Source organism: Globicephala melas, chromosome 8 (assembly GCF_963455315.2).
Source record: "Globicephala melas chromosome 8, mGloMel1.2, whole genome shotgun sequence".
In the NCBI taxonomy this organism is placed as follows: domain Eukaryota; kingdom Metazoa; phylum Chordata; class Mammalia; order Artiodactyla; family Delphinidae; genus Globicephala; species Globicephala melas.
The window spans coordinates 4,404,754-4,465,701 of NC_083321.1; the positions used below are offsets into that span (position 1 = coordinate 4,404,754).

A 60,948-nucleotide genomic window follows, 5' to 3' on the forward strand; every position below is an offset into this window, starting at 1 on the left:
GCAGAGGAATTCCCGTTCAGACCCTGGCATGGTTAGCAGAACCCCTGGGTCAACAGAGGACAGCCTGAGGGGTGACCACAGAGCTATTTTCATGGAGCCCCGTGAAAAGTGGGAGGAGCCCCAGGAAGAGTGGGAGGAGCCTCAGGACTCCTACTGGGGCTCAGGGAAGTGGGGGGCTGGAGGGCTGCTTCTGACAGCCCAGGTTACCAAGCAAACAAACCAAACAAACTCACCATGTGCTTTTGCAATTTGCTGAATTAGAACTTCTGTTGAATTCACCAAGTCATGGGTCTGTTATTCATTCAACAAACATTTATGATCATTTACTGTGAGCCAGGCTTTGCTCATAAGAGGCTGCACTTCTGTCCATGGAGATGTTGAGAAGGTTCCAGAAGACACGGGGCAGACCCCGACCCTGAAGAGCCAAACTCCCTGGAACCACCCATAGGCATCTCTTGCTGGAAGGTTTCCCCTCCTCCTTGTCTGAGGCCACCCCTCCCTTCCCTGAGGAGCTGCTGCCTTCCCAGGGGAGCTCTGCTAAGGAACTAGTTCGCAATCCCCTCCGCGTCGACCCCGTAGTCATCCTTACCTTGGACTGGATCCCACCTGAGCCAGGGTGGGTGGAGAGAAGGGCGGGAATTCCATACCCCAAATGAGTAAACATCTGGGTGATTGTTGTGGGGATGGGTTTGGGGGAGTGCTTCACAGAAAAGGGTGCAAAGTTACTTAAGACCAAGTGAAACCGGTCGGTATGCGTGTGTTTATAGAAACCACACAAGGTTGGACGTGGTCCTGGGAGTCCGAGGGCCATTAATACGAATCTGAAACTCGCCCGGGAGGGGTGGGGAGGGACCTCGAAGGACAGAGCCCTCGGCTTAAGGTAGATGGAGGGATCCGAAGACCGCAGAAAATGGGGGGAATCTGGCATGGGAGTCCCACCCTGCCCCCGCCACGGCCCCAGAGAGGACCCAGAGGGACGCGAGACACCCACGGAAAAGGCAGTGCCGGAACATTCCAAGATGCTCCGCGTGATGGGAATGTGTGAATCAGGAGGGGGCGTGTGCCGACGGCCTTGCTCTCTGGGGTGGTCTCACATCCAATCCCTTTTCTACATGAACCAGGATTCCCTGGTAGGAATGGCCTCCCAGTCTTTTTTTTTCAGGCTGTACCATGGGATTTTTTTAAAGCTGTACAATGTGGTCATTTAATACACGCATACACCCTGAAACGATTAGTGCTATGAGCTTAACCCATCCCTCACCTCCTCACTGCATGGCGTGTGTGGTGGCAGCACATAAGAGCCACTCCCTTAGCAACTTTCCAGTGTGCAGGACAATATTGTTAACTGCAGTCACCGTGCTGGGCAGTCAATCCCCCGAACTCATCCATCTATAACAGCAAGTTTGCTCCCTTCGTCCAGCGTTGACCCCATTTCCCCACCCCCCGCCCCTGGCAACCACAGTTCTACTCTCTGCTTCTATGAGTTTGGTTTTTCTAGATTCCGCACTCAGGTCAGATGGTCCAGGGTTTGTCCTTCTGTGTCTGGCTTAATCTCAATTAGCACAATGTCCTCCAGGTTCATCCAGGTTGTGGTAAAAGGCAGGACTCCCCTCTCCTGATGGCTGAATAATATTCCACTTTGTGCCTACACCATGCCTTTATCCATCCATCCATCCAGACACTTAGCTTGTTTCCATATCTCGGCTATCGTGAGGGATGTGGTGATGAATGTGGGGGTGCAGATCTCTTCAAGAGGCTGGTTTCATTTCCTTGGTATAAATGTCCAGAAGTGGTCGTTTTTCTAATTTTTTGAGGCACCTCATCGCTGCTTTCCATAACTCCTGTACCAGCCTCCCAGTCTTGGCCGGTATGGGCCTCCCACTGTCAGGTGCCGACCCTTCAGTTGCTGGATCATCAGAGAGAGGTCCAGGGGGTCCCAGGCTTGGCAGTTAGGGCAATGAGGGGTCAGGGGGCTCGGGGTAAGAGCAAGTTATCAGCCGTACCAAGATGGTTCTGTGTGTCAACGGCCTCGAGGTCTGACTGTACACGCGGTGGCTGAATGCCAGCATGGGTGACAGGACCAGAGGGGGCAGCCCCTACACGGCCACGTGAGCAGCACAGATGGCGCTGACGGGGCCTGCGGTGGGCCGTGGGCAGTGGGCAAGTGACCAGGTGGATGGAGCAGGGCGGGGTAGGAGTGCAGCTGGGAGCCTGGCCTGGATCCCCAGGTTCCTAGACCTGGTCAGGGTTGTGGGGGCTGGCTACGAGGGGAGGGGGCACCGGGGGCCACGTGATCCATCAGGGCCCTGGGTCTCTGTGCTGGCCCTGTTCACCCAGAGGCCTGCAGACCGGGAACAGAGACCGGGGGTAGGCTCACCCCCAAGTTCCTGCCACCCCGCTGGGTCAGTGCCCCAGGAGACACGAGGGGCGCATGGTTTCTGCTCAGCCACACCCTAGGCCGGTTGGCACCCTGCATGGACCACGCATACAGCAGACCTTTAATACGTGTTTGGTCAAGTGCGAGTAACTCCACCTTGTGCTGGGCCTGGTGCTCACAGGGGGCCCACAGGTGCACCCTGGCTTCTTTCAGCCTCTCCTTTGAGGCCGTTTCCTGCCTCCTCTGCACAGACTCCTGGGCAGCAATGGTCTCCCTGCCCCAGTCCGCTGACCTCTGCCCTCGCCTTCTACAGCTGCGCCCACTAGCTCCAGGCCGCCTCAGGACCTTTGCACCTGCCGTTCCCTCTGCCTGGAATGCTCCTCTCCCACCTGCATGCAGAGCTCTCCCTCACCTCCTTCAGGCCACTGCTCAAATGTCACCTCTTCAGAGAGGCCTTTCCTGACCACCTTACATAAAATAATGCAGTACATACACACCCCTCAGTCTTCCAACCTCAATTCATTTCCCCCGTGTGCTCGCCACTGTGTGGTACATGTTCACGATGAGAGCAGGGGCTGTGTCTCTTTCAGTCACTGCTGTGCTCCAGACCTAGGACAGTACCTGGTACAGAGGGAGGCCCAGGACGCGTCTGTGCCATGTCCCACTTGGCATGCAGGCCTGAGGGCCAAGGGGGCAGCAGCCACGATAGTGGGGGTGGGGCGACCCAGGTGGCTCAAGTCCACAGTCATCTCCAAGAGGCCCTCCCTCCAGTGACACACCCCATGAGGGTCCTCGGCCACCCCCAGGTGGGACCGTTGGTGTTTGTGTGGACACACGTGTGCGACTGTGTGAACAAAAGTGAGAAATGAGTGTGTCTGCCTGCTGGTGTTCATCTATGTTGTGTGTCCAAAGTCCGTGACCCGCACCATCCTCACCTGGTGCTGGCCGCTGGTCTCCAGCTGTTTCATGCATCTGTAATATTTTTTTCTCCCCTCTGTAGGGCGAACTCCCTGAGAGAAAAGCCTGACTCTTTTCAACCCTGCCCAAGGCTGATGGCAAAGACTGCAGTCCATCACCAAAATCTGGCTTTCAGAATGAACAAGCAAGCCCATGCTTGAGGTGTCACTTTGCTTTATCTATTTTGAGGCTATGTTGTTAGGAGCACACAAATTTCGGGGTGTTATATCCCGGGAAATTGGAGCTTTGGTGGTAAATTATGAACTCACCCTCGTGAATCCTAGTCGTGTTATTTCTTTACGGTCTATTTGTCTGATATTAACGCAGCGTCCCCAGCTTTCTTTGGGTTGGTACTTGCACAGTGCATCTTCTCTCCTCCTTTAACTTTCAACCTTTCTGTATCCTTATCTGTTAGATGTATCACTTGTAAACAGTTCAGAGTTGGATTGAGTCGCAACTTTGAAAATTAAACCCACCATGGCAGTGAGTGGGCCTGTGCGTCCCGATTCCCACACCCCACCCCGGAGTCCGTCCTGAGGAGTCGTACAGGTGAGCAGGTGGGAAGGCCCCGCCCTCGCTGAGGGACCACAGCGATCGGGGAAGGGTGGGAGGGGAAGGACTGACTCTGGCTTTGAGCCTCGGCTCCACCGCTTCCTCCCTGGGTGCTTTTTGTCCTCTCTGAGCTGTGTTCTCATCTGTAAAATGGGAACAACCACCTCCCTCTGCTACCAGACTGCTGTACAGAAGGGATGTCCTGCATCCGTCTATCAGTGGGCTCTGAGAAGTGTTATCCCTAAGGTGGGACCCTGGGCCTTCTGGTGAGGTGGCCTGTGCTGCATTAGAGCTGTACGGACACAGCCCAGCCCTGCCTGCCCCATCCCAGGCCCCCTCCGTCCTGTCCCCGGGTCCGCCAAGGGTCAGGTAAAAGACGTCAACCCCCGAGGGGACTCACAGGATCTCAGAGGATGAGTTTTCATCCCAAATAAAGCCAGGACTTACTTGGCTCTTACATCACCTGTGCCTTGTTTTCTGGGGCAGGGCTGTACCCCGTCCCTGACTCAGGAGCTCCACTTCAGACCTGCAGAGCCCAGGGCACACTCACTCCAGAGACAGCCGGGAGCAGTAAACAGGGCAGTGAGGATGACCAAGGGGGCTGGATGACAAAGACAAAGTGATGACCAGGAAAGGCCAGGATAACCAGGGGAGGCCAAGATGAACGGGGAAGCCAGGGTGACCAGGGGAGGCCAGGATGACAGGGGCCCGTGAGGGTGAGGCTCTCCGTCCTGGGCCGGCAGCCTCCACTCCAGTCCGCTCCAGTCCGCTCTGTGGCCGAGGCCCCCTGGCCCCCAGAGGCTCCTCTCAGTTCCCTTTTGCCAAGGGGAACACTTGCCTTTTCCAGACCTGGCTCACTGCAGTCTGACTCAGGGAGGATGCGGAAGAGGGAAAAGCAGAGGGAAGAAGAGAGACGGCCAGTCACCTCCCCAAGCCTTCCTGCCTCCCCAGACTCCTGCCCTTCAAGCAGCGATTACGGGGTGCAGGGAGGGAAGCCCACTTCAGAGAGCCCCAAAACACCCGCAATGGGGATGTATAAGCCCGATGCGGCATCTCCAGCACCTCCAAAGAGGTGCACGGGCCCCCTCACAGTGACCCCTCGCAGAGCGTCCGGACCTCCAAGAGTGACCCAAGGCAGCCTCTCCACCTGGCCAGGCTATTCCGCCCGGAAACAAAACCTGGTAACCAGGGAGGAAGCCGAATCAGGACCCTGAGCAAGCTCTGCCCCAGGCCCGCCCACCAGGCCCTGCCCCGCCAAGCCCCGCCCCGCCAGGTCCCCGGGATAAGCTCCTCCCCAAGCCCCGCCTTGCCCCCTACAAGCCCTGCCCTAGGCCCCAGGACCAGGCCCCGTCCAAACAAGCCCCACCCAGATAAGCCCCGCCCCACCAAGGTCCCACCTAAATAAGTTCCTCCCAAGTCCTGCCCTTTCCCCGGACAAATCCCGCCTCCAGGCCCCTCCCAGCCTCAAGCCCCGCCCTCCACCCCCTGTAAAGATCCCCCTAGCAAGGGTCCCACACTGGTGAGGAAGGGCTGGGCCTGACTGGGGTGGAAGGGGGCACGTAGTAGGGGGCCCTGGAGCTCAGAAGCCTCCCACTAGAGCCCCTGCCCAAACCGAGGAGCCCCCTCACGCAAACCGCTTCCAGCAGTCACAGCCCCACCATGGCTCCCGCGGACCCTGAGCCTCTAGTCCCAGGGGTGCCTGAGACCAGCCTCCTCCTGCCCCAGCCTGGTCAGCGGAGGCCGTGTGCCGCTGAGGCCCCCCTGCGTTAAGACCCACTCAAAATGTGGCTATTAACCTGTCAGCACTTGCACGCAGGCAGCCCTCCCTCGGGGCCGTGCACAGTTCCAGGCACCGTGCAGACGAGCCCCTTCAGTCCCCCGCAGCACTGGCAGGGCGTCCTGTTAGCACCTCCTTCCACAGCTGAGGTAGCTGAGGTGGTGAAACACTGAGGGGCTTGTCACCAAGCCAGGAGGCAGCAGACATGGACTCAGGCCAGGCGTTCAGCTCCAGAGTCTGTGAGCTCAACCCACGTGCCTTTTGAAGGTCAGCAGTCTTCAGCAAACCCAGAGCCCAGCACGAAGGTGCATTGGTAAACAGACAACTGGATGGACCCTTAGTGCTCTCCGTCCTAAAACAGACCAACCTCAGGGTTGCATCCAGTGACACTAGACAAGATCAAGAGCAGGGACGACGCTCATTCTGACAACTGGAGAAAAAGTGAAGCTACACACTGGTCAGGGAGGACCCCCCCCCCCAGCTCCCTGGGCAGAAGGTTGGAGGACTCTTTACTGAGTACGTTAGTTTCCTGTTGCAGCTGTAACAAATGACCATGAATTTAGCATTTTAAAACAACACCAATTTGGACTAATATCTCTGAGTGGATGGACTTGGAACCAAGGTTTTTTTCTTTTTATATAATTAGGAAAACACAGCTCTTTGTAGGGGTACTTTAGTCTGTGGTTGCCTGAAAGGTCGCTAAAGCGTGATGCTACAGAGAGCTTCTGGCCGGCGAAGCATGCATTCTGAATGAAATGAGACTTATTAGCTAAATCACAGCCGATGCTTCACTTCTTAACCTTGTTCAGCAAATAACATTTTCTCAGGGTCCTATTTTCCATGTTTCTCTCTTAGTTGTATCAGAACCAGATCTTCAATATTTTAAACTTGGTGACACGTATACGTATGCTAAAAATGAAAGTGGAATGCAATCCCTGCCGTGGTATAAACATGAAATCTTTCTTTCGTTAGAGATCATTCAAGTAACCCCTTTAAGCTATTGGTTCTAAAAACTGAATAAAAAATGAAATATAGGGACTTCCCTGGCAGTCCACTGGTTAAGACTCTGTGCTTCCACTGCAGGGGGCACGGGTTCAATCTCTGGTCGGGGAACTAAGATCCCACATGCTGTGCAGCGCGGTCCAAAAGAAAAAGGAAAGAAGAAAAGAAAACAAATTTCCACTTGACATAAATAAATAAATAAATAAAATACAGATTCATCATCCTACAGTTTGGGAGGTCTGAAGTCTAAAATGGGTCAGCAGGGCTGCATTCCTGCTGGAGGCTCTAGAGGAGAATCCGTTTTCCTTGCCTTCCAGTTTCTAGAGGCTGCCTGCTTTCCTTGGCTGGTGGCCACTTCCTCCATCTTCAAAGCCAGAAGCATAACATCTTCAAATCACTCTCTCAGCTTCCATCACCACATCACCTTTTCTGTCTCTCACGTGCCTGCCTCCCAGATCTTCCAAGGACTTACTGGGCTCACCCAGGCAATCCAGAATAATCTCCCTGGGACCCAGCAGAGCCCTGAGTCCTGGGCTCTTCTGCCAGTCTGCTCCATCTCAGGAATTCTAACCCCATCCACCAGCTGCCTAAGCCAGAAACCCAGGAGGTGTCTTAACCTCTCTTTTCAACCCCTCATCTCCCACATCCTTTCAGCAATCCTGTAAGTTTAAACCCAAAATATATCCAGGTCTCTCCATCCCCCCCTCACTTTCTCCTTGCCTCTGCCTCTGCCCCTGCAATCCATCCTTTACCGGTCTTGGGTCTCAGTGGGTCTCAGAGTAAAATGCAAGCTCCCTTCCACAGCCTCTGAGGTCCTGCCCCACCTGACCACCACCACCCCCATCACTCTCTGTCCCACTCACACTCACCTTCCACTGGCTCCTCAACAGTGTCCGTCTCGTTCCCGTCTCAGGACAGTTGCACCCACTCTTCTCTTGACCCCAAACGTCCTTCCTCGTGGTCTTTGCACGGCTTCTCCTTCTCAACACTGAGATTCCAGTTCTAACATCACCTCCTGGTGTCAGCTCCTCAGATGGGCCTTCCCAGACGCCAGGACCTTCCACTGGCCACTCTCTGAGATGATCGTATTTCACCGTCCCTCTTCCCAACCCACTCGATGTCACTTCCAGAACATACCAGCCCCCAGAGCTCAGGAACCCTTCATGCTCTGTTCATTCCATGCCCCACTGTACCCCAGAGCCCTCGTACAGCACCTGCCACTTAAAAGATTTTGAAGAAATCAAAACCCGCCCCCCAAAGTAAATAACCTTAATCAGGGGTAGGCACACTTTTTTCTGTCAAGGGACTGGTAGGAAATATTTCAGTCCTTGTGGCCACACGGTCCCTGCACAGCCACTGGACTCTGTCCCTGCCCAAGTGGGCAGGGCTGTGTTCCGATAAAACTTTACTAACAGACACTGAAATTTGCATTTTATGCCAGTGTCACATGTCACAAAACATTTGTCTCCTTTTGATTTTTTTCAACCATTACAAAATGTAAAACTCATTCGTAGCTTTAGGGCTGTACAGAAAAGGGCAGAGGGCCAGATTTGGCCTGAGGACTACAGTTTGCCAACCCCTGATCCGAATAACATTAGGAAAATGGTTTACTGAATTACAGAGAGCTCCATGATGTAATACGTGATGTAATACTCACAAGGCAATTTTAAATAACAATCGCGACAAGTCTTTTTAAAACGTGGGAAAATGTTTAAGACACATAAAGTGCAAAACAGCAGAACCCACAAGGGATCTGAACAGCCTGATTGATGGTAACTCTGTAAAAGTGTGCAGACACGTGGAGGATAATCTGTAAAATATTAAAAGGACCGTGCTGGGTAAGCAGAGTAGGAGTAGTTTTATCATTAGTTCTTCCCATTTTTCTTCAAGAAGATTCAGTATCATTCTTGGCTCCTGTTGTAAAGTGAAATTCCAGAGGATGGGGGAAGCCAGGGATCGACGTCATACATAAGTTTGGACCACGTTTGGGATTTGAACCCAGCTCTGGTCCTTACTCGTTGCTGAACCCCAGTCCCCTCTTCTAGGAATGTGCAAGCGGGGAGTGAGAGGGTGAGTCCAGATAGAGACGCCGCCCTCCCGTGGCGGCCTCCTCGGCCACCGCCCATCATGGGCACCTCCCTCATGACGGTTCCCTGTGTCTCGGTGGTCAGCCAGCTCTCTGCAGGAGGCTCCCCGGCAGCCCTGGTCATCGGGGGCCCGCCCAGACTGCACCAGCAGTAAGCCAGCTCCTCCTTCAGAGGGAGGACCCGAGGCTCGGAGGCCAGGCCAGCCATGGAGATAACAACCGTCCCTTCCTCGCAGGGGTGAGTGAGGACCAAAGGCAATAACTGTTATAGAGAGCCCGGCTCCAGGGCAGGCTAGAAGGCTTAAGCCACTGTTTGCTTTTCAAGAAATCCAGGCGACGGGGAATGACCAACTGACCCAGCACTTCCACTCTGAGAGAAGTGAAAACAGGTACGTGTAAAAACTCATATGCAGGGCTTCCCTGGTGGCACAGTGGTTGAGAGTCCACCTGCCGATGCAGGGGACATGGGTTCATGCCCCGGTCTGGGAGGATCCCACATGCCACGGAGCGGCTGGGCCCGTGAGCCATGGCCGCTGAGCCTGCGCGTCCAGAGCCTGTACTCCGCGACGGGAGAGGCCACGACAGTGAGAGGCCCGCGTACCGCAAAAAAAAAAAAAAAAAAAAAAACTCATATGCAAACGTCCCCAGCAGCGCTATGCACAACGGCGAAAAAGTGGAAAAGTCCAAATGTCCATCAGCCGAATGGATAATTATGAACCGGTAACAACATGTGGCCTGACCATACCAGAAAACAGTGTTCAGGCGTAAGAAGGAATTTACACGTGACACACGGAAAAACCCTAGAAACATTCTGCTCAGTGAAAGAAACCAGACACTCAAGGTCATAGATTGTATGGTCCCATTGATATGGGATGTCCAGAGCAAGCGAGTCCACAGAGGCAGAAAGGAGATTGGTGGTTGCCAAGGGCTGGGAAGCGGAGCATGGGGAGGACTGCTGGTGGGTGTGGGGTTTCCGTCTGGGGGATGAAATGTTTTGGAGCTAGATAGAGGTGATAGCTGTACAACGTTAAGAATGCCGCCAGGGGACTTCCCTGGTGGCGCAGTGGTTAAGAATCCGCCTGCCAATGCAGGGGACACGGGTTCGATCCCTCATCTGGGAAGATCCCACATGCCGCGGAGCAACTAAGCCCGTGCGCCACAACTACTGAGCCTGCGCTCTAGAGCCCGCGAGCCACAACTACGGAAGCCCGCGCGTCCAAATCCCGTGCTCTGCAGCAAGAGAAGCCACCACAACTACAGAAAGCCCACACGCAGCAACGGAGACCCAAAGGAGCCAAAACGTTTTTTAAAAGAGATGAGACAAATACGATTATTATTAAGAACATTTGGGTGGGACTTCCTGAACCATTAAGTCACCCATCACCCAAGCCAGAAACATGGACATCTTCCCAGCCTCTCACCGCGCTGTGGGTCAGGCAACACATTCCAATGATTTAACCCATGAATATTCAGCAGCTGTGCCCCTCACCCACCCCCTCCCCCTGGTCACCTCTCCAGACTCTGGCTACACTTTCCCGCATGACTCCTGTCCACCTCCGACACCTCTTCATGCTCATCACCAGAGGGATTTTCTAGAACACAGACTGAGCCGATCTCCCCCTCCTCCCACCCGTGTGAGACCCAGGCTCACTCCACAGCCAACCAGGACCACACGAGGCCCAAGATGGAGAAGCTCGTGGAGGACCTCAGACCCAGCAGGGAAACCAACACTCACCGTTGGGGAAAACTTTTAAGAGATAAAAAGCGGGGCTTCCCTGGTGGTGCAGTGGTTGAGAGTCCGCCTGCCGATGCAGGGGACACGGGTTCGTGCCCCGGTCCGGGAAGATCCCACATGCCGCAGAGAGGCTGGGCCCGTGAGCCATGACCACTGAGCCTGCGCGTCCGGAGCCTGTGCTCCGCAATGGGAGAGGCTGCAACAGTGAGAGGCCCGCGTACCGCAAAAAAAAAAAAAAAAAAAAAAGAGAGATAAAAAGCAGTGCAAGTTAAATAACAAGCACCACACCAAATCCCAGAGGTCAGAGAGGTTTACAATTTGGCCTTATGGCTTTCCATCTTTCTTACACATACCAGTGTGTTTTACGTAAATTACAGCGTACTGAATATATAGCTTTGTATCCCATTTTTATCATTAAACATGAACATTAAATGATTACACAGTGTGATTATAAGATGATTCTAGGGACTTCCCTGGTGGCGCACTGGTTAAGACTCTGCACTTCCCCTGCAGGGGGCACGGGTTCAATCCCTGGCCGGGGAACTAAGATTCCGTATGCTGGATGGTGTGGCCAAAAAAACAGAAAAACAACAAAAAAAGATTCTACCACTCTATTTTTACAAAAGATGAATTCCTAAATATTATAGAGGAACTCTGGGGTAAAGCTGGCAGACTAAACACATACATCAACTGAAGGTCAAGCAGGAGTCAAGCAGACTGATTCCACAGAATCACCAAAGGCTCGGGAAGTAGGGACCTTGGGTGATAAAATAACCAGGATGGAGGAAAGCCTTTCGGAGAAGCAATCACTCATAGAGACAGACAGTAGAACAGAGGTTAGCAGGGGCTGGGGGAAGAACTTGGTGTTTAATGGGGACAGGGTTTCCATTTGGGAATATGAGAAAGCTCTGGAAGTGGACCGTGGGGATGGTTGTACAATATCGTGACAGTTCTTAATGCCACTGAGATGTACCCTTCAGAATGGTGAAGATGGTAAATTTTATGTGTATTTTGCCACACTTTTTTTTTTTAAAGATGCAGTCAGATCCTCAAATCCCATCTGCTGCCTAGCGAGCCCCCTCCCCGACCTGGGAGAAAACTCACCGCCAGCCTAGTCTCTGCTGTGTGTAAAACGGGCACCTCTGCCCTGGGGCCCGAGGCACAGTGGTGGCGGGAATCCCACACAGAGGAAAGAGCATCACTCGGGGAGATGAACAGCAAGGCTGAGCCCCCCCAACGCCATCCCCTGCCACTGGGGATCCAACAAGTCCAAAGGGAAAGACAGGCACCGATCTCCGGCCCCCAGCTCCAGGGCCAGGCAGCTGACTCCAGAGCAGGGTCCTCGGTCAACGAGCCCGTGTGCATCTGAGGGTCCAGGCCTCAGTAGATACAAGTGGACAACCAACAGGTGTCTGAAGAGAGCCATCGTGCAAAGGCAGACAAAAGCAACACGGGGGAAGGAAAAGCGCTTCGGGCAGAGGAACGCAGAGAGCGGTCCACCAACAGCGCCCCAGGAGAGGAAGAAGGAGAGAGAGCGGTAAAAACTGGAGGATTCCTAAACCGTGAAAAATGTGATCGTATGAATTTTCAAAACAAATAGAACGGTTGGGCAAATAAGGCTGAGGAACAGCTCATAAAAACAAAGCAAAAGGCCAAGAGACAGAAAACGGAAGAGGTAAAAATAACTAGAAAACGGGTCCAGATTTGCCATACACGCGAGAGGAACTCCAGGGAAAGGGCAGAGACACATCACAAAGAAGAAAATGCTCAGCAAAATGACCTCAGAAAATCTCGCTGAGCAGAATCACCAAAGAGCCCTGTCCTGGCTACAGAGGGATGGGCCCGAGTCATGTGCTCGACAGATGACTGGAAGTTCCAGGAGGCGGACCGGGGCTTGAGACAGGCGCGGACCCGCCCCCATGGAGCTTACAAACATTTCAAACCAAGACTCACAGAAAGAAATGCATTTACGTCACAGCTCTGTACGCACAAAGCCCTGAACGAAAGTTTCGTCACACGATGCTTCCTTTGACCGCGTCTGTCACACTCTGATCACTCCCATTCTCGCTTATTATTCTATTTCACTTCAATTTTGTTAAAACCCTCGTCACAACTCACCACGTTGATTTCACAGCCCACCACTGGCATATGACCAGCAGTTAATAAGAAAAACAAAACATTTGGTGCATATATACAATGGAATATTACTCAACCATTGAAAAGAATGAAATAATGCCACTTGCAGCAACATGGATGGGCCTGGGGATTATCATACTAAGTGAAGTGAGTCAGACAGAGAAAGACAAATATATGATATCGCTTATATGCGGAATCTAAAAAAAAAGATACAAATGAATTTATTTACAGAACAGAAACAGACTCACAGATTTAGAGAAGGAATTTATGGTTACCAGGGGGCAAGGGTGGAGGGGAGGAATAGATCGGGAGTTTGGGATCGACATGTACACACCGCTATATTTAAAATAGATAACCGGCTTCCCTGGTGGCGCAGTGGTTGAGAGTCCGCCTGCCGATGCAGGGGACACGGGTTCGTGCCCTGGTCCGGGAAGATCCCACATGCCGCGGAGCAGCTGGGCCCGCGAGCCATGGCTGCTGAGCCTGCGCGTCCGGAGCCTGTGCTCCGCAATGGGAGAGGCCACGGCAGTGAGAGGCCCGTGTACCGCAAAAAAATGAAATAAAATAAAAAATAAAATAAATAAAAAATACAATAAAATAGATATCCAACAGGACTTCCCTGGTGGTCCAGTGCTTAGGACGCCGCACTCGCGCTGCATGGGGCACGGGTTCCATCCCTGCTGCGAGAACTAAGATCCCATAAGCTGTGCAGCGCAGCAAAAAAAAAAATAACCAACAAGGACCTACAGTAAAAAATAATAATAATGCTAATAAAACAAAACACTAAGCTAGAGGGGACGGCAGATACTATAATGGTGTAGTAATAAAGTCTCATGTGTTCCACTTTGCTAAGCTTTGAAACTTCACCACAAACCCCAGAGCCCTCCCTCTGACAGCAAACTCCTGGCCCCCTTGTCCGTGTGTGGCAGGACCCCCGCCTCCGACTGCTTTGTTGAGAACAGCTCGTAGGTGCAAGGCTGGAAGCGGGGAGACCAGAGCACCCGTGGAGTCAGGAAAAAGGGAAGCCACGGTGGGCACTTCAGTCCAAGGATCTCATCCAGGACGCTGGCTGCACAGAGAAAATAAGCAGCTACCCATCACCCTCAGCGCTGAGAGGACAGAAGGGCCGCGAGCTCAAAGCGCGGGCCCCACAGCTCTCTGAGGAGTGGGTGCTGTGCAGCCTCTGAGGACAGGTGAGAGGCTGATTCCGGAAGCACCAAAGGCAGCTGTCCTGCTGGAGGGACACTGAGAGGGACAGAAAAATAGGGCCCAGGACCCTTCTACCATCTCCCAGTCTCCCTCTGGAGCCGGCTGCTGGCAGAACAGGAGGACCAGGGTGTGGTCTGCTGAGCGTCCGGCCAGCATCACAGAGCAAAGCAGAGAAAGGGGGACTTGGAGGAGGAAGGTGCCGTGTAGTGGCCAGCGACCCCGAGGCGGACAGGAGGAGGCTGTGCCAGGATCCGCGGAGGCGGGCTGCGGGCGGGCGTCTGGCCCAGGGCGGCAGCAGTACGATGGGAAGACACGGGCAGATTCCGAGCGTGGTTTGAAGGCAGAGAACAGAGGACTTGCTGGCAGGTCACTGTGGGGTATGAGAGAAAGGTGCACGGGATGAGCATGAGAGTTCAGGGGTGAGCGACCTTGAAGACCGAGCTGCAGATGTAGACGGCGTGTCAGTGTCCTGGGGCAGCTGCAACAAATGACCACAAACTGGGCGGCTTAAAACCACAGAAACTTGTTCACTCCTGGTTCTGGAGGCCGCAAGTCCAAAATCAAGGTGTCAGCAGGGCCACGCTCCCTCCCAAGGCCCTAGGGGAGGAGGCTGCTCGCTTCTCCCAGCTTCTGGGGCTCCAGGTGTTCCCGGGATTGGGGCCGTGTCCCTCCAATCTCTGCCTCTGTGGTCACGTGGCCTCCTCTTCTCGTGTTTGTCCTCTCTGTCTCTTTTTTTTTTTTTTCTGGCGGTACGCAGGCCTCTCACTGTTGTGGCCTCTCCCGTTGCGGAGTACAGGCTCCGGGCGCGCAGGCTCAGCGGCCATGGCTCACGGGCCCAGCCGCTCCGCGGCACGTGGAATCTTCCCGGACCAGGGCACGAACCCGCGTCCCCTGCGTCGGCAGGCGGACTCTCAACCACTGCGCCACCAGGGAAGCTCCTCTCTGTCTCTTATAAGGACACCTGTTGTTGGCTTGAGGGCCCACGGGCCGCCAGGATGATCCCATCTTGAGATCCTTAATTACGTCTGCATAGACCAAAAAGTCTTATTCGTAGGTCCTGGGTAGTAGGATGAGGGCATATCTTTTGGGGGCCACCCTTCCGCCCACTGCCGAGGAGCCAGTCAGGTGCTCAAATTGTGACGTGTGGAGTTTGAAATGCCTCTTAAATACCCAGGTGCAGATGGGAGCAGGCATTCATTTGGAGCTGGGGGAAGACGGCCGAGAAGACAGTCACCGGGGAGCCAGCAGCGTATAATTGACCTTAAAGCCCTGAGTGGCTCAGGCCTCAGTCTCCCAGAAGCAGAGGGAGCATCCAGCATTCAGGTGTCTGGCTTATGGGGAGCGGCCACTCGAGGGAAGAGAGTGCGGAAGCAGGTGGGCTCGGGGGAAACTGAGCGAAGAGGAGGTCTTAGCTGGAGACAGGCATCGGCTGGGGCAAAGTGCTGGGGGACAGATCTCACCAGCGTCCTCCCGCCTTGAGCCAAGGGCATCTTGAATCTCTGTGTCCTGCTGAGTTCTGTCCAAATTCCTGAGCCCAGAACCCAGGAGTCTGATAAACGGCTGTTTTATACCAGAGTTTTGGGTAAATTTGTTATGCGGCCATAGCAACGGGAACAGCCTTTTTTTTCCCTCTGCTGAATGGGAAAGCCCCGGCCGGCATCTAGTTCGAGTGTGGCCCTAGCCTCACCCCACCTCGGAACTGGCCCTTTTTGCCCCCATCACCCACAGGTAGAACACCCCTGCTTCTTCCCAGACCAGGAGCCTAGCAGGCCCACTGCTTCCCCGCCTCTGACTGCCCTAGTTCTGTCTGCTTTCTGGAACACAGGGATGTTTATCTTTGGGTGGGGTGTGGCTTCATGTTTTTAAACCTCTTTTCCATTTTATTAGCACGGCTGGGGGTGGGGTCAGAGACGGGGGTGAGGGCCGTGCCCTGAAGCGTAAACTTGCAATGTCATCTTGACCGGAAGCCTGCGTTCTACGCCTCCTGCCCTCAGCGATGGGGGCCCGGGGGACCCCCGTGGGGCCTGCCCCTCCCGTTGCCTCAACAGGGGAGAATAAAGAATGGGGTGGCACAACCCCTGTTCTCAGGCTTGCCGAGGCGGAGGGTCCCGCCTTGGCCTGGAGACGGCTGTCTCTGTGCTCTAGAAGAAAGACGCAAGTTTATCCCCAGCTGAGGCCCCGGATCAATGGCCTGTTGGTGTCTTCCCCGTACATTCAGAGACAGGGCCAGCAGTCCGTACAGGGTTTGCTAGGGCTTGGCTGCGTGGATCTAAGTGCTGAAGCCAGCAGGGAGATCCACAAGCAAGGGTAACCTCTGTCCTCTCACTCCAGGAAAGGGTGTGAAAGACACCAGGACACTCCTGCATTCACTGCAGAGGATCAACCAGAAATTCCCTGCCCCAGCTCGGCTGTGTCATCCAGACCTGGGCACCCCATGCCCGTCCACAGCCTCTGTCTGTCCGGGGCCACTAGCAGCTTCCGTAGCATCTCTGGGCAAATTAGAAACTGGAAGCCCCCTCCCCCCACCAGAAAAGGGACTTCCCTGCAGTCCAGTGGTTAGGACTCTGCGCTTTCACCGCCGAGGGCCTGGGTTCAATCCCTGGTCGGGGAACTAAGATCCCGCAAGCCACACGGCACAGACAAAAAAAAAAAGAAACTGAAAGCCCTTCCTCTGAGTGGCCACAGCCAGTTTTGTAAGACTTGATAGGCTGGGCACAGTTGGGTTTCAGCCCCAAATCACCTCCAAAAGCCACTTCAGTCCACTCCAGAGAAAGGTGAGCAGGTCCAGCTCGGGGGCAGGAACCCTCTGACTGCTGAAGTTTTCCACGTGGGGCTAAAGGCTAAAACGAGTGGCATTACAATCTCAGAATGGTGTGGACACTGTGTTTAATAGGGAAGAGAGGGGCGTGAGAAGTCCTCTGCTGGGTTTCTGTTTCTCTGGGTCCTGGAATCTCTAACTCATTGCATTGAAAGAATCCAAGTATGGCTTCCCCCTAAGGAGGTTCACTTCTGATTTGTGGCAGACCCCAAAACAGTGATTTCCAAGTGTTTCTGATCATATAGCCCCATCAACAACATATACAAAATTATACACCATGACCAAGTGGGATTTACCCCAGGAATTCAAGGTTGGTTTAACATTCAAAATTCAATTCATGCAGTCTACCATATTCGTAAAGGACAAACCCCATATGGCCATCCCCACAGGCACAGAAAAACCTGTGACAAAGTCCAAAACCTATCCGTGATGAAAAAAATAAAAAAATTTAAAAAGCTAATAAAAATTCATAAATAAACAAACAAAAACTCTCAGCAAACTAAAGATGGAAGGGAACTTCCTCCCCTGATACTGCAAATGGGCATTAGGGAATGTGGTGGAGGTGAAGGACGGCCCAACCCTACACGTTAACTGAAATTTCTTGCGTTGTACACTGGCAATGGGTGGATTTTATGGTATGATACTCACACCTCAATAAACCTGTACAACAAAATAACTCATCGGCAGCTGAGGGCAGGGGAGAGAAAGCTGAGTGATGGTTCCAGCAGAAAAGGGGGGAATCGTTGCTGAAACAGGCAGGCAGCCCAAAACAAAGAGAGAAGTCAGAGATCAAAATAATTCACAAACTGGACAATCCAAGCTGGCATAACTAAGAATCTGCCCGCCTAGAGTGAGCCCAGGTCGGCTCACTCGCTCCACTTTTCCTCCGAGCAAAGAAGTTTCCAGACCAAATAAGGCTGCAGCTTTTGAAATGCTCCTGGCACAGCACACAGTTCCTTTTTAATACCAGGTTGTAACTCAGGCCTAAACCATCCCCAAAGCAGCCTGGTACCCATCAGCCCACTCTGATCGCCTGGTAACGCTCCAAACAAACCCAGGTAAACACAGGGCAGGGCAGGGCTGGCCCACCGACAGGGGGTGAGGTGCGCCCTGCTGCACGGAAGGAAGCCCAGGGTGCCAGCCCAGGTGCAGGCCTCGCCGAATCAGCAACAGCGGCTGGCAGCAGACCAGCTCCTGGGGCTCCGGGCACCCTGGCCGTGGCTGAGGGCGGGAAACACCATTTGCTGAACCCAGACGAGGAGCCACATGTGCTGTCTTGTGTCACCTTCACGGCAGCTCTGCAACAAGATGACAAGGACAGCGGACACTTCCGGAGCACTGAAGCACTCTTTCAAGGGCCTTGTGACTTTAAAGCTTTTCATCTTCACAGCAACCCTGTGAGATGGGTCCTGTTACCTCCCCATTTTACAGACGAGGAAACTGAGGCCCAGGGCCATGCAGCCCGTACAAGGCAGATCTGGGCATGCACCCCAGGGCTGACATGCTCTGAAGCCGGGGCTCCGTCCTGGGCCGTATCGCCCCTACCCCAAAAGAAGAAAACGGCAGGCCCCCTCGTTAGTGCCTCCACAGAGGCGAAGAAGCACGCCCACCCGGAAGGGACCCCAACGCCAGCTGCTCCTTCAGGAAGGGCTGCAGCCTGCAGGTGCCGGCAGCTCACGCTTCTTTGGCCTGGGATGTTTTCTCCTTTTTTGGGGCTACCCTGCCCAGGCTGAACTCTAGGACATTTTTTTGAGCAACCAGCTACAAATATTTTCCTAACGAAGTCTCTCTGGGATGAGAAACGGAAAACTTTTGTGTTGTAACCATCAACTCATGACATTTTAACCATGGGTCAAAGCCGGCTTGAGTGGAGGGCAGTGGTGGAGGGGTGAAGGCTCCATGTGGGGCAGGGGTGTGAGGCAACCACAGCAAACCACACGGGGCACTGCCAAGAGCCCAGTAGCCCGGCCCAGGCCTTGCCAACACACACCGCCCACTGCCCGTTGCCCACTGCCATGCTGCGGACTTCTCAGCATAGCCAGAGAGGCGGCCCATTCCCGTCCCTGTGACAGAAGAAGCCACATTCAGTAGAGCTGGCATCCACTTGCAGGGCCCCCCAACTCGGGAGGTCTCTCGCCACCCCCGCGCCAACTTCCTTCCTCTACTTCGAGCTCTTCCTGTTCGGGATGGCCTGAGCAGGCCAAGGAATGCTCAAGGAATGGCCAAGCTCATTCCTGGCGGGATGGCCCACGGGACGAAGGTACAGGCCCTGCCCTTTCCGGTGCCCTGACTCGGCACCGCCTCTGTGCCAGGACTGGATAGACCCAATAAGATACACAGACGTGGGCACAACTGGGTCAGCGAAGATCCTTTTAGCTGCTAGCGATGGAAACCCAAGGCAGACGGAGACCCAAGGCTAGAAAAGGGGATTTATTAGTCCGGGACACTGAGAATGGGCTGGGGATCAGGTGCAGCTGGACCCAGGTGCTCGATGTGATCAGGTTGTTCCCCCACACCCCGTTTTGGCGCTGCTTCTGTGCTGGCCTCCTTCTCTCCTACAGACAGGCTTCCTCTAGATGGCAGGAGGGGTGGCTGTGGGTCATCCCCAGTGGAAGAAGAACCAACACCTTTCTTTTAGCATCTGTCTGTGGACCCCAGGGTAGATCCCTGATGGGCCCTGTTTGGATTCTGGCCCATCCCTGAACCTGGCCCTCCTGTGGCTGTTAGCGTATGTTCTCTGATCCAGCTGAGGACCCAGAGCCTCCCTGTGGCAAGGGGATCGGGGCTTGTTACCACAGAGGCAGGGAGATTAGCACCCTCAGGAGGCAGAAAAGCTGCCACCGTACCGCTCAGCAACCATGTAACGATGCTTAAAACGCAGACACCTTGTGACCTTGTAGCCACGCCCACGTTTCCCACCAGCCTGGGCCCTCAAGGGCAGCGGGAGCTGCGCCTCTACACGAGGCAGTGCCCTCTGTGCTGACATGAATCATCACCAGAAGGTGTGTGGCACTTAAAGACACAATGCACCCAGGTCCCCACTCCTTCCTCTTCCTGAAAAATTCAGTCCTGCAGCCACTTCACGGGAGCCAGTGAGGAAGGCGCCCACGGAAGGGGCAGGAAGAGGGGTCGTGGTGCAGAGTGGGTGTCGGGCCTGGGCAGGGGTGGGGCGTCCCCACGAGAGGGGGCACAGGGAGGGCCGCCAGGCGGGGGGCGGGGCCCAGCACTGGCAAACGCAGGGTGGCCAAGCGTGTGGGCCTGGCGGGAAGGACAGGCTCCATCAAGATGCTGGATAAATGGCATCTGGGGGGTGCTCCTGAGGGAGACTGAGGCCAAAAACCCAGACACCTGAACACCAGTGGCTCTGAGGGCCCCGGGGATGGGAATGACGATGGGGCCGGGAGGGTGCAGTTGGTGACAGAGAAGGAGCCAGACCGACGCCCGGAGGCCCCGTGCAGGCCTGGCCTCTTCTCCAGCGGCAGCTCTAGGCAAAGCGCCGTCCTCAGTGCTGTCCTTCCTTCGAGCCGGACCCTGTGTTTTCCTCTCCAGTTCACAGTGCTACACCTGCCAACCTGAAACTTTCATTCCAGTTGGTAGAAAATCAAGCAGAACAGGTACGTTTTCTCCCCCTTGTCGTTTGTCCCCAGGACAAGAGCTGCCCTGCGCGGCCGGCGCCCACCTCCCCGCTAAGGCCCCGAGTGTCCTGTGCTCACCGGTTCTCAACCACTTCGGAAAGTGATGCTTCGAGCAAAGAGGGGAAGAACGAACATCGGAGACACATAACACACGTGCTGTGGACAACGTGCACGTATTTTTATTTGGTTTTTAAATCACTTATATCCCTTTGAAACACAAAAAACTCTGAGGATAAAAGAATACATCCACCTGGGGTTCTCTTCAATGAAGGACCCGGGAGGACACCTCCGGGGGCTCTGGGTCTGCAGGGGTCAGCAGCGCCGGCGCTCTGGGGTGGCTCTTTCCCGAGACCGTCACCAGGAACAGCGCCGAGGACGGGCAGGTGCCGGCCCAGGAGCCTTTGTAAACCACACCCGGGCCTGAGCTAGGGCCTGCACAGCAGCAGAATGGTTAGGGCTGTCAGGTCAGGCTGGGGCCACTGCAACCACGAGGGCACAGACAGACGACGGCCTCGGTGAAGTCACAGCCCCAACGAGGGGCGAGCCGTGCACGGGGGCACGCAGGACACATGCCAGCTCCAAGACGCCACCTGGGCGCCCTCTCCCCTGACGGGCTGAACGCTGGCCAGCCCTGACGGCGGGGACATCACTTTTATGGAGTTTGAGGCCCAGGCAGGGGTCCGAGGGAACAGAACCTTCCCAACGCCGGAAGCAGCAGCCCGTGATTCCGAGGGCGGGATCTCGGAAAATGGCCTGGGCCGGGAGTGAGGAAGGGGACGCAGCAGTCCAGGGCCTTCCCTACAACAGCCCTGAGAAGCAGCCACTGGCCCTAGCTGTGCCCCATGGCCTCTCCACCGCGACCCACCACATCAGAGCAGCTCACCGCCCCCGTCACCGGGGAGACAGCGTGGGTCTGCCTGTAGCACCGTCGCCAGGAGCTGCCGCCAGGGACAGAAAGACGCCGGGGGCAGCGCCGCTCACCGGCAGCCACAGCTTCAGACACAGAGGCGGTGCAGGCGGTGGTGTTCCCAGCCTCACTTCCCCTTCTCCTTCCTCTTGCCCCTCCGCTGGCCGGTCAGCTGGTCCAGCTTCTTGTCCAGCCTCCTCTGCAGCTGGGCCCTCTTGGCAGGGTCCAGGGACCTGTCCTTGGTCCCGCTGCCAGCGTAGAGGACCCCTTCCCGGCTAATCCTCTGCCGCGCATGGGCGCGAGCCCTCTCCCCACAGCCGTGGATCTGGGGGACACAAGAGGCAGTGCTGTGCTGGGGGTGGAGGAAGAGGCCCCCAGTTCTGCCATCACAGAGCCTGGGGGTCAGGAAGCCCCAGCACCAACCTCGGAGGGACTCCCTACCCTTCCCGCACATGGACCCTCACCTACAGGCTCCCAGGGGTGGGGGGCAGGCAGGGTCCACACCCTCACAGGGCTGGCAGCTAGAGCCCAAAACCCTTCCTGCAGCCCTGCCCAGACCCTCCTCCGAGCAGATGCCAGTGCAGGGCCGGCTCCCACACCTCCCTGGCAGGGTGATGTCAATCTGCTTCGCAGTGACACACGCACAGGCCCACAGTCTGTATGTGGGTGACACACGCACAGGCCCAGTCTGTACGTGGGTGACACACACACACGCACAGGCCCAGTTTGAAAGTGGGTCACACACACACACGCACAGGCCCACAGTCTGTATGTGGGTGACACACGCACAGGCCCACAGTCTGTATGTGGGTGACACACACGCGCACAGGCCCAGTCTATATGGGGTGCATACACCCAGGATCTGTGTCCTGGAGACAAAGCCCTGCCGCCCTCCCCACTGCCCGAGCCCGGGGGTCCGCGTACCTCGGGCAGGTGGTGGCTGAGGCAGTAACGGCGGCCGCAGTGCAGACAGAGCTGGCCCAGGGTTACGACGCTGGCTGTGCACTCGGCGAGGCCGCAAGTGTTGTCAGCCTTGATGGCGGCCGAGACCAGGGCGTCAAAGTCCTCCCCGGCGGGCAGATCTATGGCCATGGGTCCTGAGGGGAGAAAGGCGTCACCCGAACAGGCAAGGAGAAAGAAGTCGGACCGGAACTCTCCCACTGGGCCCACGTCTGCCCTATCGGGCAGCTGCGCCCGGCCTCCTGCTTTCGGGGCCACAGCGCGTGAGCAGATGCACCATCGAGCTGGGTCCCTCACTGAACCGACGACTACTCACACCAGGCAGTGAAGGCATGAGTCTCCGGAAAGGGCTGGCCGTGCAGGGAGCAGGCCTGCACGAAGTTCATCCTCTTAAATCCAGAGAAGCACTTAAATGTGAGAATGCTCCTTACCTCGTTAAGTATAAAAACCCCGAACTACCACGCCTCCAGGGTAATGGTCAGATGAACTCCTGCACGTTCACCGGCCAGGGCTAATGAAACCTTAATGTTCGTAACCAGGTGTGTGAAAATCTTTTACAGTTGTAGGAAAATGCTCAGAAGAGGAAGAGAGATACAATTATAATATGGTCGTAATTCTGTAATTACACCATAATTCTGGCTGCTTGAAGAAGCGTTTCAAACCCCAAGCAGTGCCAGCAGCTGTGAAATGGGGTGATGTCTCCCCAGGGCGCTCGGTCCTCAAGTGGCCATGCCCACGCCTTCCTCTGGAAGGAAGCCCAGTTCCTCCAGTCATGCCTTCCTGGCCCCCGTCCTCCATGGCAGTTACATGTTCTCAGTGGGGTTTAAACAGGAGGGAAGCATCTCCTTCCCCCATCAGAGTGTCAGCTCCCACAGGGCGGAGGTGGCGTCCGTCTTGCTCACTAGCGCAAGGCTTGGCACACGGAGGTCGCTCACTAAATGCCATGGAGTGAGTCCAGACGGGCCCTCGGGTGCAGGGAGGCTGCTCTGAAAGCTGAGAATTACGCAGCTTTGCGCACAGGCATCAAGGAATACGGGGAACGGGACCGCCTTCGCGGTCTTGCCAAGAGGGAAGCGGCTGTGACAGAGCTCACCTAGGCGTCTACAGAAAATCCAGACCCTGGACCTTCAATCTCAGTACGGGACGGGGGTGCAGAGTAAACAGGCCCCGGGCGCCCCAGCAGAGGGCCAGCACAGCCTGGGATGCGACAGCGGAGTGCGCGGCCCTGCCTGGGACCCCGCGAGCCCGTGGAAGGAGCGCCGTTGCCGGAGCAGGGCGCTGCGGCTGCCCCTCCGTTCCCAGGGGCCCCGGGCCCACCCCAGCTGCTCCTCCGGGCCCTTCACCTGCAGTAGAAGCTCTGAGGGCTCCCTACCTGCCGGGCCCTAGGCGAGGCCCCGGGCACACAGAGGACACTGTGACTAGCACGGAACTCAGGGAACTCAGACCACACCGACTGAAACCGGGCACAAAATGCAGGATTAGGGCAGGGGCACCACCGGGAAGGGGTCCTGATTCTTTCGAGGGTGGCAGGTGGGTCTGTGGTGGGGCAAACTCCCCAGTAAAGGGGACGCCACGCCTGTGTTCTCGCGAGCCGACCAGCTTACCTTCTGCTTCTTTCTTCTTTTTCTTTTCTGGTAACTTCCGCGGCCCGGAGCCCGTGGCCCGCTGCTCCGGCTGGCTCCCCGCCCTCTGCAGTCTGTCCAGGTGCAGCGCCTTCAGGTCCGGCTGGCCCCGGCTGCTCTGCTCCCCGATGGCGGGCTCTGCCTGCGCAGGGCTGGGGGGCTCTGGACACAGAGGGGCTTTGCTGCCAGGCCCTGCCGGGGTTGCTGGAGCCGCAGGGGCCGCTGGGACCCTCTTGCTCACGGTGATGAACCGTTCCTTCCCCTCCCCGGCACTTTCATGCCTCAGCCCGTACTCTTCCGCGATCTGATGGACCCACATCCTGTCTTGCGAATCCAGGGAGGCAGGGAACTCTAGCTGTGTCTTCTCACTCGCCACGAACTCCGTTATCACAGCCCTGAATTGCTCTGCGCCATCTCTGCTCCTGGCCCCCTCCCGGCCGCCTCCGTTGAGGCTGAGCTGAGGCTGGGCCTCGGAGGACAAAGGCGCCGTGCCCGGCTTCTTCCGACCCAGCGCGGCCCCCGTGGGCTGCCTGCTCCCGGGAGCCCTCCTGGCCGTCGCGGCAGAGCCGCGGGTCTTCACGTCGGCCTGGCCAGGGCCCTGGGCACCCTCACGGGAGTAGTTTTCAGGGACGATGTCGTCGAGATACTCAAAGGCTGTGCGCACCTCCCCATGCTCTGTGAAGTAGTCCACCAGCGTCTTCAGGAAGGCGTGGCTGCTGACGGTATGGGAATCGCAGACCACGGCCACGTGCCGCCGGGCGCGGGTGACGGCCACATTGACGCGCCGGTTCTCGGCGAGGAAGCCAACCTCACCTGCACACGAGCCGGGAGGGGGCGCAGGGAGCAGGGACTAAGGGCTAGGAAGGCAGGTCTCCCCTCATCAGCGACCGTCACCCGAGAAGGACCACGCGGCTCCGTCCACCCCCACAGCCAGGGGCCCCGTCACTCAGCGCCCACCCCTCAGCCCCCAGCCACCGTCTAGGACCGTCCCACGGCCCCACCTGGAGCTCTGGCAGCTTCCAGACTGCCGCTCATTCCCAAGTCGGTACAAAGTCCTCTCCCTAAGCCCAGACCCAGGACACAGCCCAGGGCTGCAGCTGCGGCCGACACACGAGGGAAAGCGCCAGGGACGTTCCAGTGTGTTCTTCCCCCACCTCAGCTTATCCCCTCCTCTTATCTGTTGCCAACCTCGTACTGGAAACGACTCACAGAGCCCGTTAACTAACAACTGTTTCTGGGTACAGCTTTCTTACCAGATGGTACATCCACACGCCCTGGCCGCAGAAGCCATGCCCTGAGGCTAAACTGGCCTGGAGGCCAGGAGACAAGCTCTGGGCTCTTGGGCCCCCTCTGCAGCAGCGTCCCGGTCTCCCCAGCCACCCCACTCGGCTTGCGGGACCCTAGTTCCCCGAGCAGGGATCGACCCTGGGCCCTGGGCAGGGAAAGCGCTGAGGCCTAACCACTGGACCACCAGGGATGTCCCGGCTCCACACCTTTCCTGTTGGATCTGACGAAGGACAGGATCACAGCCTCCTTCTCTCGGCCCTGGAAGCCGTCGACAGACTTAATCTCGAGCTCCGGGTGCCTGTGCGTGAGGCTCTGTCTGAGCAGGTCCACCTGAAACACCAAGCGAGGCCACATATCACAGCCCAGGTCGGGGCGGCCTGGACGCGCTGCCGTTCAGCCCGGCGGAGGCCTGGCCCTGCAGAGCTGCCAGGCCCCAGGGAGGCCCCGCAGGAGCCTCGGGGAGAAGGCTTCCGAGAACCGCTCTTCCCACGGGCGTGCGCACGACAGACCAACATAGCACACAAACGTGGCAGTTGTGACCCACACCCCAGCGCTGACGTGCGTGTCACCATCTCGCTTGGCTCAGACATCCCCACGTGTGACGCCTCCAAACCGGGACGGCAACTGATCAGCCTCAGAATGCTTTGAAGCAGGTACGTCTTTCCTACCAAAGCAGGCAGGCTTTGCTTCACGAGCACAGAGGCACGGAGAGGGGAAACGGCAGAAAAGCCCAAGAGAAGGCAGCAGACGCCTGTTGTGTCTGCTGGTCCCGACCCACCGCCTTCTCCAGGCAACAGCCGCGCCCCCGACCTTCCTTCAGGCAGCCTCCGGAGCCGCGCCAGCCCCGTGGTGCCCCACGAGCCAGAAGGCTGACCCCAGGAGGGGCGAGGACCCCTCATCCCAGCGGCTCAGGGACGGGACAACCTGAGCCGGACCGATAAGACTCAAAGCTGAGACTCCCGTGGGAAATGCCATAAAGAGACAGGCGGCGCCCCCGGGACCACCCTGGAAGGACGTCGTCGTGCTGAGGCTGCCTGGCCCCCGAGGGCAGGTCTGAAAACGCAGCCGACACAGCAAACCAGGCGAGAGCCCAGGATGGGGCAGGGGATGGCATGGCAGGCGGAAAACACGGACAGGTGGACGGAGGCCGTTGCTGAGGTCATTTGAGCCCTGGATCCAGTCAGGATGTGGTCAGTTCCACCCTGGAGCTTTCGTCCTCTGGCCCCTCTGGGGCGGCAAGTCGCCCCGACACACAAGAGACAGCGAAGCCCCACACCTGCAGGTTGTACGGGGTGATGATGGCGATGTCGCCGGCCTGGACACCGGCGTCCACCAGCGCCTGGACGTGCAGACTGACGAGGCGCACTTCACCTGGAGGGAAATGGACGACTCTTCAGCACGAGGCGGGGCGACGCCTGTTTTTTAAGCACTTTTCCGTCTGTGACGACAGGCTGCTCTCACACTGGGCCTGACTCCTGCAAGCCAACAACCTGGGGCAGAGGGGCCACCAGGCCCAGCAAACAGCGCACAGGACCCACAGCTGACGGGAGTCTCCTCTTAGTGGAAGAACGGCCGTGCGACCCATTGACTGGCAGCCCTGTGAGTGAGCCAGGGTCGCGTCCCAAGGCCAAGCCAGGCCGCGCCAGGCCGCGCCAGGCCACTCGGTTCTGAACGAGCACACAGGACGCGGCCTGGGCCCACCCGCTCCCTTGACTTGGGGCCGCCCACCCGTCGAGAACTCGACCTCCCAGGGCGTCTGGCTCAGGACCGCCGCCCCAAGGAGCGCCGCGCCGTCGCCTGCTCCCCTTGCTCGCTCCGCTCCTCTCTGACGCGGGCAGCTGAGAGGGGCTTCGATCTTTAAAGAGCAGCCCAGGGTCGTTTTGGGCCTCTGCAGGCAGGCTCACCGGGGTTCCCTTTAGACTGCTCATCCTCGTCCTCCAGCTCAAACAGCCCGCAGCCGGCCGTGTCCAGCAGCAGCAGGGGGACACCCGTCTCCTCTGTGGCAGCCACTCCCGGGAGATCCCTGCACACAGGTGAGACTGAACACACGAGGCCCCGGCGACAGAGCGGCGCTGGGGTCCCAGGAACAGAAGCCCCGCTGCCCTTCTCCCCCAGCTGCCCCTCTCCCCCAACAGGACAACGGGCGGTGCAGAGAGTGCAGAGAGCAAGGGACCTCAGACTGCAGGAGCCCGACCCAGCTCTCCAGGACAAGATGCAGAAATCCAGTCTCAGAAGCGCCTTTCACGCTCAGATCTTTGTGGAACGTGGTTCCGGTGACACAGGGGACGGGGGTGTAGCCGAGTCACTCACCGCAGGAGGCGCCCGGCCACGGAAGGGTGGGTCGTGAGCTGGCCGTGGTACAGGGCCTCCGAGGCCCAGCGCGCAATGGCCTGGTGCATGCGGTACTGCACGCTCAGCATCCGCACCGACCTGGCGCCGTGCCCTTCCGCCAGGCGCTCCATCAGGCTCAGCGACAGCCCCGCCAGTGCGGCCCTGCCCCAAGGAGAGGACAAGGAAGGAGGGTCTGAGTCCTGAGTCCAGCCTAAACCAGGGGCCAGGGAGGAAAGCAGTCCTCAAACCTCAGCACGCAACCCACGCCGCCCACTTCTGACCTAGAACTAAGGGTGCGGCCCCTCAGAGGTGCCCACGTCCTAATCCTGGGACCTGCAAGCATGGGACCTCAGTGACAAAGGGGAGGAGCAGAGATGGGAGATGATCCCGGGTCATCCGGGAGGGCCCACGTCATCACAAGGGCCTCCTAAGAGGGAGGCAGAAGGGCCAGCATCAGAGAAGGCGATGTGACAAGAGAGCCCTGAAGATGCTGCAGAGCCGGCTTTGAGGACGGAGGAGGGGTCACAGGTGAGGCAGGCAGGTGGCTCCAGAAGCCGGGAGAGGCAAAGGCCCGGACTCTCCCCCCGGGGCCTCCGAAGGAACCAGCCCCGCCCACACCTTGATCTCAAGCCGCAGAGGCTGATTCTGGACCTCCAGAACTGTAAGGTAACAAAGCCCCGTTGCTTGAGTTCGTGGTAATTTGTTACAGCAGCTGAAGGGAACTAACACAGACAAGTTTTTGAAAATTCCAACACACTCCGGCCGTCAGGAGTCCACTACTAACAACAGGAGTTGCTGGGTGCTTCCCACGCACCAGGCACTGCTCTGGGCACTTGACACCGATTAACTCGCCTCATCCTCACACAACCTGAGCCGGTTACTGGTACGCTTCCCTTGTTCCACACGAGGAGAGTGAGGCCAGCCCGAGGCCGCCCAGCCAGTGAGCCGCAGAGCCAGGACCAGGTCAGGCGGCCAGGCTCCAGAGCCTCCTCTCACCACGGAGGGAAAGTGCCCAGTGTTACCCAGGCATCCGTCCTCCCTCCATAACTGACCAGGCCTCTGCAGTTAACGCTGTTTAATAAAGGTACCAACCAAAAGCAGCGCCAAGGACAGGAGGGGTGAGGTGACTACCAGCCCCAACCACAAACCCAGAAACACCCAGCACGACCCCACAGACAGACTTCCCCCCAAATCACCCTGCTTTCTCCACAGACACCATACGGTGCCCCCTCCCCGAGCCCACACCATCCACCCAGAGACCCGCTTCCCAGGACCCCCCGGGCCTCCTCCGGAACCAGCTGCTGAATCAACGCCCCCGAGGCCCCGCTTCTGGAGAGCATCCGAGCCCCTCCCCACGCGCACGCCCGCTCCCACCAGGACGATCTTCCAAACCACGTTCCCCCGTCTCCCACTCTATTTACCCCACGCTCTGCGCCCTCACTCTGAAGCCCCCGGCTGGACGCCCCTTCCTGGGGGACCCTGACCTGCACACCCCTCAGCTCCAGGGTCGCCACTCCCCTCCTGCGAGCTCCACCGACGGCCTCCCTCGCACGGACTGGAGAAGACCCTCGTCTCCAACAGCAGCAGCAGGGAGAGGTCTGCTCATCTGATCTCGCGGGGGCCTCAGCCTCTGGGAGCCACCTCTGGACCTGGGCGTGGGAGCTGGCCCGGAAGAGGCCAGTTTGCTCAGGGACGCCAAGTGCCAGGCCTTGTCCCCAGGCCTCACAGGCCTCACACTGCCGCTGGGAAGTAAACGATGGACTGACACACACCACCACCAGGAGTGCCGAGTGCTGACAAAGCCAGGCGAGCGAGCCGTCAACGGGGATGACAGAGAAGTGAATGAAGGGCGGTCGGGGCCCGACACCCGGGGAGGAGGGACGGAGGGGCCCACGTGGCCGGAGCCCTGGGGGTCTGCGGACGGGGTGAAGAGGCCCAGTGGCGGCAGCAGGCCGCACCCGGGAAGCAGTCACACCACCAGGGACTGACTGCTGCGGCCCTACAGCGGCAGGAGCGCAGTCCCCTGAGCCACCCCTCATGTCCTCAGCGGAAGGACGTGCCTGCAGATGAGGGCCAACGAGCCAGAGCCAGTCACACTCCCCCGGGACCCCCGCGCGAGCGCGCACCCCCACCTGCCGCCCCGTTAGAGGACGTCAACTCGACAGGCAGGGACTGAGCACGCGCCCGGTTCTGGGGCCACAAGCATGGACACCACTCGACCCCCGACCTCAGGGAGCACACGTCTGACCGAGCTGCCGTCTGAACGAGCAAGTACAGGAGCCCACGGAGGACGGCACCCCCGGCGGGATGAGAAACACCACTGCTCTCGGAGCTGCTGCCCGGGTGGCCTCACGGTGTGACCACCCAGCTCACGCCAGAGCCCGCACGTCCAGGGAAGGACCCGAGCTCAGGGCTCCCGCTCCCGCTCTGCTTCGCCCGGGGCACCTTTTACAGCCACCCCTGAGAGTGAAGCCCGGGAGAAGCCAGCGGCCTCGGCCCCAACCAGCTTATAAATGACAGGTCTGCTAGCCGCTCTCTAGTGACCTGGGCTGGACGGCTGCCCCTCCCCTGCTGGCCGCGTCCCCTCTTCTGGGATCTGTGAGTCATACATCTTGAGACCCTACTTCCTCTGTGCGGTGTAACTGAAACCGCGCCTCCGATCAGGGGGACCCCAGGCTTTTCCCTCCGCCAAAGTGGGGGCTCAGATGCCCAGGGAGCCACCTGCCCACCACACATCCTTAAGTCAGCACATCGGCCAGGCTTCCCAGCACCTCCAGGACCTCCGGCTAAGCCCGGGGCTTCTGGGCTGGGCTTCGAGGGATAGACACAGGGGTGGCAGCTGGGGGCGGAGGGGCCTTACTTGTGAGAGAAGATGGTGGGGGGCAGCTGCCTGTGGTCTCCGGCCAGGACGCATTTCCTGGCCTTCAGCAGGGGGATCCAGCAGCTGGCCTCCAGGGCCTGGGCACACTCGTCAATGACCACCATGTCGAAGTGGCCTTCTGGCAGCAGCTTCAAGGGGCCGTCCGAAGAGGCACCTGGTCGAAATCAGAACCGTAAGCCTTTACAGGATACACCGGCTGCAGTCACCCCAAAAGAGCCACCAACAAGCCACTGTTTCATCATCTAGTCTTGTATTAAGGCTCGTGTAATATGATTGCACCTTGGAATAAAACCTGGGCAGGACATTCCGGAGCTCACGGTTCCAGCCACTCCACGTGTAAGTGTGAAGCAGTGCGCCCCTGGTCACGGCCACTCCAACGTTTCATTCACCAAAATCAATCACCGCTTTGGGGCTGGGACCCCAAATCCTTGGAAGGCTGTCTTAATTCTAAATGTAATTTCTGTATCATTTTCTGAATTTAGAATTTAGTTAATTCTCTTCTTAGGTGTTCTCTTGAACACACAGAAAATGAACTGCTGGGCGTTCACCCAGAGGAAAACCCCTACGTACCAGCAACACAGAACCACTGCACCAGTGCCTCCTCCGTGGAACACAAGAGCCGTACAGTGGAATGAGGTCCAGTGTGGGCGAGACCCGGGGCCCGCGCCCACGCTCACAAACAGCGGTGAGGCCTTGGGCAAGCCACCCGACCCCTACAAACAGACTGTTACACACACCACATGCTAACAGAGCACGGATGTGTCAAATAACACATACTGGTTACCCAGATACATATATAAAAATGTAGCACGTGTTAAATAATACGTATCAAGTGCTTGCCACAAGATGAGAGGCTTTAACAGACGCTACAAATGTGAGTTCTTGCCCTTCTCCCCTAGATTAATGACGCTACGACGTATGTTATCTTATGATTAAGACCTACATCTCGATAACTTTCCTGAGCCCGACTTTTCAGAGACGGTTAGGGAGTCTGTCTGCAGAGAGGGCAGAATCTGGACGGGGCTCTGGATGGCTAAGAGCTGTGCCTGGATTATGGCTGTGATTTCACGCTGCAGAGGGAAGCGCTTCTAGGAATCTCATTCCAGTTCCCCAGTCTAACCAGGAGGGACCTAAAAGGCCACATGCTGACCTTGCACGGAGGGGCAGCTGTGATTTCCAGCGGGTGCTGCACTGAAGTCAGTCAGAGAAGAATGTGAGCAGAACCGGCTGGATAAGGGCCTCTGAAAACTCCCTGCACCACCAGAGCAACGAGAACACTGGCAGAACGGGCAGAACCGACTCTTTCAGAACTCCAGAAATCAGTCAAACGCTTACAGCCATCCAGGAGTGTATGCTCCGAAAACTGACTAACTCTGGGCAAGCAGAGTGGGCTCTGTGGCATTCCTGGGCACAGGCACTGCTCCCAGCTCTGTGCTGGCCCTGAAACCAATGGCCTGCAGTCACAGTGAAGAGCAGCGGCCTGCCCCACTGGGGACAGAACTCCTTCGAAGCCACGCCCCCAGAGAACTGTCACTGTCAGACTTGCTGCTGGTTCCCTGGAAGGTCCCACTCGCAAGACTGTCTTTATGTGACCTGACTTGGAGCTCGCCCTGTGCAAACAGCCCCTCCCCAGGGGGTGTCAGTGGGAAACAACCAGAGGCCACTGTTGCGCACGAGCGCTCTCGGAGGCCGAGGATAACAGCTGGCGCAAAGCAGGATGACCAGAAGCTTTGAAGGAAAACCTGGGGAGTGAGACGTCTGTGGGCTCTGAGAGCTCCGACACGTGGCCGAGAACCTAGAAGCCACACTCGTGTAAGGGCTGTGTGCACACTCGGGAAAGACCCGCGGAGGCCCTACGCACTCACCTATGGCTCACCTTGGGGCTCTGCGCCCACAGGAGGTGAGGGTGAGGGAAGTCTGAGAATGACGTCCCGCCAAATAGAGACTATCGATAAAGACACAGAAATTATTTAAAAAAAAAAAAAAGTCTGCAGTTGAAAAGTACAATAACTGTTATTCACTGGAAGGGCTAAACAGCAGATCTGAACAGGCAGAAGAATCAGGAAACAGGCCAACTGAATTATTCAGTCTGAGGAACAGAAAGAATAAAGAATGAATCCCATGACCAGCACCTTGAAGACCATCACGTACACGAACGTGTGCATGATAGGAGCCCTAGAAGGAAAGGAGAGCAAGAAAGGGGCCAAAAGAATATTGGAAAAAATAATGGCTGAAAACTTCCCAAATCTGATGGAAAACAATGCACACATCCAGGGGACTCAACACATCCACGTGCTTAACCCGAAGGGAGCACGCCGAGACTCTTACCACAGTCAGGCTGCCGAAAGACAAAGAAGGAACAGCAGGAGAGAAGCAACCTGTCACATACAAGGGATCCTCAGTAAGACTAACCCTGCGTTCTCAGCAGAAACCACAGAGGCCGAGAGGCGGGGGTGACACAGTCAAACACCTGAAAGGAAAAGGCTGCCAACCAAGAACGCTACGTCTAAAAACAGAGTCACTCGAAAACAAGAGGAGAAAAAAGATAATCCCAGGTAGAGAAAAGCTGAGACCTGCCCTTCAAGAAATACTAAAGGGAGTCCTTCAGGGTGACGTGAAGAGCCCTAGACAGTAACTCAAATCCACACCAAGAAGCAAAGAGCACCAACAGAGGCAACTCCATAGGTAAGTACAAAAGACAGTATGAGAGCATTTTTGTAATTCTGGTTTTGTCCTATCTGATTTAAAAGGCAACTGGGTGAAACAATAATTACAAAGTCAATCAGAACCTGGACTCCGTTCCCTAGAGTAGTCCCCATGAGAGGCTGTGTCAGACAGACCCTAAGGTAACCCCCTCCTTGACCCTGGCCTCCCGGTATTCACACTCCGTGGAATACCCTCCCCTTAAGCGTGGGCCAGACCCGTGCCTTGCTTCTGGCCAAAGGAATATAGCAAAGATGATGGGGTGTCACGTCATGGTAACATTACAGAAGACTGTAACCCATCTTGCAACAAGACTCTCTCACTTGCTGGCTTTTAAGAACCAAGCGGCCACGTTAGAAAGGCCTAAAGCAGCTAAGTGTGGTCTCCAGCTGCAGTGGCTATCTTTATACCAAAGCAGACTTCAACAAAAGAACACACTAGGGATGCAGAAGGTCATTTCATAATGATAAACTGGTTAATTAATAAAGAAAACATGACGTTTACGCCCCAAGTAAAAGAGCTACAAAGGCCACAGGGAAAACGCTGACAGACTCCAAGGAGAAATAAACGAACGCGTAGTTACAGATGATTTCAACACCCCTCGCTCGGTGACAGGACACACAGACAGAACATCAGGAAGATACAGACTTGAACGACAGTCACCAACCATTAGAAAACGCTGTGACAAAACCAGACAGCCCATTCTTTTCCAGTGTACGTGGAACATTCACAGAGACCACATTCTGGACCATAAGATAAGTCTCAATGAAATGATCCAAGCCGTACATAGTACGTCCTCTGTCCACATGGAATTAAATTAGAAATCAATGATAGGAAGCTATCTGGAAAACCTCCAAATATTTGGAAAGAAAATGACACATTTCTAAACCATCATGGGTCAAAAACAGAAATTAAAAGGGAAATGAGACAATATTTCACAATGAATGAAAATGAAAACCAATACATCTGAATTTATGGGATGCCGTGAAAACAGTACATGGAGAAACATTTATAACACTAAATGCCTACAGTATAAAACACAACGGGTCTCAAATGAATACAAATCAATGATCTCCGCTTCCAGCTGAAGAAAACAGAAATTGAAGAGCAAACTAGACCCAAGTGAGCAGGAAGAGGGAAATAATAGGAACCAATGCAGAGATCAATGAAACAGAAAACAGAAAAATAACATAGAAACCTGGTGACACCAAAAGCCAGTGCTCTGAGGTGATCAATAAATTAATAACCCTCCTGCCAAAAGATCAGGGAAAAAAGAGAGGATACAAATTACCAACATCAGGAACAAAAGAAGTGACATTGTTACTGATGCTATAGACATTTTTTAAATAAGGAGTTATTATGAACAACTTTATGCCTAGGAATTGAACAACTTAGATTAAATGGGCAAATTCCTTGAAAGACACAAGCTCACTCAAGAAGAGACACCCTGAATATCCTATATCAATTAAAGAAGTTGAATTTGCAGTTAAAAACCTCCCTACAGGGAGTCCCCTTCCCTGGCAGTTCCGTGGTTAAGACTCGGCACTTCCACTGCCATGGTCCAGGTTCAGGCCCTGGTTGGGGAACTAAAATCCCACCAGCATGCAGTGTGGCCAAAAAAAAAAAGAAAAAGCCTCCCTACAGAGAAAACTGCAGGCCCAGAAGGTCTGGAATTGGTGTGTTCTACCCAATTGTAAAGACAATTCTACCAAACTCTTCCAGAAAACCAAGGAAGAGGGCACACCCCCAGCCCTCTTCGAGGCCACACGGGCTGGAGGCCCGTCCCCTCACCTGTGTTTGTCGAGAGGACCACGTTGGCCGCAACCAGGCTCTCCAGCATGGCTGCTTCCTCCCTCTCCTTCAGCTCCTTCCTTAACACCTTGATTTCATTTCGAAAATTACTTTTCTCTCTTTTATTCCGGGTCTTTTTGCTTTTTGCCTGTAAAGAAAAGCAAAGAAAACATCATAATTCTGGCTCGACTTTGCACTTATTTTAGCTCCTTTTAATTCACAAAATGCTTTTATTTCTCATCAGTTGGTCCACTCATGTAAGTCCCTTCAAAGGCGCTAAAAAGTAAAAAGTCTTTCTTGAAGGAGCATCAGATCCACACAGGTGACACCCTGACTGGCCTTAGAGCCACTGTCACCTCCACAGGGAGAGGGAGGAAGGGAGAGTGTAGGTCCTCCAAGAACCGTAAGCTCAGCCGAGCCCAGGGATGGGAGCCCAGCTCTACCCTGCACCGTCATCAGACATACTCCTGGGGAAGAAAAAGCACCTGCTCGTGCCAGGATTGGGGACTTAGTAGTTTATACAGAGAGAAGCTAAGCTTCTCTCACTATTCCACATTTGTCAAGAGAGTAAAATATTTTCTTCAACCCCCCAAATGTCTACCTAGACCCTGACTTACTTCCATATGCAAAAGACACGTAACCCCTTCCTTATCTGTGATTTCTGCTTTGGAGAAGGGGTTTTAGCCGGAATGACAAGAGGGAGGTGTAACTTAGAGAGAAGAGAACTCTGAAATGCATGGACTTTTTTTTTTTTTAATTTATTTTTGGCTGCATTGGGTGTTCGTTGCTGCATGCGGGCTTTCTCTAGTTGCGGCGAGCGGGGACTACTTTTTGTTGCGGTGTGCAGGCTTCTCATTGCGGTGGCTTCTCTCATGGAGCACGGGCTCTAGGTGTGCAGGCTTCAGCAGTTGTGGCACACAGGCTTCAAGAGTTGTGGCTCGTGGACTTCAGTAGTTGTGGCTCGCGGGCTCTAGAGAGCGGGCTCAGTAGCTGTGGCGCACGGGTTTAGTTGCTCCGCGGCATGTGGGATCTTCCCGGACCAGGGATCGAACCCGTGTCCCCAGCATTGGCAGGCGGATTCTTAACCACTGCGCCACCAGGGAGGTCCCAAAAAGCATGGATTTAAAAAGGAACGAGAAAATGAAATTGGGCTTCCCTGGTGGCGCAGTGGTTAAGAATCCGCCTGCCAATGCTGGGGACACGGGTTCGATCCCTGGTCCGGGAAGATCCCACATGCCGCGGAGCAACTAAACCCGTGCGCCACAGCTACTGAGCCCGCTCTCTAGAGCCCGCGAGCCACAACTACTGAGCCCGTGCGCCACAAATACTGAGCCCAAGAGCCACAACTACTGAAGCCCGCACGCCTAGAGCCAGTGCTCTGCAACAAGAGAAGCCACCACAATGAGAAGCCCACGCACCGCAACGAAGAGCAGCCCCCGCTCGCCGCAACTAGAGAAAGCCCGCGCACAGCAACAAAAACCCAACACAGCCAAAAATAAATTAATTAAATAATTTATTAAAAAAGGAAAATGAAATCATCCACATGTGTGACAGTGCGAATCACATCACTGCAAATTCCTACAGCGCCTTTAAGCTTCAGTAACATGCGTGTGTCCTGGTCTCCATCCCTGGGGTTCCCACTATTCCAGAGGTCCGTGGGGAAGGCTGAGTCTCTGCACCAGCCCCCGACACGAGGAGAGAAATGTGAGGCAGTGAGATGGGCTGGCGGTGAGCAAATACAGGGCAGGACACGCGATTAAGGGAACTGGGGGCGGACGTGTAAACTAGAGAACCAAAGAGCTCGAAAGTTCTGAACTGCACGAGAAAACTCCATCTCAGATTAACCTATCACCTACCTAGTTCTCTTTCACAAGGATTACACCATGTTTTATATTAATGGACTAGAAATTTAGGGAGGATGCATATTTTCTGAATTTTTATTTTCAGGCTGCTTTTTTTTTGCTGGTTGATATTATCCAGCCAACATGCCAGACATAGGGAATCCTTAAGAGGAATATTTTCTGCAAGACAATTGCTCGCCTCTTCATGAAACTATCTTGAAGACAGGTGAGTCCCTGTTCAGTGCTGAGCACAGGGGCAGTCCCAACGTTCAACATAAGTACATGAATCGGCAAAGGCCAGAGAAAAGCAAGAGGATACAGTGTACTCCCGGCAAAGACTGCAGATCACGAAACCACACGCAGAGCAGACACCGGCTGAGAGCTACTCACGAAGGCCTGGTCGATGTCCTTCCTGATGTCAGCCACAATCCGGGTGCCGTCACCCCGCGCCAAGACCGCGTCCAGGGAATGTTGCTGGACAGACTCCAGGAGCCGTGCGGGGTGCCCGAGGCGCAGGAGCCTCTGCTTCCACTGGGCCAGCTGCTCGACCAAGTTGTCCACGGCGATGTTAGAGGGGGCGCAGCACAGAACCTGGGGAAGCACAGCGCAAACTTGGGCTTGGTGATTTCTTTTTTAACGAAATCACTTAAGTTTCTATTAAGCAAATGGAAAGTCCAAAAGTTAAAGAGAGGAGGGTGGAACGTGCGCAACCAGTAACGTTACAGTGTAAACGTCCGGCTATAAGGACGGATGCAGACAGTCTGCAGGACATGAGTTACTGGAAACTGACACAACATCTGGATACTAGACCTCGGGTCTTAAGAACCTGTTAGGCTCCAAAGGACCAGAAAGGATGCCCGGCAACTGGAAGGAAAGGCCTCCAAGTGCCCTGAGATAATCAGGGCTGGGACACCCGTCTCATCACCCATCAAGTCACTTTATCGTCTGACAAAGCGGAATGAGGAAAACCCTTTGTGAACAGGCTCAATCTTGCTTCCAGAACTGCAGTCTGGCTCTTAGGAGGGGGTGGAGCAGGAAGGGGAGGCAGAGAGGAGAGTCCCCACCCCATCTAGGTGGCCAAAGGCAGTTTGCACCAAAGCGTGAACACAGGTATCTCCTGTTTCACTGTTTCCTGAAACAGAGGCACCCAATTAAACCATCAAATCTGCTCCCTGCCAGTAAGTCATCTTTCACCAGCTTTTCTTGGTAAACATCTTGCCAAGACAGTCATTTGCAGGAGACCATTGGACGTGGCCTTGTAACCAACATGGATCTCCCTGCAGGAGCAGGGGCTCTGGGGAGAGTGTCGCCCGAGTCTGAGTCCTGGCTCTGCCACCCACTGTGGAGGGACGGGGCCCGAGACCATGGAGTCCCCGCACCCGGGGCTTCTGTGAGGATTAAAGGGGCGAACTCTGGAAAGACTGAGTAACGTGCCTCGTTCGTAAGAAGCACCCAGGAGATGTCAACCTGCAAACATGGACCATATGGCTCTAATTCTTATCCTTATCCAACGTTTACGACCCAGAAAGGTTTTCTAAAGAGCTTTCCATGTGCTCAGAATCCACGATGACTTGTGTTGATACAGATGAGGATGAAAGATCCTTTCTCAACCATTAAAAATCTACGTGAACAACAATACATGATATCACATTCCACATCTCGGAAACCAGTAACCTGCACTCTGCACAACTCACCAGACCACCTGATCAACCAAAACACTTCTGTCTCCGGGAACTGGCTGCACGGTCTCCTCCCGAACGGCACAGACAGTCCCTGGTCACCTGCACGCCCGGCATGCCGAGCAGGGGTCTGAGCACAGAGCCTGGGTGCTGAGCAGACGCGGCTCCTGGACTGTGGCCTGGCTGACAGTAACCCAGACCTCACCACCCCAGACCAACAGTCCCAAGCGCTGGCAGGGACTGAAAAGGGCCCAGCCCAGTGCTCAGTCAGTAAACACTCAGAAACATTGCCGACCGAGTCCCCCAGAGCCCAGGCTGGGGCCCTGCTGGGCACCTGCGAGCGCAGCAGACCGGAGTGAGGGGTGCCGGCGGGGACACGGTGCCCACTGCCCACCTTTGAGCCCTGTTTCACAGCTTGGAGAATGATTTCAACCACAGTGGTGGTCTTCCCGGTGCCGGGAGGCCCGTGGATGATGGCGAGTTCCTTCTGGGACAGCGCGAACCAGACCGCTTCCTGCTGGGAGGCGTCCAGAGTGGCGTTGTAGAAAGTCAGGGGCGCTGTGGAACAAGCGACAGTGAGGACCCAGCTCCCCGTCACCCGGCACTCCCCGGCCCTGACCCCGCGTGTGCCGACAGAAATACGGGCTGTAACGGGGAGAAAGCCGGCCCTCCCCAGGGGTCGGCCAGTCAACGCAAAATCAACCTGCTTTGTTTTCCTGGACCAGGAATCTGCAGACTGTGGCCCGCAGGCCAAGCCCAGCCGGCCGCCTGCTCGGTGAGGCAGGTGTCCCGGGACACTGTCCCCAGCAGCCCGCCGTCGCACCGGCCGGCACAGCCTACAATGTTTACCATCTGTCCCTTTATTGAAAAAGTCTGCCAACTCATGCTCCAGAATAACAGCTTCTTGTAAAGTAAATGTTTCTGGGAACAGATTCATTTCTACCATAGTGGCCCTTTTTAAGCGCCCGTAAAACGATGAAAACAAACAAGAATTATGAGCAGATCCAGGACCATGTTTCTGTTCTGAATCTTCCATGGCCGATTCTAATGACCTGCTTCGTAAGCTCCGTGCTCTGAGAGCAGGTGCCGCTGCATCCAGCCTCGCACCCGCAGCCTCCGCCCCGCGGTGCCCGCAGCAGAGACGAGCGCGCTGACCCCCACGGGCATAGGGCGCCGACCCGGAGGTTAAGACGGAAAGAGACTCGGAGAGAGCAACGGAGCATCCGACCCAGAGCTCCTGCGTGTTCCCTTCTCCCCTGGACGCTGGCTACAACCAGGGCACATCGTGTTCCTTGAAACACAGCAAAAACAATGCTAGTTCCCTTCCCAGCTCATAGTAGCCTCTCGGTAAACAGTTGGCAGAAATAAAATCTTATTGAAATGTGAGTGCTTTTGGAATCTGAGAAGGTACAAAGCAGCCCTGAGCTAAGAGCCAACACACCGCCAGGGTACGAGCACCGGCGTGACAGGAAAAGGGTGTGGGGCAGCCCTTGTGTGAGAATGACTGAAGCTATACTGTAAAAACCAGCCAAGTCCAACACCTACGGGGTGGTTCAGTGACGGGCAGCTGCTTGATGAGGTGATAAACTCCTCTCAAAATGAGCTTCTCCAGAACACTGAAGGAGATGAGAAATTGCCCAGAGCACCGTGAGAACAGTCGGGGGGGGGGGGTGTACATGGACACATGCGTGTGTCTATATGTAAGTCAGACTGTTCTATGTGGACGTGGAAAAACAACTAGAAGAATACACACACGTACCAGTGAGGCTCACTCTAAGTGGCAGGTTTTCGAGTGATTTCTTTCCCTTGTTTATACGCTTCTTTATTTCCAAACGTTCTATGACTAATACACGGCACTCTTACAATTAGAAATAAACTGTCTTCAATTTACAGGATACTGAGAAAATAATCAAATGCACTTAGAACTGAGACTTTTCAAACTATAAAAAAATGCTATCGAGCATGAAGCATGATCAGTCATCCTCTGTTCTCACAGGGCACTGGGCTAGAAGAAATACCCTCGCATTTCAAAACAAAAATATTCGATATTTAGATATATTAAAAAGAACATCATAAAAAAAAATGGAATGAACTACTTCTTTGACGCCGTGTACGGGAAAGAGACTTAGTTCTAGCAAGTCACACAAAGAAGCTTATAAAAAGACACTAAGGTAGATTTCTTCTCTCTGTACATTCTCAAACTCTTGCTAAAATGGCCCAGGGTCTCACTGTTCGAGATCCTGTCCATGGTGGTTTCAACCAGAAAAGGAAAACCACAAGCTCTTACGTATCTCACTGGCAGGGCTGGGGTCTGATCCGCCGAAGAGGACCTCTGTGAGCGAGGACGCGGGGCCAGAATGATACTTCTTTAGGGTAATCAGAGTTCTGCCAAAGGAGAAAATGAAAATTAGGAGCTTAGTGAAAACCAGCAATTAACCCAGCGCCCGAGGCTCCACGCGACGCTGCTGCCCGCCACCTCCCATGAGGGGCACGCGACCGACCCCAGACGGATGTGCCTGCCCTCTTCTGCCCAGCAGGAGGGAGGTGTTTAAGGAAAACATCACATGTGACTTCCAGTCACACACACTTACTTTTTCAGTCGCTTATAAGTGACGTCGTTGGCAAGTTTTAACAGCCTGTAGGAATGCTCTTGGTCCAAACTCAACTGTAAATCATGGGACTCATCAAAGGCCACGGTGACCCACTGCTGGGTGATCCGGGTCAGGATCCCAGTGGCCAACTGACTGTCTTCCTCATACAGACCCACTATGTCACCTACAGAAGCAAAGACCAGTTACATAAACGCCGAACAACGTTAAACGTGAATTACTTCATATAACAAATTCCAGCATATTTCAAACATCATATCTGTTACTTTCATTAGAAATGAAATCAGTAAAAAAAAAAATACTTTTAACTGACATCATATGTGAAAATTTACTGGAGCTCAATGAACTGTTTAAAACAAACATGACAGTCAATAAAATATTTAAAGTCTTCCTCTGTGCCCAGCACTGTTCTGGGTGCTGGTCTATATTAGGAATAAAACACGGTCCCTGAGCTCACGTTAGGGAGGAGAGGAGCAAATACGAAAACCTACCAGGGGTCAGAGCCAAGGGCTTTAGTTAAGATGAAGTGCAGGGGCTTCCCTGGTGGCACAGTGGTTAAGAATCCACCTGTCAATGCAGGGGACACGGGTTTGAGCCCCGGTCCGGGAAGATCCCACGTGCCACGGAGCAGCTGAGCCCGTGTGCCACAACTACTGAGCCTGCACTCTAGAGTCCATGAGCCACAACTACTGAAGCCCATGCGTCACAACTGCTGAAGCCCGCGCGCCTTATAGCCAGCGCTCCGCAGCAAGAGAAGCCACTGCAATGAGAAGCACGCGCACCACAACGAAGAGTAACTCCCGCTCACCGCAACTAGAGAAAGCCCGCGTGCAGCAACAAAGACCCAATGCAGCCAAAAACAAATAAAATAAATGTATTAAAGAAAAAAAAAAAGATGAAGTGCGGCAGAGGGTGGAGAGGGACGAGGGTGCCATTGCAGAGTGTGTGGGAAGGGCCTCTCTGAGGGGTGACCCGTAAGCAGGGTGGGCGCTGGAAACAGTGGGGGCCACGAGCTCACCTGGGGGAGAACATTCCAGGTGGAAAGGGAACACTGATGAAGGAGGGAGAGGGTGGTTTGTTGCCCACTCAGCTGGGCCTCCCCACTCCTGCGACAGCTGTTTGGTGATTCACCCATCACCAGGCGAGTCTGAGAGGCTTCCCCCGATGCCGGGACGGAGCACACGACCCACACCCGAGCCAATCAGGGCTTCCCAAGCCCCCTGGCCAGTGACTGGCTCGGGGATGGACAAGGAACAAGTCAGAGCCCCTGAGATGTGGTGAGACTTTTGGGTGGACAGCTGGAAGGATGCCCTCACCCTTCCCAGCTGGACCAGAAACTGGAGAGGACGGGAGGGCTGAAGCTGCTACCACTTGGGGCCTGAGAAGGAAGCCAACCCAGGAGAGGGCGGAGCCGAAACACGGAGCGGAACTAAGCCCAGGTGACCTCCTCTGAGCCGTGCAGCCACCTTCCAGCTATCACAACCCATGCGTCCCCCTCCTGTTCCAGCCCATCTGGCTCGGGGTTTCTGTCACTTGAACACAGACAGTTCTGACCAAACAAGAATCCACGCTGAGATGCAGCCAGGGCCTCCCACATACTCACACCCCATTTATTCCGAGTCAGAGTACGTGCCACACGTCAACCAAGCATGAGGCGTATTCTTTTTTTTTTTTTTTTTTTGAGGTGTATTCTTAGTCCCAGCTGTTTTCCTTCTAGGCAATGAGTTTCATCTGCACCTTGAATCTTTTCTGTCTCCTGCCCCAACTTTTAAAGACAAAGAGCAGGTGGCAGCAGTGCCCCTGGGCCCGAGGTCTGGTTCTGTGCACGGGGACCTCCGTGAGGCTGAGTGCAGGCGACCCCGTCCCGACTGTGACTTCCCCACCGGCTGCCCTGAGTAGGGTCCCACATTGCAGAATTCACACCTCTCAGCTACAGAGCCTTAAAACTGCTCTTCAGGAGACGAAAAACTAACAACCCCACCTACGTTTGATCAGAAGCCGAAGCAACACATCAGATTTTCAGCTCCACACTTTTTCACATAAACAGCTGACTTCCTGTTTATCAGCTATTCATCAACCTCTCAGGTCATTCACTCCGCAACACTTACTAACTGAACACATACTATTCCTTTGGTTTTCAGAGTTTACAAACGCCCTGCACATTCAGTCCCACCCACTCATCCTGATGGCGAGGCCGAGAGCTCAACTATAATCCCCTTGGTTCTGTTCTTCAGAGGACACGTGACTGACTCTCGGCCACTTAACAGCAAAGTGTAAGACCTGACTCCAAACCAGCAGCTTCCCCTCCTCCTATCTGTCTCCAAACCCAGCCCGTATTCCAAAAACTGTGGGGCAAGAGTCTAGAAAATCGAAATATGAAACCAACAAACTGTCACCACCAAAACAAGGCAGAGAGACTTTTCTAGTGGAAGTGCAGTGTTCGGCAGTGTTGCTCTCTCCCAGTTTCCAGGTCTGATCAAAAACAAGCGTCCCAGGGATTTCCCTGGCGGTCCAGTGGTTAGGACTCTGCGCTTCCACTGCAGGGGGCACAGGTTCGATCCCTGGTCAGGGAACTAAGATCCCGCATGCCGTGCGGCGTGGCCAAAGGAAAAAATAAAAATAAATAAAACAAGCATCCCAGGTGTGAGCTTAAGAAGCTTCTTCTAACTGCCCCTCCTTTCCAGCAGAGCTGCCACAAGTTTAGCCAAAGTATCCTTGGCACAAGGAAGGTCTGGGAATACACAACTACACACGTTGAACCATCTGGACCAGGGCTACTCAAGAGACATGTGAGAGTCATGCGTAATTTTACATTTTCTAGTAGCCATATTAAAAACCGAAAGAAACAGGTAAATTTAATCACGTTTTACTTAACCCAATACATGAAAAATATTATCATTTCAAGATATAATCAGTTTTCAAGGAAATTACTGTCGATATTCTAAATTTTTTGCACTAAATCTTCAAAATCTCATGCGCATTTTGCACCAGCAGCGATCACTAGCCCTGCTGCGAGCGTTCAATAGGCCCGCGCGGCTAGTGCTGCCAGTCTGGGCAGTGCTGCTCTAAACTACCAAAAAGCCTCGTAACTGCTGAACTTCTCAGTGAGAGCTTTCCATTACAATGCTTTATTCCCCAACTGGTCGAATGTGACCTGGTCTTTACAAGCCACATCTGAAGACAGCAATACTCAAAGTCCACCTATGTCAAAAATGCACACACCGGAAATAAAGCTGTTACTGGGAAGCACAGCTGCAGACATGCATCTCCTGGGCTCAAAGGTGACCAGCAACCGTCCGTACAGCCCGGTCCGCTGGCTGGATACCTGCAGCTTCAGCAAGCACACGCCTCGGCTCTGGAGTTCTTTCGGAGAGACACTTTCCTGCCAGGACCTGGGAGACACCCCATGTTGAGACTTCAGTATTTGTATTTTACCAGTTTTCACTTCCAACCGTGCAGGAAGAACAGATGGAGATCTCTGCACAGGCACGAAGGGTGACCAGGGAAACTCCAAAACTGCCCCCCCTCAAACCTGCCCCCCCTATAGCCCCAGCGCGATCTGTGCCCTCCTCCCAGTTTCCCAAGACAGAACCTTCGCTCATCTTCACCTTCTGTCCTGAGTCCTGTGTGTCGCTGAGTCCCACCAGGCCCCTCCCATTTGTACCCAGAATCCACCCCTGCCTCATCCTCGCCGCCACAGCTTTGGTTCAAGCCCACATCACTGGCCGTCTCCGGACTAAACCGAGCTTCCTAACTTCCTTATCTCTGGGTTCTCCCCAGCCAATCCCAGCAGCAACATCCAACAGATCCCCCCTAAGATGAAAATCTATTTACCTCCCTCACCTGCTTAACTGCACCGAGGCCCATCCTCTGCACAGGAATATAATACAATCTTCTCCACAAGGCCCTTCCCAATCTGGCCCCCGCCTATCTTCCCATGGGTGCTTACTCTGTACTCTGAACCGTGCTGAGCACTTGACTTAGAGATCATTGTGTTCCCACCTCACTGGTCTGCTGTGAGAATGATCTCATTTGACAGATGAGGTAACTAAGGCTGCAAAGTCATCCAGCCATAAATCATGGAGCTGGGATCCCACTGACGTCGACAGGACTGCAAATGCTCTTAACCATCACGATCAAAAACCTCTAAAACAAATCCTCTCCACTTGGGTAGCACAACGGTGGAGTGCAAACTCTGGGATCAGCCTGCCTGAACTCAAATCCTGGCTCGACCTGTGTTACCTGGGGCACATGACTTAACCTCTGTCTCAGCCTCCTTAGACATAAAACGAGAATTACAGTAACCAACTTCGCAGAGGTGACGTAAGGTTTAAAGGGGCTGATGTATGTGGGGTGCTTTCACAGGCCTCAGTGTCATCTCTCAAAATTTCAGCCCTACGGAAACAAGTCTGGCTTTCTCAGGGCTCCACCCTCGCCTGCAGGGCTGCCCTTCCTCCCCACAATTCTTCCAGGAATATCCTCCCCCGCCTCCACCTGAATCCCTATTTTTCTGCAAGCTGTGCTCAGGCACCACCTCCTCCACGAAGCCAGCCTCAACCTAAGGCTCCCCAGGCTCAGCTGTCCACCCTCCTGCTCCCACAGCACTTTGCCTGCACACACGGGTCAGCATCTATCACGCTGGGAGGGAACTGTTTCCGCTCCCACCTGCCCCTTCCGCTCAAACCCAGCCGCCAGGGGACCATCAGTGACTATCTCACTCGGGGCCTGGCACGGAACAGGCGCAGACACTGACAGAGGGGACGATGACGGAAGAGGGCTGAGAACACTTTGGGGATGGAAATGGGGAGAGAGGCAGGACCTACGAGGCAAAGTTCAGAGGGGAACTTCAGGGGGAGAACAGACCCTTCCTAAGGGTCCCCCAAACGGAACGGGCTGTCCCGGGGGTTGAAGAGGCTTCCATCTGTGTGGGAGGCCGAGCCCCTTCACAGCCGCGACCCGGACTCGAGGAGTCAGGAGGGCAAATCCCGACCCCCAGGCTGGTCAGGCCGAGCCCCCAGGAGGGAGGTCCGCCCGAGGTCTGAGCTGGGAGAGTACGGGGGCCTAGGGGAACCGCCGGACCGAACCCGAGGCCCGGGCCGGCGGCCGTACCTGCGCTCCTCGACCTCCGCGTCCCTCTCGAGCGCCAGCAGGTCCAACTGCTTGTTCACGAAGCTCTCCACGGTCGCCGACGCCATGGCCGCAGTCCGGCCTGGGCCCGGAGCAGCCGAGGTCCCGAGCCGCCGAGTTCCGGCTGCCGCGAGGGGCGGTGCTCCCGGCCGGGCCCGGTGCGTCGACGCACCAGGTTCGCGCCTCTTCCGCTTCCGGTGTCGGTCTAGGCTGCGGGAAGATGGCGGCGGCTGTGGCGGCCGCGGCTGTGGCGGCCTCGGCCCTGCCGGTCACTTTCAGACGGCTGGTGTCTGCATGCAGCCGCAGTGTCCTGAGAGCGTCGGGGCCCGGAGAGGGTGAGACCTTGGCCGCGGAGTGAAGGGAGGAAGTGGGGCGCCCTCCCGTCCCGCCACATGTGTGTCTGTGTCCGACCGATGTTAATCGCTTTTTTTGATGCGGTGATTACAACGCGGACTTTGGAGTTGGGGAAACCTAGTTTCAGATCCTGGTTCCTTTAGTTAGTAGCTTAAATACTGATGAAAGCTCCCCAACTTCCATATAGGCTGTATTTAACCGGGGGAACAAACTGAGGCTCAGAGTGGTTAGGTAACTTGCTTACGGTCACACAGCAGGGAAGTGGGAGAGGACTGAATCAGACAGCTCGGTCCGGCTCCAAGGCCTGTGCGTTAACCATCACCCGCAGGCTGCGAGCCACGCTCTGAGCCTCACCGTCCTCATCTGGAAAATGGTGACGAATGTCCTTGCCTAATGGTAACCAATCCAGCAAAAGCGACAGCTGTATTTTAGGCACTGGGTTGTCACGAGGCTCAAAAAGATTGTTTGTCAGAAACACTATAAACTTCTGTCTGAAACGGTTGGAGTGTGTATCTGTGTGAGGCAATGTTTATGTATGTTTTAGAATTGGGTCTGAATTGGTAATAAATAATTGTTCCCTTTTTTAGGTGTGATAATGATGTTGTGGTTGTGTTTTTGTTAAGAATCTTTATCTTTCATAGAAATACACTGACAGTTGCTTTAATCACAGAGTTGGGCCAGAGGCACTGTGAATGAATCAAGCTTGGCCAAGAGTTGATAACTGTTGAGTCTGGGGAGAGATACAGGAGGACTCGCTATTCTCTTTACTTTTGTATGCTTGTCATTTTCCATAATAAAACTTGGGTTTAAGCAGGCAGGGAAGTTTTTACAAAAGCAGTGGGACTTACTGCATTCTACCATTATAAAACCACCTCTAGAATGCTGTGTTCAATTCCAGACCCAATGTTTTCAGAGAGAAGCACAGATGAAGTGAACTGAGTAAAGAGAGGGTGACCAAAATGGTGAACAGGCAGGACCTTGAAGAGTGAGTGAAGGAAACAGGGTGGACACTGGCACGATCCTTAGGGATCTAAAGGATGATCCTGGGGCACCATTTGTTCCCAGTGGGGTCACTGCTAAGCTAAGACCACAGGCAAGGGAAGCAGATCAGTTGCAGAAACTTTGTGAGCTTTCAGCGGTGGGATGGCTCTCGAGAGGCCAATCACAAGTTCCCAATCGTGGAGTGTTCCACAGGGGCCTCGTTTGATGGCTTAGCAGAGTAGATGTCATTCATTTATTCGTATATTCACCATTTATCGAGCACCTGTTACAAGTCAAACACTGGTCCAGGATAGCGAATACATCCGTTAGAAACATAAAACAATAATCCCTGCTTTTATGGAGCTAGCATTCTGACGCAGGGGGAAGGGTTGTGCAGAGAGACAAGCAGATTTTTAAGAAACAGCAAATTATATAGTATGTTCGAAGCTGTTACGACTCATGGAGAAAAATAAAGCACGAGTTGGGAAGAAAGGGTTCAATTTTAAATAGGATGGGTGGGGAAGGCCTCTCTACTGAGACGGTATTGGAGTGGAGACCCAAAGGAAATAGGGAATTAGCCTGGGGGCCACGTGGGGGAGCGTCCAGGGCAAGAGCGGTCAGGCATAGGCCCTTGCACTTGGCATCTTCCCGGAATAGCCAGGAGGCCAGAATGGCAGGTGTGCAGTGAGCGAGGGGAAGCTCGTGAGGCATGGGCTCAGAGAGACAGATGGAACCGCAATGCCCACTGCCCTGTGGCCGCTGTAAGAACTTCGGCTTTTTCTCTGAGTGAACGGGGTGCTCTTGTGGAGTCTCGCAAAGTAGTGACGCGAGCTGGGCTCAGTTCTAGCAGGACCCTCTGGCTGCCGCGCAGAGGGGGGCCAGGGCGAGGGCGGGGTGTCAGTAGCAACGCAGGCTCGGGCAATCGAAGTGCTCAGAGCCCGGATCTCTCAAAGAGAGGCAAGGGGACTTGCTGATAGGTTGGCTGAGGGGTGTGAGAGAGAAGGGTCATAAATGACTGAGATTTGGGGCCTGAGCAACTAGAAAGATGGAGTCGCCATTACGTGAGATGGGGAGGGGTGCGGGAGAAGCAGGCATGAGGGGCAGATCAGGAGCCTTTGTTAGGTTCTGAGACGCCTGTTAGACATGCAGGTGACGATGACAAAGAGACAGGTGCTTGTCGTGTCCGACAGGCTGCAGGTGTAAACTTGGGAGTCACCAGTGTATAGGTGACATTTAAATTCATACAATCACCAGAGGAACGGCTATAGGTAAAGAAGAGGTAAGATCCAATGTCTAAACCACAAGCGCACCAAGATGGCAGAGGGGAAGAGAAACCAGCCCAGGAGACCAAGAACTGGGAACAACCGCTAATGAGTGAGCTTCGAAAGAGTGAATTTTATGGTTTATAAATTAGAGCCCAATTGAAAAAATAAAACCAACAGTAGTTATTGCGAAACCTGTCCTCTGCTTTTTGCACTTACCAGGCATTTTATTTCTGAGTCCTTCTCAGTAGGCTGTGGGTACCTTTGTCGGTGCCTTAGTTATCTACTGCTATGTCCCAGGTTACCCCCACATCCAGCAGCTTAAGATACCTAACATGTATTATCCATCGCTGACGGTCAGGATCCAGCAGCAGCTTAGCGGGTGCTTCTGGCTCCCAGTCTCTCATTAGATTCAAGTCAGGCTGTCAGCTGGGGCTGCAGAATCTGCTTTCCAGCTCCCTCCCTGGGCTGCTGGCAGGAGGCCCCTCCAGGGACTGCTCACCGCACAGCAGCCCTGCAGCAGAGATGAGAGAGGACACCCAGGACAGCAGCTGCCCTTATAACTTACTCTCGGAAGTGCTGTCCTGTCACTTCTGCCACATGCTGTTGGTCACAGAAACCAGCGCCCTGTCGGGGGACAACACAGGGGTGAGAACACGAGGAGGTGGGCTCGTCGGGGCGTCCTGGAGGCCGCTCCCACACTGGGGTACCGAACAGGGCCTGAACTTAGTGGGCACCTGTGGTCAAGGAGTGGGTTAGCAGGTAGGTGATTTGGTTTTAGGCCCTTTTCAATGGCGTGACAAGCACATCCTGACGCTTATGGTAATAGCCAGTGACTATAAGTGATGTGCTTTTAGTTTTGTTGGCCTAGGTTTTTCTGTAGACATGTCGTGATATGGTGGTTTAAGTCGCGTGCCAGTCACAGGAGCGGCACTTGCACACTGAGCATCGTAAAGGGCGGTTTGCGTTTCGTGTTAGTAACTACGCGTGTTTCTTTATTCCCTCAGCTTCCCTGTGGTCTGCTTCTCGAAGGTTCAGTTCGCAGAGCGCTTCATTTCCACAAGGGTAATATCAAAATGTGGGTTTTGGTGACTCTCTTCCTTTCCTTTCTAAAGTCAGAACTTTAAGCATTTGGGTTTTCAAGAATATTTAGTTTTCTTTTAACTTTTTGACAGTATTTTTCTCAGACCCTTGACATATAGAAGTACAGACAGAACCTCAAGCACCCAAAGGCAAAGGTGTTCTGGGCCTTGCACAGCTGTGTCTTTCTAGGCAAAAGCTTTTAACTCCTAATTGGGGATTTATTTCCAACTGGGAAGGTCGAACCACGGGATGGTTGTGTCAGAATCTTCAGGAGGACCTTACATAATTTGAAAGAGCATGTTCAGTGTTAAAGAAAACACATAAAATTAATATAAACTACAGAAGGTAAATTTGACAAAATCGTACTCAGGTAGGAACACACAGGGTCCCGTCCCTGCCCCGCCCTGTCAACCCGGGGCCCTGAGCAGGGCCACGCACTCTGAGCTTCATTCCTCTTCGGCAAAATGGAAGCAGTATTAGTCTCCATCTCAGTGGGTTTTCATGAGAGTCGAGTGAATTTCTGCACTTAAAGAGCTTAGAAGGGAGCTTCCCTGCTGGCACAGTGGTTAAGAATCCACCTGCCAATGCAGGGGACATGGGTTCAATCCCTGGTCCGGGAAGATCCCACATGCCGCGGAGCAACTAAGCCCGTGCACCACAACTGCTGAGCCTGCACTCTAGAGCCCGCGAGCCACAACTACCGAAGCCCACGTGCCTAGAGCCCGTGCTCCGCAACAGGAGAAGCCACCGCGATGAGAAGCCTGCACACCGCAACGAAGAGTAGCCCCCGCTCGCCGCAACTAGAGAAAGCCTGCGTGCAGCAACGAAGGCCCAATGCAGCCAAAAATAAAATTTTTTAACAAAAAAGAGCTTAGAAGGACTTGTGGTTGCCATGGGGAAGGGATGGATTGGGAATTTGTGATTAACAGATACAAAGTATTATACATGGAATGGATAAACGACAGGGTCCTCCTGGCGAGCATAGGGAGCTATATTCAGTCTCCTGAGATAAACCATGGCAGAAAAGAATATAAAAAAGAAGGTATGTGTATAACCGTATCACTATGCCGTACAGCATAAATTAACATTGTAAATCAACTATACTTCAGTACAAAAATTAGAAAAAAAAAAGAGAAGAGCGCCTGGCACGTAGTAAGCTCTCAGCGCAGCCGCCTGCGCTCCTGCAGCGGAGATTCTCAGCAGGGGGGACGCAGGGCCTGGTGTTTCCCTAAAGGAGCAGTGGGCACCCTGGGTGAGGGTGGAGGCAGAAACCCTAAAGGGTGCTTTCATGAACTCGGCTGACTTCTGTGACCGCCGTGAGTGGCCACTGCTGCCCCCAGTCCCGTTCCAGGTTTGTCCCTCGGTCCTCGGCTGGCTGCTGCCGGGCCGCCTGGGGCCGCTCAGACACGATGCGTGACGGGAGTGCACAGCTTCATTTGGGGGCCAGTTGACTCCAGCAGGGAGGGCGTTCGCTCACTTCACAGTGAGCAAACAGTGAGCTGGAAGCGGCAGGGTCCCCAGTTTTCTGGGATCTTCTGGCTGGTCTAAGAGTTAAATTGACATGAGACAGGTTAACAGGAGAAAAATCAAACCAAAGTTTAATAACCTGTACACACAGGAGAGACCCAGGAGAAATGAGCCACTCGCGCAAATGGCAGAAGCTCTCACCTTAAGTAGCAGCTTCAGCTAAAGACAAGACGATGTTGAGGGTGGGGCTTTGAGACTTCTAAGGGGACGAAGGCAATTCACGTGGAGGTGGAAAAGCAGATGTTTGGTGAATAAATGTTGGCTGGGCCTGCAGAGACAGTGGGACAGGAGCGGCCTCAGATCTCTGGGCCCCTGTGTTCCTCGCAGCCGTCTCTGGTGATGCTGTGTCCCAGGACAGGCCCTCCATCTCGAGTCTTTCAGGAAGCTGCGTGCAGACCCAGGCCTGCCTGCCTCCTGCCAAGGTTTCTTCCTGCATCTTTTGGGCCTTGATTGTTTTCGGCTTGAAGTAATCTGCACGCCTAAGAGACATTTTGGGGCGAGCAGGTTTTGCTCCCCTACAACTGCGGGGGCAGCTGTCCCGCCAGCCACACAAGCATCAGAGACGTGCCGGATCCTTGCCCTTCCTAGTGTGCTGAGCGCAGTCATTTCTCACACATCTTGAACCGTCTTTTCACGTGTGTGTGACCCACGTCTGTAAAATATTTTTACAGATACGTTCCTAAAACGTCACTGAGTTCACCACCTTGGCCAGAAGTTGTTGTGCCAGACCCCGTCGAGGAGGCCAGACACCACGCAGGTAAGAGAGGCAGAAGCTAGGGGGTGGCGCCCCTGCTTCCACCACAGGGGGCCTCCTGGCCACAGAACAAGGACTTCACGTTTCCAGGTGCCCGAGACACGGCGCAGCGTGAAAGCTCAGGTTCGCTCGACACCAGAGCTCAAAACCCTCATTCGTTGAGCCAGTCCTCCTAGGGCAGCAAGGCACCAGCCGAGTCGCAGGCAGGTAGTGCGGGTGGCGCGAGGGCCAGGGCCCAGCTCTGTCTCCCCGCTGTTGGTAGAAACAGGAGTTCAGGGAAGAAGAACGACGTGCCCGGTCCTCGGTGGAAGCTGGCCCCAGCCCAGGTGTTCAAGAGGCCATCAGGGTGTCGGGAGGCATGTCACGCAGGATGCGTGTCGCCAGGAGGGCAGTGTGGCCACCACGCCCAGCACCGGGATGAGTGCGAGATCCTCAGTTTCCAAAAGCTGGAAGTCCATAGTAACGCATGGAACCTTGCAGTTGTTAACTACCATTTCGGATGCTGTGCCCGAAAAGTACAGCTGCAGGCAAGGTTCCGCCTTCTTGGCCAGGTGCAGCCGAGGGCGTGACTCGGTTTCCAGGGCAGACACTGTGCCCTGCGCCCAGCCCCAGGCGAGGCCAGGAGGGTCAGGGCAGGAGAGAAGGGCCGGGCCTAAGACGAGGCAGTGACCGTGGGAGCGGGGACTGGGTGTGGGCGGACGCGAGCAGGTAGCATCCAGTGCCACGAGGGTATAATTCTAGGTTTTCCTTGTTTGCAAGAAGGCCTCTCCTCTCACTTTGCCAGGCCGCTGGCTCGTTAATAACGACTGGGAATGAAACCAGGTGAGGGTTTCTCCACCGCAGGGTCAGAGAAACCCAGCCAGGCGCGCCGAGCGCTCAGGCGGGAGGATGGCAGGGGGATGGGGGCTTCTGTGCCGTCGGGGCACGATCGTCTATAAGAGCCCCATGTGCCCCGCGCACCCCAGTGCCAGCTCCTGGGAGCAGCGGCTCACCCTGGCCTGCGGCGGGGCAGCGGGCACCCGGGTGAGGGTGTAGCTGTGACCCTGACCGCCCTTCTCCCCACAGAGGTCGTGGAGAAGGTGAACGAGCTGATCGCCCGGGGCCGCTACGGCAGGCTCTTCGCAGTGGTGCACTTCGCCAGCCACCAGTGGAAGGTGACCTCTGAAGACCTGATCTTAATTGAAAACAAGTTAGACGTTGCGTGTGGAGAGAGGATCCGACTGGAGAAGGTGAGACTGAGTCAGCTCTGGGGACGTGGCAGGCTGGCCAGTGGGCACGGTGGGGTCAGGGGGGTGTGGGCAGAGCTGCTCCCCGAGGGCGGCCCGACTCGGTAGGGCCCCTCCTTACAGGGAGCCGATCAGCACGTTTCTCTAAGGGGACGCGTGTGTCTGTCTCACGTCAGACAGAGAAGGGTTTGTCTCACGTCTCCTTAGTGTATTCTTAGAGGAAAATATCTGATCACAGGTACAGTGAAAATCCCAGTTAGGGATGTAAAGAGTTCTCAGGCCAGGATTTATGAAGAGAAAATGTTCCGTTTCGGCTCGAGCACTGCCCTGACGTTAGGCGTGACAGCTGCCGCTGTGCTGAACGGCGAGCACGGTTTAGAGGCACCTCGCAGGGCGCTGGTCGTCTTCCGACCCTCCTGAACTGCCGCGTGGTGTGTCCTGCGTGTTTAGCCAAGTGCCTCTGCCCTCCGCTTGTGTTCGGGGGCCTATTTGGTTTTTGCCTATTTCTGTTCATAAAACTGTAGATAAAATATGAGATTTCTGTACCGGATCATTTTTTAGGACGTGGTTAACTGTTGGTGTGATGTGATATGACATATGGTTTTCTTTATAATTTAAAACTCCTCCTTCCTTTGAGATTGTAGATTCTTTGCATATTTACACCCAGGGGAGCATTAAACTCTCCTTTCTCAGACGGTCTTCCCACAGCCTGTGATCCGAGCAGGAGCACGGCTCAGGCTGAGCCAGGGCGCTGTGTGGATGCCACCAGCCAGCACAGCCCCTTCTCCTTGGTGACCTCCGTGGTTCTGTCATGAGCTCACGAACAAGAGTACATTTACCTTTTACATCTAAAATAAGAGACTTCTGGAGTGTTTTTGTGAGGATCTCTAAAAAGACATTATTTTGAAACATTTCACATTAACAAAAACATAGGAAGCTCCACCTAATGCAGGTGGTTTTTCGTAACGTCGGAAGCCCAGCAACAGAGAACGTGTCGGGCTGAGAGTGAGTCAAGCAAGATTTCGTTATTTGTCATCACCTAACACACATAGCGTGTTGATGTTATTATAAAATAGGCTTTGTCTTTAGACATTTAAGCTTAATGCAATCGAGTTTTTTTCTCATCAGGAGAATTTCAGACAGTCTCCCAATGTCTAATGAGAACCCCACTGCACTTGGGTCGCAGAACTGTCTTCATCTGAGGCCACGCTTAGCGTCACAGTTTCCCTCCAGTGAGAGAGGCTGCCTGGCCGTGCAGGGTTTTGCAGTCATTAAAAGAATACCTTGAACCTCAATCTTTGCAGTATCAGCAGGACTGTGAACTGTATAAAAGACACCACAGTCTGGTTTGTGCATTTTTTCCCCATATGTATTATACTTCAATAAAAAGTTGTTGTATTTTAAAAGCCACTGTTGCCATAGGAGGTTACGTGCTCACCCAGATGACCGAGTTCCACGTGTCCGGGTCTGACAGCGCGGGCGTGTCCGCAGGCAGCCGGGCGCCCCTGCACACACAGCCAGGCCGCCAGCTGGCGCCCCCACCTCTGTCCCAGGTTGAGGGAGTGGCTAGTTAGATAGCAGAAGAAGCCCACGTTTTGGTTTCGCGGAACCGACACCTTGCTTCCTTTCCAGTGTGCTCGGGCGACCGCCTGTTCTAGGGGCTTTGTGTTATTTGCTGGTAACACGCCTATTTGATTCCAGGTCCTGCTGGTTGGGGCCGACGACTTCACGCTGCTCGGCAGACCCCTCCTCGGGTAACGTGCTCTCAGATGCCGGCGGGGAGGCTGGGCAGAGGGGCTCCCGTCACACCCGCTGCAGCCACCAAGCTCAACACGCTTATGCTTCTCACCGTGGGTGTGTAGTGTCCCACATACAGAGCATCCAGGACAAATCGTTGACCTGTTACTCATTCACTGCAGTTTGGCCCTTTTAAGATTTGCTGTGGGATGACACTGTTCTTTGCTGTGCTTTTTGGTAGTTTTCACATGCCTGCAGGGAGGGCGTATGACGTTGATAACCGGCAGAAAAGGAAGTTAAATTTTATTTAGATGTTCTCACGTAAAGCACTAGTAAAACTGAAAAATAATCAGGAAGGTACATTACTGTTCGTTTTCCTCTCTTCCAGAAAGGATCTTGTTCAAGTAGAAGCCACAGTCATTGAAAAGACAGAATCATGGCCAAAAATCAATATGAGATTCAAGAAAAGGAAAAACTACAAAAGGAAAAGAAGTAAGTTGGAGAAAGCGTGGCTGCTGCGTTCCCGTCCTCTGGGTGTTGCCCCGCGTCCTGTGCTGGGCCAGGTTGGACGGAGCTCTGCCCTCTGCCAGGCGCTTTTGTGGGTGCAGCAGCCCAGAGACCAGTGAGAGCTCTGCCCACGTCCTGGCTCTGCCGGGGAGGGGCGGGTAGCAGTCGTTAACCACTCCGGGGCTTGTGGAGGGCACGGCCCTGGCAGCTGGGTTCCTGCGGACAACCCAGAAGCAGGCCACGTGTCCACCACGGGGAATGGACGAGCAACGGAGATTCCCTCAGTGGGATGTTGTCCAGTGCAGTGGATGGCCCACCTCCACACGGCAGGGACGATCTTAGACTATGTGAGGGTGAGGCCGAGTCATGAAGCCCAGAGGTGGGCAGAGCTCAGCCTCGTGCTGCTGGGCACACGCTCGCATTACGCACACGCATAGCAATGGCACGTTTTTAAAGGAAGAACGGTTTGCGCAGAATCACGGGTGTGGCTGCCTCTGGAGGGGCGGGGAAGGAAGGAGTCACAAATGCAGAGGGATCGTGTGTCCTGTGTTCCAATTCCTGTGGGCGGCTCGTCAGACTTCATCTTACCGTAATGCTTCAGGCGTTCGTTCATGTTTGTTCTGTGACGCAAAGGCAGGTGGGGACAGCATCCTCAGAAGGTGGTTAAAGAGAAGAGGTGGTGGCTGGAAGGGTGTGAGGTCGACTGGGCCGGGAGGCGGAGGTGGGGCTGGTTTGTTTGAAGGAGTGAAAGAGGCTTTGGGGGAGGAGGGAGGCCGGTCTGGAGCCCGAAGGAAGGCAGTCCTGGGAGAGAAGGTCAGGAGAGGTTTCCCTGGGGAGGCGGCAGGCGGGGTGGCCCCTGGAGGGCCAGGGCGTCCGGATGCTGGTGGGATGGAGCGGGCAGGGTGGGCTCGAGCACAGGGGCTGAGAGACCAGGGACAGGAGGCCCCTCCGTCTTGTCCCCAGGCCGAAGGGGCGTCCAGGCGCATGTGGTGCGCCTGATTTAAAGGGCCAGTAACAATGGGCGTCACCAAGGAGGGTCTGCTGGGAGGGGGGAGGGGATGGAGGCAGGAAGGGGTGAGGTCAGAGGTCGGAGAGGTGAAGAAGCAGCGCCCCTGTGTGGACTTGCCGCAGGTTCTGGCAGGTGCAGCGCGTGGGGTGGACAGAACCTCAGCCGGGAAGGGAGGAAGCGGTGGCGGGAAGGGCTGGCACCTGAGGGGGGGACTTCACAGCAGGGGCCTCCCCCAGGGGCGCAGGCAGGGCCTGCTGAGCGGGAGTGGAGAGGCCACCGCATCCAGCGGCCTTGTGGTGACTTGCGGGAGTTGGCGGCTCATCACAGGGACAGGAGGGGAGCCTGTGCCCTGAGTGGGGGCAGGAGACCCTGCTCTCCTGCCCGGCCTCACGGAGCAGGGCCGGGACGAGGGTTCACGGAGGGATCCCCCTCCGCCCTCACCTAGCCGTTGCTGCCCGCTTTCCACGGCCTGGGCTGTGTCTCCCCCGTCTCCCTGACCCCACACGACCTTTTGTTCCCATCCAGAGCCCCCTGCCATTTCCCAGTAAACCCACAAGCGGGAACAGAACTGTCCCTGCAGGGGCCTCCACTGGAGGTCACAGCCCCTTGGGGCGGGACCCACAGGCTGCAGCATCTTGTCTCAGGAGGTGCACAGTTGGCCCCCTATATCCCCGTCTGCCATACTCGCAGAGTCAACCAGCCACAGATGGAACATTTGCAGGAGGGACTTCCCTGGCGGTCCAGTGGTTGACTCCGTGCTTCCAATGCAGGGGGTGCAGGTTTGATCCCTGGCCAGGGAACTAAGATCCCACATGCCACAACTAAGAGCCCGTGTGCCGCAGGGCCAAAAACAAAAAAATTTGCAAGAAAAAAAATTCCAGAGAGTTCCAAAAAGCAAAACTTGAATTTGCTTCACCAAGTCCTTACATAGGATCTATATTATACGTTGTATTTACACCTGTTCATATGGCGTTGACAGTGTTTTAGACCTCACGTGTGACCTAGAGATGGTTTAGAGTGTACGGGAGGGTGTGTGTGGGTCACATGCAGACACTAGACCGTCTTATTAGGGGGCTTGAGCATCCTTGGATGCCGGTGTCCTCGGGGGTCCTGGAACCCATCCCCTGCAGACAACGAGGGACGATGTATGTCTCTCACAGTCCTCGGTTACAAACGGTGAAACGTACCAGACGGTAGCTTCAGCTTTACTAGAGCTGGGTCAGTAGGGAGCCTCTCCTGTACCCTCCGCCACCTCCAGTAGCCTCAGCGTAGCCGGAAGGGGTGCCCCCACCCATGCAGGGCAGGGGTCTCTGGGCACGTGGGGGAGGCCAGGCTGGGGGCCCGCAGCAAGGGCGCCCCTGGCCTCCAGGCCCCGGGGTGTTGCAGCCCCTGTGGGGTCTGACGGGGCTCACGGAGCGAGTGGTGAGGCAGGCGGTCAGTGATGACCAAAAACCACGGCCTGTGGGACATCACTGGGTGGCCAGTTCTGCCCGGCTGCGGGGCGGTGCTGGTGCAAGGCAGACCCTCGAGGAAAGAGCGGGCGGCGGCTGGGTCTCGCGGTAGCTGGTTGACGGCGTCCGGATCTGTGTTCATGCCGGGCCCTGCTCTGTCTTGCAGTTATCGTGAGCCCTCAGACCGTCCTCCGGATAAACACCATCAGGATTGCTCCACGTCTGTGCTGATCATCCAGCTAATGTTTCTAGAAATATAAAAATAAACCCACTTTCCGAGGAGTCCGGGTCTCTGTGCTCTGGGGTAGGCGGCTCTGCCGTAACAGGCTCAGTCCTGCCGTCGATTGTTGGAGGCTGAGCACCCTGACTGGGAGCTTATCCTTAGTAAGGAATAGTCTCCCTTGGCTGGAGAAACAGGAATTCGGGAAGAATTACAGGCGTGGCCCTCCCAGGGCTGGAGGCTGGATGCTCGTGTAAGACACAGACTGATATTACTGGCTGCCCTCCACCGGGCACCGCAGGTGCGCGACGTGGGGGACACAGCCGGGGCCCAGGAGCTGACGCCAGGAGAGACACGATCTGGATTCCACTCCTGGGCAAGATGTACAAAGACGTAAGCAGATTCCCATCCCTCGGGTAATCCAACTACCTGTTTCTAGTGATTTGCTTTTCCAAGAAGCCGAGATGCAAACCAGGCATCTGGGTGCAGAGTCCCTGCCCTTGTCCTTCTGCTCCGCTGGGTCCAGCAGGGAAGGGGGGGCACTCTGTCCAAGGCCGGGGCGCGGCGCTGGGGCTGCAGAGCTGGGGCAGCGCAGCACGTGCTGGGAAGTGGATGTGAAGTGACAGAGCAGAGGGGCCGGAGCAGTTTTGAACCTGATCCTGAAGGCAGCCTCCTGTCCCAGAAGGGTTGGGGGCTGCTGTCTGGGGCGGGTCAGGCCGGCAGCTGACCCCTGTGACAAGGGAGGGATCCCGAACCAGATTGGCCAGGGCTGGAGGGCAAATGGAAGGACGTGGAGGTGGGGGTCAAGTGTAGGGAGCGGGGGGCTCCCAGGCGGCCCAGGTGTCTGGTTCTGTGTCCTTCACAGAGGCCGGGCTTCCTCCAAGAGAAAAGTTAGGGCTTTCAAGGGACACAATAAAACCCTTTATCAAACTGTAGTTAATACTTTCTTCCAGAGTCCCATGACGGGGGAGTGAGCGAGGCAGGCGGCACTGCACCAGGAGGCCTACCCCTCTCCTCCCTGCGCCCTTTCAGGTACCCAGTCTCCCTCAGGGATGCTGGGGGACGCTGGCTGGCCAGGCTGTGGGGACGCTCCCCCTCCTGCAGTGCCCTCCATGTACAGCAGGGGGCAGCAGTCCTACTGGATGTGGAGATTCTGCATTCCGGCCGCCGGTTACTGGCTGCAGTGCCCCTGGGGTGGGCGGCAGGGGTGGTGAGCCCACCTCAGAGCGTGGGTGCTCTCCCTCTGACACCGCCGCGTCAGGATCTGTGATAACTTTCCACACGCTGTGGCTCGTGCGGACTGCTCTGAGAGCCACGGCTCTGGATCCCGGGCCTTGGCTCTCTTCGGGTCTTCTCGGCCGGCCTAGGGCCCACTCCTGTGGTCCTTTTAACCTGTGCAGGTAAGGTGGGAATCACCTTCCACATGCTTCATCTTATGCACATCCATATGCTTGAAATACAGAACAGGTTCTGAAGTCGTCTGCTGTAGTCAGGCAGCCCAGCTTACGTAGTTGGGGAGGGGGCGGGTGGCTCCGGACCCAGACTGACCTGGTGTGAACCCCACACCCACCCTCCAAGGAGTCCTTGGGCACGTTATCTGGTCCCTGGGCCTCAACTTCCTCATCCCTCAAATGGGGGCGATACTGGTACCCCCCGCTGGACCGCTGTGAGGATTCTGGGTGACAGCAACTGCTCAGCCGAAGTCAGCATTTGTGATCCTAGAAAGGGGCAGAGCCACTGTGCTCTGGGGAACTGGTGACGTGCCCATAAAGCATTGACATCGGTGTCGAACTGGTGAAAGATTACTGCTTTTAAAAACTGGACTAGGCAACATTCACAATAGCCAGGAGGCAGAGATAGCTCGTGTCCATCCTGATGGATAAACAAATGCGGTCTACAGGTACAATGGACGTGTTTATTCAGCAATAAGAAAGGAATGGTCAGGACTCCACGCTTCCACTGCAGGGGGCACAGGTTCCATCCGATTGGGGAACTAGGATCCTGCAAGCCGGCACAGCCAAAAACAGAGAGGACTGGTGGCATTCTGACACTTGCCACAGCACAGATGGCCTTGAGGACAGTGTGCTGAGTGAAAGAAGCCAGACACAGAAAGGAGAAGTATGGTATGATTCTACTCCTGTGAAACACCCAGGCTAGGCAGATTCAGACAGAAAGTAGGTGAGAGGTCATCGGGGGCTGGGGGAGGGGAAGCAGAATTCTCCCTTGAATTCTCACTTCCTGGGCACCGGGTTTCTGTTTGAGGTCATAAAAAAAGTCCGGAAGTGGATAGTGTGATGGTTGCACAGCCTTGTCAATGTCATTAATGCCGATGGATTGTCAGTTAAAAGTGGTTAAGTTGGTAAGTTGTATGTTACGTATATTTCACCACAACTTTTTAAACATAGGGAAAAACCCACTAGGTTAACGAGTCACATCGGTTGACTGAAAAAAAAAGGCAAAAATTGGATTCCCGTGGCTGTCGTTGATGACTGTCCCCTTCCAGCCGTTCTTGGCCGGTGCCTGGACACTGCAGCTGCAGGTCACCTGGGCTTGGCAGGGGGCTCCAGCCACACCACCCTCACCGCCTGTCACCTCGCTGCCTGCGGGGTCCTCCCAGGCCGGTGTCTCTGTTCCCTTTTTCACAGGACTACTTTGCTGCTCCGTCTGCAGTGGGGCCTTCACCCTGGCCTCCAAGCACCTGCTTGCCTCCCTGCCCCCCCCACCCCATTAATCCAGACCCCTGCCCAGCGGGCACCACCTTGGCCTCGCCGGCTCCCGAGCTCAGGCTGCCCCTGCATCCTCCGCCCAGTTCACT

General features: G+C 55.2%; 2 protein-coding genes across 3 annotated transcripts; one reads left to right on the top strand and one right to left on the bottom strand.

The window, feature by feature from the left end:
- Window positions 1–20,440: 20,440 nt before the first annotated feature.
- Window positions 20,441–46,159, bottom strand: IGHMBP2 (immunoglobulin mu DNA binding protein 2). Its single transcript, XM_030833250.2, has 15 exons — window positions 46,005–46,159; window positions 44,118–44,287; window positions 40,878–41,061; window positions 40,574–40,671; window positions 38,681–38,844; window positions 36,998–37,198; window positions 34,767–34,914; window positions 30,252–30,426; window positions 27,371–27,553; window positions 26,965–27,083; window positions 26,337–26,431; window positions 25,267–25,390; window positions 23,756–24,586; window positions 22,116–22,288; window positions 20,441–21,516 (listed from the first exon to the last, which is right to left on the bottom strand). Exons 1-15 carry the CDS (start codon window positions 46,088–46,090, stop codon window positions 21,319–21,321), a joined length of 2,949 nt encoding a protein of 982 aa, XP_030689110.2. The 5' UTR covers window positions 46,091–46,159; the 3' UTR covers window positions 20,441–21,318.
- Window positions 46,160–46,199: 40 nt separating this feature from the next.
- MRPL21 (mitochondrial ribosomal protein L21) lies at window positions 46,200–58,195 on the top strand. 2 transcript variants are annotated; one of them, XM_060302825.2, is made up of 7 exons: window positions 46,200–46,357; window positions 49,627–49,684; window positions 51,901–51,986; window positions 53,049–53,212; window positions 54,911–54,963; window positions 55,335–55,452; window positions 58,080–58,195. In XM_060302825.2, the coding sequence occupies exons 1-7, from the start codon at window positions 46,243–46,245 to the stop codon at window positions 58,086–58,088; spliced, it is 603 nt and encodes a 200-aa protein (XP_060158808.1). In that variant the 5' UTR covers window positions 46,200–46,242; the 3' UTR covers window positions 58,089–58,195. The 2 variants fall into 2 exon arrangements, with proteins under 2 accessions (XP_060158808.1, XP_030689111.2); XM_030833251.3 differs by having other exon boundaries at window positions 55,335–55,438.
- Window positions 58,196–60,948: the final 2,753 nt, after the last annotated feature.

Bases quoted from the DNA above. Each gene is read 5' to 3' on its own strand.
- IGHMBP2 (XM_030833250.2), bottom strand. From the start codon at position 46,090: ATGGCGTCGGCGACCGTGGAGAGCTTCGTGAACAAGCAGTTGGACCTG. The intron at 38,845-40,573 runs GTAAGAGCTTGT...CTTGTTCCACAG, and splicing joins CAGCCCTGCCAGTGAGATAC to CGCCCCTGACTTTCTACAAC. The intron at 22,289-23,755 runs GTAAGCTGGTCG...TTCTCCCCTCAG, and splicing joins AAAGAAGAAAGAAGCAGAAG to GACCCATGGCCATAGATCTG.
- MRPL21 (XM_030833251.3), top strand. From the start codon at position 46,243: ATGGCGGCGGCTGTGGCGGCCGCGGCTGTGGCGGCCTCGGCCCTGCCG. The intron at 46,358-49,626 runs GTGAGACCTTGG...TTATTCCCTCAG, and splicing joins AGCGTCGGGGCCCGGAGAGG to CTTCCCTGTGGTCTGCTTCT. The intron at 54,964-55,334 runs GTAACGTGCTCT...CCTCTCTTCCAG, and splicing joins CTCGGCAGACCCCTCCTCGG to AAAGGATCTTGTTCAAGTAG.